Raw genomic sequence first — 71,570 nt, 5'->3', positions numbered from 1 at the left:
CAAAATTTGACTGAAGAGATATTTAAAAAAAGCAAAAGGAGCATGTTCCAACTTGTTCGACCTTTTGTAAACATGCTGAAGTAATGGGAGCCCAATAGACAAAACATATTTCAGATGTGACTAAACAAGCGACTTCTAGAGAGTTAGCATCCGTAGCGACAATTAATTGTTCTTCTTGAGTTTGATGATATGGTGGACCTGAGATCGAACCTATGAATTCGAGTAAATCACGTTCACGGCCCGTATCCTGCTTTCTAACGTTTTACATGTACGTACAAAATGACAGCTTCTCCCTTCCTTAACCAATGTCTGCGTCGATTAAGGGTGAGAAAAGAAATTCTTGTGGCATCCATTGGGACACATTTTAATCCCGCCATTGTCCAAAGTGAATGGTTATATTCGCGCAAGGAAATGTAATGCCATGTTTTGCTCCGCCCACGCGAGAGCTTGGATGAGTCGGATATCCCGCCAACACACTCATCTTGATTGTGTCATATTCTGAATTCATTCCATCGCGCCCATCTTTGATCCCACGTTGAGTGTAACACTCACTCACACACACACATTGCGTTGGCTTGTTGGTCCTAGGAAAATCAAGAAGAGGCCCGGAGTCTGACGAAAGAGGTGCTACATCTGTTCCAAACGCTCATTGAGCTAGAGATCCGCTCAAGTACCACACCATGGATGGAAACGCGCAATGACTGAGATAGATGGGATGGGAGAAGTGAAGTATCGATCAGATATTTGCAGGGTGGCGCTGAAAATGTGATTTATTTCTTTTATTATAGCCCTCAGGAATTTGAGCGTTCATGCATGATGGCCGCCTATAGCCTCACTTATTAGTCCAATAGAGGGTTTCTCTATAAGGGAAGCCGCTCCTGCCACTGCCAATGCGGTTCATGCTTTTTATTTGGCCCATGTTGGTAGTTCATTCTAACATTATTAGGCATCCTATGGATGGCAAAAAAAAAGGTTAGTACTTGATACATTCCCTGTAAACTTGAACCAAATCATCAGCTTTTCCTTTCAAAGCTACTGTCGTTCATGCTGAACCGTTAACCTCATTTGACATACTGAACCCAATCAAACCCTGTGGACTGGTTTCCTTAGTATCCAGGAAATTCTGCTCAGGTATTTATAGACCAGTTCATATATTTTGCTGAGCATGTGAAATATCTGTGCTCTGAGCCATGATCATCCCCATTGAGATGTGAAAGAGATGAGGAATGGTGTAGAGAGGAGGTCGTGTATTTGCTGCGATCAGCTTTGTCAGATCGAGATAGGAGAGCTGCTCTCTGTCTCTCTCTTTGGGTATATTGTCCGAGATGAGCAGCATCCTACTGTTCATTTTATACGCAATTTATATCTTTCAAACCTCCTCCCCGAGCCACCACCATTCACCTTTAATGCACTCGGTAATCCACAGGGGCGACGACACCATGTATAACATACTGGATACATTATGTTCATATGTAGACAACCGGGCAGCCAAACCCAGCTCCAATGATGCTCTAACCTACTAGTCGCTTTATTAAGTATGTACCTACAGTTGAAGCACTACTACGGTATGTAGTACCAGCAAATAGTGGTGGTATTCGAGATGGCTGAGATACTACGTACATGCAAGCAATACCTACACTGGTACTATGTGGCCGAGAAGCGGATGATGGGGTCGATCCAGAGGTCCAGATCACCTCTGCTGATTTTGAATGACCACTTTTTGTGCCTCTCGGTTTCGGGTGTGGAAAATTATCGCCTCCGTGAATAAAACCTGAACGAACTCAAACGAGCACGGCTAAACGGGGGAGAATGCTACGCGCACACAGCTAAGGAGGATTCACAACCAATCTCGGGTAAACTAGTGCCCTTTCTCTTTGACTTGTTCCATAAAATGTCTTGGCGGTTCATCACCTGAACCATTTAATTCTCTTTTCAAACGGAGTATTCGAATGGAAGCAGTTGTACCGTTGTAGCCCAGGACTGCCTTCATGTAACTCCTTAGATCACTTCGCCGCTAAAACTTGGTAAGTAATAACAAACCCCTGGTTTAAGGTTCCAAAGCAGTAGATAATTGATTTTCTAAGCCCCTTTCCAGACAAAATTAAGTCGATTGTTTTACAAGTAGCGTGATGTCTCTCCAAGCTCTTGGAGTGTCTTAGGCCGCAAACATGGTCCATGCCATGCATGAGAAGCTTTGAGATCATGATGAACCTTGATATGTCCATTTACTCAAAAATGAAAAGAGGAAGAGGGGGAAGTCAGTCACGATTGTTGCTTTTTTTCCTTTTTATGGAGGTCAGGCCCAACGAGCTTCAAAAACTTCATTGGCGTTTAAGGGCGACAATGGCTCCTCCAAAATGTCGAAATTTGAAGGCAAATATTAGAGCTCAATTACTTACAAGTTAGTGGAAGATATAGCCATTTCCGTCGTTAATTAAGCTGCTGGTATCAGAAAGTTCTATCAATTGATAACTACCAACCCTAGCCCCTGATTGAACACCAGGCTTAGACAATCCTGCTCATGTCCCTCATGTGATGTTAATTAATAGTTATTCTTTTTTATGTGTGAACCAATGTAGGGATGATAAAGTGTATTGTCTAGTAGTTAAATTGTTGAGGAGAAATGAAAAAATGATCGGGAGCAATATGTTCATAAAATGACAAGAAATGGGATGCTCCGTCATGGTTGGAAAATCTTGTCAAAAATCAACAAACAAAGGGAATGGTTGAATTTTATAGAATGTTTTGGCTTGTGCAAATATCTTGTTGAAAATGTTGTTAACACCCCAAAAAGTAGGTTGAAATTCTCATTCGTGCAAAAAAGGAGATTTTAGCAAGCCCACAAATGTTCAAAATAGTGTCGGAGCGAGTCCTGCACTAGGCCTATGTTTTCCATCATTAAGCAAGGCGTATTTCAAGACTTGCACTTTTCATTTTCAAGCCAAAACGAAGTTAGGCCAAATGCTAAAGAAATTCAATAAAAGAAATCAAGACGAGTTTTCCGAAAAAAGTCTTGATTGCCCTTGCACTACTTCGAAATATCAATACTACTAGACTGTATGTTTTTGCCCTTGATAGAAAGTCAATTATTAACTTTAATAGATTCTAACTGATTTGGTAGGAAGATTTAAGCGCCAAGGCAATGGTTATAAAGATGTCGATGAAACGTGTGATGCTTTGAAGCAAACCATTTCCAGAACAGATCGGAGCCCTTTGGCCGGAATATCGTGTTTTCACATTGGCACAGGTTTCTTTCAAGTGATAGGACGTCTGAAATGTAAAACTAAGATTCTTGGGATCAATTGAAGCCTATTGTCGAATGTTCCTTCTTTAAGCCTGACATCCAATTTTTGCATTCCTTTTCATACAAAAAAAATCTTCGTCAATCACTCGTATTTTGAAACAATTCCATTTGGGTACTTTATGAGGGTTGTCCAGATCTTGGGTTGTTGAATATCGGTGCCTAGAGTGCCCTAGCAAACACTAGAAGTGGTTAGCTGGCCATCGATTTATGCTCTGTCTTCGATGTATGTACTCATTGATACCTCGGCTTGTACATATTCAGATGTACATATATCTCCCATACTAGACAGGGTGCCCCTCGGAGTAACCAACCCGTTGCATAACACCATCCGAATTCAGTCTGTTCCTGTAAGAATAAGCATAAGCATAAGAACCAACGAACTGCTTCTCGTCGTCCCCTACTCGTCCGCACATCCAGTCGAATCATTATTATCCTCACGTGTTCTTCTTTTTCGTGCCTTCCAAGCTCGTTTCCCACGTCCAATCATCATCGAGAATGGATTCTAGGCCACGCAATCCCTGCCAATCCTGCGGGGTTTCAGCAGCACCTAGTGCCACTTCGTGCCCCTCTCTCTCTGTCTGTCTCTCTCTGTTTCGCTCCATCCTTCCATTCCATTCTCGACTCGAGGAGCAACCTCTCGATCTAGATCTACCTCACGAATTCGCCATTGGACTTCTTGGCATGAAAGGCAGTTTTGGGGCTGGGAGTGTGACGGCCACAGCGAGAGGACCATTTTTTGCCTTCATGCCTCGGATGGAATGAGAGCGATAGATGGTTCTTTCCTCTGCAGTATATACCATGTGACTAGCTAGCTTAGAGAACGAGCGAGGATGAGAGGAGTGAAGTCTGGAAGCAGCCAGGATATCTGGAGAGGGCATTACGAGAGCTCTCGACCAATCACGAGCTCGAGTTCTAGATCTGGACCGAGATCCCTCCACCGATTTAGACCAATGAATAGGCTGCCCTGCCTTGTTCAATTGGAAGGATGGAAGGATGGCTGAGATGCTAGGGCCATTTTCCAAATGGTTTGGACAGAGAACGAGGCCCCATTACTTTGGCCTGTCTTTGGGCTATGTTAATTTGGTGAAACGAGAATTGGCTCAGCCAACGAACAAGACTTGAGGGTCCAGGCTAGTTAGTTGGCCAGATACCTAGCTCGACTTGAAGAGCCCAAATTGGAGAGCAAACATCGAGAAGGAAGAAGGAAGGCGGCGGAGGCTTCTCGACCTCATTCCCGGGGAAGAATGCTCGGACTTAAAACCAACATCATCTCGACCACATCTTCAATGGAAGCATGGCAAGTCAGTTGCTAGTTGGCCAGCCAATGCATCAGCCAGCAGGCATCCAAGGCATCGAAGGCATCGAAGGTATCACCATGACCACAGACACCATTCGCTCCCAGTGAAGGAGAGAATGGAACCCCAGAAGAGGAAGAAGACGGCGAGGATGAGGATCATGAAGATGATGAAGATGATGATGATGATGATGACGATGAAGACCAAGAAGAGGGAGATCTTCTCGCTCACTTTCTCCCTGATCTCGAAGAGCGAGAAATCGGCGGGCGACTGGACCCCGCTTTGTAGGTGATCTCTGACTGGCAAATATTCAGAGTTTGAGGCCACTCAGGGTTGCCGCTTGCATTGCATACTGCATACAAAGAATAGAATTGCTCACCTCATACCCATGGGTTCAAGTGTGTCAACCCAAGTGTAGCTAGTCGACTAGGTTCTCGAGCGGAAATTGGCCCCTGGCCACTTGATCCCTGAATTCATAGCTCAGGATTAATGAAGAAATTTGTGAATGTGGTGTGGCCCTCTTTGGGCTTGGGCGGCTTGGCCTTTGACGATCATTCCAATGAGTACAACTTGCCTACGTGGTAGACTAATGGTGTGGAGGGCTAACGACAGAGTACGTCGTAGATTGCATGTCCCCTTGACCAAGAGAGAGAATTATGGTTACCAGGACTAAGAGAGAAAATGTTCGAGCTCTCAGGCTTGGTTAGGGAGGAATGGGAGGAGGCATTCATTCCGCTTGGATTGGACAGAGGACGACGAGCAAAGAGCGGAAAAATTAATCGAACCTTGGCGTTTTTACATCAACCATCGAGGGAGAGAGCGAGAGAGAGAAGTAGGTATCCGGAATTCGGGAATTTCTCCCTAATGAAAGACGAACAAAACGCAAAGACAGGTACGACGAAGGTAGGTGGGAGAGCAATTAGGGAACCATTTCCAAAATTTGTCATTAATTGCGTTCATTAGGAGCCAAACTGATGGGCGATGGGCCGGTTCAAATTCAAAAGGCATTTTTGGGGCGCAATCAAGGGATCATACTGGAGTGAAAAAAAGGCGATGATATCAAGTGGACTCCTTGTCGTACTCCATGGTAGCAGAATATGTGCGTGCCTTTCATTTTGCACGTGTACATGTCGAGTAAAAAGAATCGATTCGCTCTTCCTATGAAAATGCTATGGTTAACATCAATTGCTAAACACAGATTATTGTCACACTTATCCCATTGAGTGAGTCTCCGTTGAACCAGAAACTACCACCCCGTTTTTTGCGCGTTCCCTTTCGCAATCCCTTCAAAAATGTGACTGGTTTTGAGAGGAAAAAGCAACAAAAGCTGACTGCCCTCATGCTGCATAAGTAGAGAGTGAGTGAGTGAGTGAGTAAGTGTATAGTGGGTGCGTGCTTATGGCAATTGTTGTTACGGAATTCTTCAAAAGCCTTTTTGAGGGCCGTAAAAATAATTCCAAACTCACCAGGGGTAAACAGCTCGCACGTTCTACTACTCCATAGACAGCCGCCATTCTTCGAGCAGCACCCATCATCCATGTTCTATCTCGTCGGATCGTCCAACGCCAAGTTTGTTCTGGAGGATCGAGATTGTGATCTCAATACCATTGGTTAGAGGCCCCCTGATTCCTACCACAGACGTCAAAAACAAGCGCTCCATCCATGGATGGGTTGGTTGGTCCCTGGCCGATCCCTATGTATGTACATAAGTCTCAATATCTGTGCTTGGGGTGACGAGCGGCAATTCATGAATATTGTTCACTTGTACGTATGTATATTTACGGTAATGTGTGTTCAGGCCGACTTGTGTTCGAGAAGTTGCCTGCCTGTCGGCCTGCCTAACGGCCAGGCTGACTCTCTGTACCACTACTACAACTACCACTATCTTTGCTCGAGATGGACAAGGCACAAGGTGGAATTTGAATTATGGCAGAGTCCAGCGGATGGACGGACGGACGGACGGACGGACGGACACGCGTAGTTGATGGCTGGAGAGCTTTGGGTCCATGATGGTTGGCTGGTCTTGCTCGGGCTCTGTCTGCCTATTTGTATGTTTATGTGTGTAATGGAATTTCTTTCAAAGTCTGAAGACAGACGTTTAAAGATCCCTGATGGCCGGGCATTGGGCTCCATGCTAGCTAACTAGATAGCTAGCCACCTCTTGGTTTACCATAAGAATGTGTAACGACCCAACTCCTTATTATGCAAATGGGATTCCGCAAACTGATGTCATGAATCTTGTCCAAACAATATTCCGCCGAAATGTAGCTAAATCAAAACTCGATCTCGTTGTGAGAGACCATCGCTTTAAATGGACGAACACTCTCTTGAGTCCTCCTAACTCATACTTCTTCCAGGGTAATCGAATGAAGAAAGTCCACTCCGAAATTAGTATTCACCCGGGTTCTTGTGGTGGCCATACCCACGGGGCTTCGGCTTCTGCTGGCTCTAGGCATTGGCATTGGATCGAAAGCAAGCACGTAGAATCGATGTTTTCCCCGCAGATTTCCACAAATATAAACCAAAAGGTGTGATTAATGCGTCAATGATGTTTTTTTTTCCGTCGTAGCTCATCATCCATTTAAAGCGGGTTAGTTCATTTACATATTTTTTTTTCCTTCCGCGGACTTCCTTAACGCTATTGTGAATTGAATTCTCAGCACTTCAAGGCGAAAACTTATTCATTTTACTCAATTTTATTTTCATATACAATTTGATCGACCAACGAATTAGAGTTGGCGGGCCTGGCTAGGCCTTGAATATAGGGTTGTTCAGGAATTTTAGTCAAAATATTTTCCCAAGTCCACCTTAAATCCTGAATTATCTTATGAGCCATTCATTTAGTTTCAGTTTTAAAGAGCAGTCCTGGCCATTTCTGCGAGTCTTAAGCAGCATGTTCCACCACTCAGTAATTACAACGAAAACTTGAACATTTCGTTCCTAGGCCTTTGGAAACTAGTGCTTGCCTCTTGTTTCTGACGTGCTTGAATGGTTGGTTGGTTGGTTGGGTGGATGGTTGGGTGGATGGAAGGATGGATAATGTTATCCTGGGGGTCGCTCTCGTGTTCGAGGAGGTATGTTGCGGGCTAATGTATTGCATAACTAATTCACCAGATTGATGTCGTAAAACACATTGGCGATGATGAGAATTATGCTTCCTCGGGAGCAAATATGGACTCTGATGAGAATCATCATTCAAGTCGGCGGAATCCCAATCCTCCATTCGATCGCATCAAATCCCATTGGGAATTCTTTAAAGAAACTTAAAGCTGAACTAGCCCCCTGTCAATAAGGAGCGGGTCCTTCCAAAAGTCAACAAGCAATCGAACACGAGTGAATGAGAGAGGCATTTTGGTCAGTCAGTGGCCGGTCCGTCCCTGAAAAAGAGCCCTTCGCGTCCTTGGCAACCCTGAGGACTCTCCAGGGTGCCTCATCCTCATAATGAATCCCCGATTTCTTTCTCAATGACACACACACCCAAGTGAAGAACACACGAGAAGAATAAATTCGGTGATAATCACACCATTTTTTTTTCTCTCGCATTGCTGCGTATATGTACACACCGAAGAACATGGACATGATGGCGGGTGATCAGAAGACGAAGACGGAGAAGAAGCTGGAGTAGGCGAAAGATCACCACCACCTCTACCTACCACTTCCACCAGCCTCATCAACCTCATCATCATGATCATGTCTGTCTTGCTTGGGTTCTTGTCGAGTCCAATGAATGGGAGGATCCCTGCTGGAATGAATTCAAATCAACCCAAGTTGAGGGCTCGGACAGGAATTCTGCACATTCCAAGCGGACCCATGAACACTATTTCATGAACAGAACATGTTCGGAGGTGATGTTATCAGATGGCAGCGAGGCTTTATGATTGGAAGTGATAGGCTCCAATTTGGTGTCAAGTTTCTCCCCAAGTAGATTTAGCGTCCAATGGGCCAGTGATCCGAGCAATTGATAGTCCCAACAGAGTCTGTGCAAACCATGAACACGATGAGCTGATTGGAATGTAATCGAAGCTCGGCATTTCCTAAATTTGTTTGAAGGGTCAGATGTTTTCAGACAAGCACTTTTGTAATCAGAAGCACTAGATGGAACACCACCATGATTTAAATTCATTTGCTTGGACAACTCTCCTCAATAAGTACTCAGTAACACTCCACGAAAGCAAAGGTTTCCATAGTCTTTTTTTCAAAATGATACTTGGGGGTTTGGTTTTCAGGGCTTTAAACGCTACAGGGAATGTCATCTCCAGAACTATCAAATGAAAGATGTTACGTATTTCGGTTTTGAAAACAGAACAAAGATCATTTCACCGAAAATTGGGTTCAGAGCCAGAACACAAGGTTTGGCTTCACCCCAGCAGAAACGTACACAACCCACGACACGCATCTGGGAGATCCTTGACAAATTGACCTTAAAATCAATGCATGAAAGGGTGCTCGCAGGGTACAATCCTACCGCCCGACCCTTTCAAATCCCGAGCATTGTTACAAGTGTTGGGTTGGTATCACCATGAAATGAAATCAATCGAGGATAACCAAGGCGAGCGAGAACGCCTCCTCACTCATCTCTACTCGACTCTCGGGTTCACATTAGAAGGCACCAATGGCACCAAAGCCAAGCCAATAATGGAAATCCCACCCGGCTGGAGCATCGTTTGTGGTGGCATTGGTCACGGATGCCTTTCAAACCAGATCAGATCTTGAGCTCAGCAGGACAACCATCCCTCATCATTGACAGGCTAGTAACAAACACTAGTTATCTGGCTGGCACTGTCGGAAATAACCAAGTCTAACCAATTGATGCATGAGAGTCAAGCTCTTGGGGAGTCCTTATTAATTGTTCCGTCAATACAGTCTTTACGTCGTCCATACGTCAGGTCAGATGTTCGACCCCTTGCCAAGTTTTGTTAGATACACTAGATTAGCCAAAAAGGCATAATGTCATTAATCAGGACCACCCGAAATTCGCGAAGGAAGTTCTCAAATACCTTATTTCTGTGGTAGGCATCGCTAAATTTCGTCAAGAGCTCACGGATTCCCATACGAAGGCTAAAACTACGGCATGGCAGATCGTGGTTTTTTCAGCAGTGATGATGTGTGTGAATGTGGTACGGAAGGGTGAATATCAATGTAGGTCATGACGGATCACCACCTGTTGAGACCAAAGTGTATTCTAATGATTAGCCTTTCAGGTGTATAATAGGATGAGAAATTGGATGTCTAATGGTAAGCATCAGGCTCAATCCAAGCATCATTGGGTGAGAAGAGTGCATCCCAATAGTGAGCGAGTTGTTCTTACAAGCATTCCTCCGCACGAGAATCAGAGGGATGATGATAGTCACAAAGTTCTCCACCATACCTAGTAGGTGAGTGGAGGTCAATTCAATTGGAAGAGACGACCATTCTACATGCAGGGATGACCAACAGGTTTATTCTCGTTGGATTCATCTTATCTGTCTTTTTGTTATTGCAGGAGCGAGGTAGCACGTGGTCGCCCCGCTTCCACCCTCATTATCGGGCTAGTTAAAAGATCATTTTCCATTGAATTGCCATTCGGCCGTGTACGGTTTACCATACAGCACATCACACATCTCATACAAGAAAAAGAAGAAGACGAGGATGAAGAAGAGGAGGAGGAGGAGGAGGAGGATGAAGGAGAAGAAAAAAAGAAGGCTTTGCAGCCCTATTGAATGGCTTCCAAACCCTTTTCTTCTGGTCTGGACTCTGAATCATTCTGCCGAGAGATTTTTTCCCGCGTCACTTTTTGAATTCAAAATTTCGCGCCATGACGTGGCTCAAAATGGAAGAGAGAATTATGCGTCAATCAAGTGGGCAAAAACTCAAAAGGCCATTCCGGGTCGGGTTTATCTAAGCTCAATCGGTTCAGTTTTCTTGAATTTGGAATTGTTCTTCCATCTTCGGATCACATTTATTTACTGTTCAATGCATGTACAACTCAATGTGTTTGAAACTAATAACACACAGATCGATATATCAAGTACACCATACAGTATGTAACAAAGCACAATAATTCCACAAGCAAACGCAAGCAAAAAAATGTCAGATCTGGTGGCTGTTTCCACAACAATTGTCTCTTGTGGTTGAAAAATAAAAGCCATTTCTTGATGGACTTTATTTGCTCCCCCAATTGTACTATGTAATTAATGCCTTAGCCATCAAGGGAATGAATCGGTTTTACAAAAAAAATCTCGAATTTTTGACTGTTTTTTGTGTGACGCGGATAGCTTTCATTTTCCCCAGTGTTGGAGGCAATTTTGGGGAATCCCCGCCTTGGTCGGGTTGGCTTTGAGGAGAGAAAAAATGAAATCTAGTGGTGATAAATGGAGAATAATGAGCGTCAGAGGTTGATGGGTCTGCAAATAGGAGTTCTCCCTCATTCAATGCTTTCAATTGGGAACTTCCAAGTACTCAAGCTGGGATCAAACCTTCGACCCTGGTCGTCGATATAGTGGTACATACAAGCAATGCGTGCATGCATGTATGATGTGTATGTATACACGTTCAATTGCTATTAGAACCTCAACTCTTTTGGCTGGAGATGACGTGGTGATTTTAGCTAGCTCCAGCAGCATTAGAACAAACACGGTGATTTGTTTCAAAAGCTCAAAGTTCGGAAGAGCGAGTTGTGTCTGTTCGTCCGTCCGTCTTGTCTCTGTCTTGTCTGTCTGTCTGCCTGTCTGTCTGTCTCCCCATCAGTATGGGTATATCTATACGTACCTACGTGTGTGTGTGTGTTTGTGTGTGTGTGTGTATGTGTGTGAAGTGTCAGTGGTTGATTTTGATTCCCAACTGACTCGTATTCAGAACATCTTTCCCCTATGAAAAGGCTCCTTCCAACCATGAGAAATGAGCTCTTCATTGTACACAGATGAGTCGAGCGAGAATAAAAACGCCCGGACTCTTTTTATATAAACTTCTTGGCACAGCTCATCTGGATTTCACGCCTTGTCAAATAAAGTAGATTTCAGCTTCGCTTGTGGATACTTGAAAAGATGATCCTTGGCCAAACAGTTTCCCCCTAGGGCTTTGATGCCCTCCTCATTGAACTTGGTGGCTCACACGTCTAATCCGCGTTTTTTTCTGATTTCTCATTCACCTCCTATAGAAGACGACAAGAAACGATGGCGGGAAATTCGAACGATTCAAACGGATTGAGTCGAAAAATCTAGTAATCCCAAGCTGCAGCTTCCATTTAACCTGCAAATGAGATTATCAAGATGATGTGATGGCTCCTAAAGAGCACGCTGCTGTGGGCCCCTACTCTGGTTTATTTAATGCATCCATTCCCTGGTAGTCACAACCACGATGGAGCTCAGCAAAAATGAGGGTTTCTGACTTCACGCCCATTTTCCAGGTGTCAAAATTGAAATTAAGACTGGGAAATCCCCTTTTTTCGTGTTGCATCCCTAATGCATTTAACTCCCGTGGTAAGTGCATCCATTCGTCGTTATGAATACATTTATCCATTCGGGGTCATTTGATAGTTAATCCCATTTGAAGCCAAGGGTGCTTGCTCAACGAGAGCTCGAAACACGTCCGTCCAACCATCCACACACGCGTTGTCCCACTTCAATGACCCGAAAGTGCATTCATGGGAACTGGTATTATTCTTCGAATCAAGAATGGGCCAGGAGCAGAGCAGTCAGTGCATTTCGAGCTCAAAAGTTTACTCTTTCAATCCATTTCAAGGGTCGGAGAGGACGAGTGAAAAATATCTTGGAAACGAAATGAAGTGCGAGAATACTACTACCAACCAACCTGACTGGGTTTCGACTGGGTTCCGTCTGTGGGAACCCAATTAAACCACCGACATTTTGATTTCAGGTCAAAGCCCAAATCGAGTTGTTTTAATTCACACGTTTTAGTGGGTAGTGGTGATCTTGGCATCACTTGTCCTTCAACACGGCTTGATTATCTTGCTTGAAGGATTGGAAGAGATCGACCATCGTCTGGGCTTGGTAATGCATAAATGCCCGATTGTGCCACCAAAATGGACAATACGTTCCCACTACCACACAGACAAGTAAGTAAGTGTCTTTCACAGGCAAGATATGGAATTAGGATTGGCCATTTGTAATGTCGAAGGCCATTTTAGGAAGGAGTGGCGTTCATTATGTGGTCGAGATTGGTATTCCGACCAGCACAATGAGCCTACCATGGAAAGGAGGGGGGGTAACCATGAACTAGCCAGTCAGTGAGAGATAGCAAGTGCCTTACTGCTTCATTCGCGATCAAGCTGAGCGACCCAAGACTGTTCGCTCTGCACTTCAGAGTCCGCAGTTCCACCATCACTACCACCACAACATGTGATGCCGTACTTCCAATGATGAAGAGGAGGAAGATGATGATGATGATGCTCATCTCTCAAATGTGTCAAATTGATGAATTGTGCCTTTTGCCATTCTGGGAGCACTCGCGGGCTTCGATCGAGCCTGCACCACACCACACTCCGCCCCCCTCACTGACCAAACTAGAAGAACTAGCCCGAGGGCCACCAGAGTCTTCAGAGATCAGAATCGCTGGGAGTTTGGCTGATTTCCGCCCAGGCTCGTGCCACATCCGATCAAACTCAAATTGATTCCCATCGACCATCGATTCAATGCCGAAAGCCAGGGACAGCATCATTGATGCCAGTCCCGTGATTTTGAACAGTGCATGGAAATGAAGGCCCCCAGAAACCTCCAGCTGTGGGGCATAGGGTCCAAAAGGCATCCTCCTTGTTTGCCAGATAGATGACTTTTTGGTCAAGGACTTTGACTCTGACTTACATCAAGGGATCGAAGAGCACTGACGAAAATAGAGGCTAACTTGGTTGTCCATCTGAGTGAGAGTGGTATAAATCTTAATAAATGTTTTATTTGTTCACATGCAAAGGGTGGTTTCGTTATGATTGGGATTAAGCAAAGGGCTTCATCATTTCATGTCTTCCTTGGCTTTCCATCACACTCTGCATGATTTATAATCACGGAGACATAAACACAGTGGGTGCTTGGATTCAATAAAACCCGACAACCCAACAATTTCCGCAGTGTTACTCCTCTGCTTCTTTTTGAAGAACATGACATGGAGCCTTGTTAAGAGGCCACAACCAATGTGGAGATGAGTTTGGTAATTGGTGGACAAAAAATAAAATAGGGTTCATGTCGTTTGGACATTGAAACGACGAGGACGACGAGAACGATGGGGTTAGGCTATGCGCGAACCAAGACTTGCAATATTCTTAAAGGGGCTCGAGAACTCTTTTCCTTCTGTCAATCGATCTTAAAGGTGGATCCGCAATTCCAGCACAGCATTACTATACTGCGAGGTATGCAAGTACGTAAGTACTGTACGTTACGTGCGTGGAGCAGAAGTTAATTTATGAGTGGAATTCAACTGGGCGTCTCTGGGAGGGATGAAGAAGAAATGGTCATTCATTTGTCAAAGGCAAAAGTCAACAATTGTTTTGCATAATTGAACAATCCGATTTACCTTGACGTGGAAATGTGCCATGAATATCAAGTTGCTAAACCGATTCGACGTCATCCAAACACACTTCATGACATAATAACTAGCATTCTTGCTGGTTCCCCATTTGCTGATTCATATCATGAACAATACCTATACCACCTATTAGCGTGACTGAAAGAGGGAAAAATCTACTCGCTTCCAATTTTAGATTCCTTGCAAGCAAAATGCTCATAAATCCGAGTTCAAAATAAACATCATATCCTGGCATTTTAACCGAACCTCCATTGACAAATCAATTAAAGCTGATGAAGGTAATGAAAGAAATTTGAATATAAGACCTCTGTCTTTTTCTAATCGCCTTTTGCAAAGTTGATGTGTTGATGTGGCCTTAGCATGGCCAATAAGCGACCTTCTTTTAACAAGGTTTTACAAGTCTTTTTTTGAAGCGGAAGGCATCCATGGTAAATGTGCGAGTAAAAGTATAAATGATGTATAAAGACTAGGACACATCGTCAACATGTTATGGTTATGCATTCCAGAGGGTTTGAGATGATAAATGGCTTTTTTAGTTGAGTCAGGAAACATTGGAACAATTCGCCACGCGTCTTCATGGTCCATGTGTAAAATGCCGTCTGATGTTGGTTGACCTTAAAGTCCATTCAGACAGAGTTTGCTCCTAAATGTACTCGGACATCTTTAAAATATGCCCTCAAACCAAACATTTGCGTTTTTCTTCATACCTTCAAAAAGTTACCCTCTTTCAAGATATGTATCCTGGTATACCTGCAGATTAAAATTTCTTAAGAGGCTTGTCGAGGAAACAGGATAGGCGAAAAAGCGCCTTCATTACTATCCATTGTTTTGGCGACTTTTAAATGCTGTTTCGAATTGGTTGCGTCATCTTGTTTGCATTCTAGCTTTAATGAAAAAAAAATCGTTCGTTGAAGGTGTCAAGGCACTAAATGAAGTCTTGAATTGTTTCTCATTGTCATTCTGAGACTTGTTCTGTACATTAACAAAGAAAACAGGCAAACCCTTCAATAGTACGGACAACTCCTATGGAAAATTGGGAAATTTTGAGTAAGTGAATTTGAAGTGCGCCGGTAGCGTTTCAATTATGCACACGGGCCATTGCAATAATTCTTGGAATGTGATTCATTCAGGCAATTTTTCACTTTCAAGCTCCCATCGAACTGATGAAATTGTTCCAATCCATCAAATTCCTGCCTCTGCATGTGGCGGCGAAATAAGTTATTGATTGTGGATGAGTGTTTCATAATGCCCGTTGGCCACGGAGAAACGCATCAAAGGCGAATCTAACGTCGAAATGACTACTCCAAAGATTGAAAAAAAGACGAATAAACATCAATATAGCATCCGTATCCCTCCCTCTCCCCCCGCCCTTCCTTCCATCAGCCGGTCGCTCCAAGACAGTAGTAATTTTTCTTGATTTATGTTTTGCGGATCAAGAGAAGTTCCTTGACGGACACCAACGAGAAAAAGAAGCTTCCTCCAGCCGACTAAGACGAGGAGAGAGTGAGAGAATGAGAGAGTGAGAGGCGATCGAGGTTATGCCCCGGGAAGGTTAGTGTCCAACCCCCGCAGTGAGATTACCCAAACTGAATGAAACCTTGGAAACTGGACTGCACCAACCACAACAGCCATCCATCAATGGAGAATTTGTCGTGCCAAAAAATCTCCTAGTGATAATCTGGAAGGTCTTTCACATGGCTGAGAGTACCCAACTACTCCATACGGACTAGTAGTACTGTACATGTCTCTACAACTCAGTGCTCAGCAAGGGAACGATGTGCGACCAAAGGCAACCTTTAGCACGATCCTCTTCAGCTTATTCTCCCTCTTCATCTGTATTTGGCTTAGTCAGGCGGGGACAATTATTCAAATTCATGTGCTAGTGTGACTTGAAAATCACTTCTTTTTCAGTATGTCCCAAAAGCCAAGGATCCTCTTGAGTTAGCTTGAAGATAGTGCTCTTATTTGACATTGAGAGGATAGACAACCAAACCAAAATGGCAGCATGGAAACCACTCGCACAGGTTTCCAATACATTCCAGTTGTATGCAAACGAGATCCACCTCATACACCGTTTCAACTTATGGGACACACTGCCGTGGTAACCTTGCATGATCTCGAACCAGAGGAGTTCGTCATCATTATCATCATCATCATTATCATCATCATCATCTGGCGTGACAAATCCTCTTCGGAATATTTCCCTCATTTTCAACTTTTGGAAATGAAGTGTGACCACATTCTCCCCACCCCCATACGCGGCCAAAACATTAAGAAGGCATAAAATCCCTTCCAGATATGATTCCAGTATCTGAATTCGTCGAGGCTCGTTCTCTATCTCTCCATTGAAGCTTCTGAAGTTGTGTTAGTCATCCTCAGAAAAATTCTAGTACTTGGAGATATTACAGTTACGAGTAAATCGGTTCTCGTCACGGATTCTAGACTTGATCAGCTAGACCCAACATCCTCGGACTATTCCGACCATTATTTCTTACTTGACCCTTGGGAGGGCACGAAGATATAAATCAAATGTTCGCTACGTACTTACTTAGAGGTGTTGGGCTCGCATTTCGAACACTGATGCGAAAGGGGCTTTAAATTAAGGGTCAGCGCGTCCTCTGATGAGCTATTGGCTAAGCATTTACGAATGGTTGGTTGGTTGGTTGCCTGGTTGGTTGTCCAAAAGTCCATTTGTTCGTTCGTCCATCTATTCAGTGACACATGCACACATGCACGCATGTTATGGCTAAATACCTGGTCTTATACATGCGTAGTCAACCGTGCACAATAAAAATAGTGCTCGGTACTAATGATAATACCATAGCATATGCGGGGAGAAAACCCCCAACTTCCGAGTGGTAAGATGAAGACGAAGCACCCCTTTTGAATTGAATTATGTGCACAAATCATGAGAGGCACACTTTAGATGGACGACGGACGAATGGAGGGGCATCATTCAGTGGATTGAGTCTTTATTCACGCTGGTCGTCATCATTACGTCCTAATCACTGTCCAAGGTCTACGCCAAAAGCCGCATCATCACAAGAGGTGGGCCCTACAGTATAAGGGTCTTTAAAGCCATGCTTCTTCTTTAGTCCTCTACCCCATAACGTGAGAATTGAGATGAAGAGCAACGAAGGTCGATGGTATTTTGGTATCGGGGAATTCGAAAATTGCAGGGTACTTCTCATTCTTTGGTGTACCCAATAAATGGATGATGCGCCGCTGTTGTTCTGAATAAAGACCACCCTGTGAGTGAAGAAGTCAGTCTGTCAGTCAGTTAGTGAGTCAGTGTTGCGGCGAGCTTTTTATTCTCTTCTTTTCTCTCACTTCTTGCTCGGCTGGCACATTTTTTATTCCCAGCTTTAAGCCGCCTATCAAGCCTTTCATCATCACTTGAGAGACGACCATGATCCTCCTTCTCCATTGAAACCCTGAGCTCCTTCTCCAAAGAAAAGATTTCCACGACAGACACATCACCCGCATTGATCACTTTATAACCCACAACCACCCAAAAGACAGTGAGTGAGTCAAAAAAGAACATAGATATAAAACACAACCCCAAGGCCGCAGTCGCATATGCAGACGCAAAATCTCAAAATCTTATGGTATTTTCGTGCCAATCAGCCAATTGAAGGGTCGCCAAGCTTAGGGTCTGCAGAGGTGTCCAAAAGTTGTTCAATGTCCATGGGACCTATTCACCTACATATACGGTTATCTTCAGCCGGAATTTGTTTAAAAACATAAAAACATAAAAAGATTATGTGGGTTCAGAGAAGAACTTGGAGAAGGTAGATTACCAATAGAGGTGCTAACCCCATCTTACAATCAGGGGAGTCAATCCCATCTCTGGCCCATTCATTCCACAGATCCCATGCTATTGGCCCTTGACAACATCGGCGACCCTGTTGAAAAAGTAATGGGCCAGGGTCTTACTGACATTGCTCCTCATTCTGGCCATTGTTTCGCCAAGATATATGGACACACAAACACACACACGCACTCACTCGGCCTTTTTGAACTTTCATGTCTTAGTTGTCGTCATTGACACGCCCACTTTCGGAATATGACTTATGGGATGACCCACACACTCGTGGTTGAGCTATTCGGATATTGATTAACGGAGACTCAAAAGGATTTCCACACTGTCCGTGGGAATATGGGAATAACTTTTTGTCCCGGTTTCCGCAATCCCGCAAAATGAATGACGAATTAGTTCATAATGGCAAACCCGAACATTCTTGGTGTTTGAGAAGCTGCAGACATTAGATTTATCATGTTGCTTTGGTTCACATATTCTGCAGAGCCTGTCGACCTACTCTTCTCGATTTTCGCTCTGAGAAAATATATTGGGCGGAGGGATAAAGAATGGGAGGCAGTAATTCATTCAAAAGGCCGACTCGGACTAAAAAGTGAACAAGCACAGATGGCTTAATTTCAACCAAAGCAATCCCTCTCCTTAATGGGTTAAATAGATTTGAAACAGAGATGTAGGCCCGTTTACCCTTTAATACAATGGCTTCCGTTTTCAAATCAGGGTGGCTGAATTTATCGGTCTGTTTTTTGAGGGCGATGAAAAAAAAGCCATTCTTTGACCAAGCACCTCGGCACCACCGGCCAAGAAGGAACGAAAGGCATTTGTGTAGTGTCACAGGTCAAAAGTGCCCTATGCCCGGCAAAAAATGATTCATATTTATTCTGTCCAACTCAATACTGAACAAGGCAATAATTGGAAGCCGACGAAAATGCCTCGGTACGTTCGACGTTGCTACGAATATTCGGTACGTAAAGGAATTACGTACTGGATAGATATGGCTTCCAACCCAAAACCAGTTGTGGCGTAAAAGAGTCGAGAATATTTGTCAAAAATGGCTGGAATGCATCTAGATGAACTTCAACCGTAAGGTGGGCTCATTTAGTGGCGGAGTCCATGAACCACCGGAATTTGGACAGGCAAGCTAAGGTCAACCATTGACATTTTGGAATCAAGCCGTTCTTTGCGTTCTGTTCTTATTCAAAGGAGACTACCTCCATGATGTCGATATACGGCTATGATGATAATCGATTTCTAGAACAACTAGACTGACTAGCGTATTTATTCAGTGCTTTATTATGTACAAAGCATTCAGTTGGTTTAACTTCTGATTCGGTTGTTCAATCGAGCTGAAGATCAAACAACGTAATTTTAGCGACATGCAACAAGCAAGTGCTTCCAAGATATCACTCATCGTCGATAGCATCCCCGTACATTTGCAACGGCAGTGGTTCATAAGGAATCATTGCCGTATAAATATTTAATTAATAATAATCTTTATTGCGACTCTTGGTCATGTCATGGCATAAAAGTAACTATAAAATAAAATCTGATGTATATACATTATACATAATGGTAAAACAAGAAGAATGTCAAAAAGGTAAAGGCAATAAAATAGTTGACTAGAAAGTGATATCACAATGAGTATGACTAGAATTGGTTCAATGCACATGAAAAAAGGTAAGAGGTGAGTTGCAGATAGTACAAAGACAGGTAGGTAGAGGTAAGTGATGAAAATCTTGGTTATTGCAGTAGAGTGGATGGGCCAGATTGAACAGATCCTTTGTCAACTCCCGTCGCTGATGGGAATATTTGGACCATATCCACTTTTGGATGCTAGGATCATAAGTTTGGCAATTATCATCCCAAAGAAGCACACCATCTCTTGGATCCATATTGGTTTCCGACAAATAGTGCTTGTCCTCTATAGAATGGGTTCTTAGGCTAGTATCTTTGGTCCAAATGCTTCCCAGTTAAAGGTCAGAGGGGGGAATCGAACCGAAACTTGGCTCATGGCTTCAAACTAAGTAAGCTCTACTCTGAAGTACGCCTCCTTCTCAAAATGTCACTCATTCAGTTTGCATTCAAGTTTCTTTCATTGCTCCAATGGCAGTTGCTTTTGTTTATTCTCAGAACCAACAAATGATGGAATTAGATGGAGTGTACAGAAATCCGTTTAACAATTCTATTTTATGATTAGTTTTTGACTCTAAAAAAGAATAAGAAAAAATACTGGAAGCTGTCAAGCGTTTGATTGTCCGAAAGTTTGATGGCAATGAGTACCAACACTTGACCAAGTATTGACAAATCACAAAGAAGTGCTGTAGTCAAACAGGAGCAACCTCTATTTTTTTTTTACGTTGTGGTTTTTGTTTTTCTATTTATCCGAAATGTTGACCACGGAGCTTTGGATAGGACTACAATTGTAGGATTCAGACTTCCCACTTCTTTGGAAGTTCCCCGGATGGTCAGTCCTTTTTCAGTCAATCCTTGTTGGTTGGGCCCTTGCTCAACTCATTCTAATTTCACGGTTGATGGGGCTCGGAATCATGACAGTTGACCAGCTCTGGTCAAGATTGAAATTCGTAATGCAATCAAATAAGTAATGTCCTGAAATATCCCTCATCGTTGAGGGACGTGGTTCAAGCGTTCCAAGATCAAGAGGCGAGCTTTTATCAGGGCCAAATGTGAGAAACGACCTGAGTAGCGAATGCAGTGCTTTTTTCCTTGTTGTTTAGATTCTGGCACAACATTTCAGACAGTCTTTTTCTTGTCTTTCAATCAACTTTCAATGCAATGAACTTTTAAGCATGATATCCTTGGCAAAAATTTGAGGCTGTTTTGATACATTGAATTTGCAATATAAGGGAGATAAAGATTCCTGAGAGCTTTGAATTTGATTTAAATGTAAATTGATTGGGCTGAGGTTTGATCTAAATTTGCATGTTTAGACAAAAGCATTGATTCTATCCCTGATGTGGTGGTTTAGCAATTCGTATTCAAACCAAAAGAGATCTGTCCCCCAAAGAATGTTTTACCTAATTTGAAAACGTCAATAACATCAAAACCCTTTATCGGTTCGGTTAAACACACACCACGGATTATTTAATTATGATTAAGTACTCTATCACTACACGTAGCGCATAGAAATTGATCAGATCAAACTGGAAAAAATATAACGTGGAAAAAGTGAAAAAATACATGCTGAACTGTACTGCCATTGACACTGAAAGCGAAATATTGAAAGAATTTTATCGCATTCCACGACTTAAATTTGGCTCAAAAAAATTACAAAAGGAAAAAAAGAGAGGTTTAGCAGTTCTTGCTCTAGAGTTGCGCCGGGTTTTAATCTTCTTTTGAAAATACAATTGTTCACGGACCAATAAATTATCTTATGGATGAACCCACGAGGCCAACTTGGATTGTATCTTATCCCAGTGTTGAGCAATATTGCTCTTAAACCTCACAATAACATCAACTAATTCGCAATGAAATCCAAGATTTAACCTCCGATCCCAAAGTTAGACGGCTTCATTCTTTTTCCTCTGAAATCCTATTTGGCTTCATCAAGAAAAAATCGGATGAGTGTTTTAGACTTCTTGTTGATTTTGTCCTTGGTTACCCACCTGATTTCAATTCAAATACCATAAATGGGCGGTATACCGTGACTAAATAAATAAGAATTTTAAAAGTTCTTTTCTCTCTGGGGAAGGATAGATGTCGCTTTAGCTCAAATTTTGGCATATCTCGGGTTTCATTTTGATCGGTTTGTTTTTTTATTTGATACTCGTTCATCTTTTTTACATCTTTTATTATTCTTTTGAGCATTCATAACGGCAATATTTCCTTTTATATTTGTCGAATTTTTGATAGTTGGTAGCATTAGGTTTGCAATGACTTTTCCTTTATTTTCCAAAATGATAAGCTGCAACATAGTGACATAAAAATAACCATTGACTAACGATTACTCTATTTTTGTTTGCCACTTCAATGTGATTTATTTGCAAAGGATCAAAAAACTATTTCAAATTTTTTTTTTTAAATGCCACCTAAGCAATTTGTTAATCTGATTATTGATGCCCACCTGCCATTTTCACGGGTTGATCTGTCCAGCAAACAAAAACAGGTTACAATTATGAAACGGCTAATTAACCAGCCAGGCAAGTGACCCTTGCATTAAGAGTATAAGAGCGATTCGTTCCCACTTGACATCCATTACTCGCTCTGAAGGATCAGAAAGAAGGTCATGACCGAAACAAACGATTTCTTGACCAATGAGTCAAATGAGTCAATGGATAACAACAAGATCTATTTGGACGAGTTCTACCGTTTATACGCGCCCCGAGGTAAGTTGTTCCAATGAAATGGACCATTCCATCACTTTCAAGTAACCCTGACCAACCCTATGTTGCAGACGCTTATCATGGCTACGACGCTCCAGAGGATATTCGGGCTCATTCGAGTCCTCATTGGTACACATTTCCCCCCATTCATCCGTTTTATCAGCATGCTTTCGGGATCTTCTTCTTCCTCTTGTGGGTTGTGTGCATCTCTGGCAACGGACTGGTCATCTACATCTTCCTAAAGTCTGTACAAAAGGCTCCCTTTGAATTACATAGATTAGAGGCCTTCATTCCCGAGTGTTCCCTAATCAACCGTGTGTTGTTCTCCATTAGGACTAAAACACTAAGAACTCCATCCAACATGTTGATCGTGGCATTGGCCTTGTCAGACTTCATCATGATCTGGACCCAAGCTCCCCCACTCTTCGTTAGTATGGTGATATCCAAATATTGGGCCTTTGGCCACTTCTGGTGCCGAATGTACGCCTTTACAGCGGGAATATTTGGTAAATAACGCATCCATCTCTTTTTCATTTGACCCATTCGAACAAGTGATGTATTTGATGTACTATGTGCTATGTATTAGGATGCGGCTCTTTGTGGTTGATCATTTTCATTGGCTACGATCGATATAACGTGATCGTTCACGGGATTGGCGGGGTCAAGATCACGCCCATGAAAGCCTTGGCAATGATTGTATTCGCTTTCACTTACTCCACATGCACGATTACTCCGACCTTTCTTGGCGTTTGGGGCAATATCATTTATGGTAGGTACGATAAAAATCGAGCTAGTTCACATCTGTTCTCCATCTAACCGAGATGTAATGGACCATCCATGTGGGCACTTTTCTTTCAGAGGGACTGTTGAACGCGTGCGCTTTCAATTATCTCAGCGAGGATTGGAAGGGCAAGAGCTACATCTTGTTCCTCGTCTTCTTTAATCTTTGTCTGCCTCTGGGCTTCATCATCTTCTTTTATTCTCATATTGTGAAAGCCGTGGTCAACCATGAAAGAGCACTGAAGGAGCAAGCCAAGAAGATGAATGTGGAAAGTCTCAGATCCAACGTGGTAAGTTTAAAAAAACAAAAAAAATTGCTCCAGCGTCATATTAAAGTGGTCAGTTTTGACTTGGTCTCATGAATGGAACATACTGATTTTTGGCGATTGAGCCCATTATCTCCGTCAAGGCATGATCTTTGTAACGGGCTTGTTCTGAATAAAAATGGCATATTTTGCAGAATGCGGACAAGGAGAGCACGGAAATCCGGATTGCCAAAGTCTCATTGACGGCCATTTGTCTGTGGCTGCTGGCATTTGCACCCTACGCCATCACAGTTCTATTGGCCCAATTCGGTCCTCGCCACTTGATCACGCCCCTGGTGGCCCACGTGCCGTCCATGTTGCTCAAGGTGGCAGCCTGTTTCAACCCCATCATCTACGCCATTAGCCATCCCAAGTAAATATAGTGAATACTCATTTTGAACTTAAAGCGGCATTGATCGCGGAGGAACTACTTAGTGCAGGCAGTGTGTGTGTGTGTGTGTGTGTGTGTGTGTGTGTGGTTGTACATAAATGAATATATAGCACAAATATCATTCCATCTCGTTAGGTACCGAGAGGCTCTGGCAACGGAGTTGCCGTGGTTGGGAATTGGCGAAAAGTCCTCGGAGTGCAAAAAATCCGGCACAGTCACCCATGCTACCACGGCCTAGAGCCCGAGGAGACCGAGAACACTGAAGAGGATGGTCAAGCTATGCGTTTCTGCCCTTGTTTTCTTTATGATCATTTACTACTGATAAGGAATTGGTGAAAAATAAAGTTGTAACCTCTGTGCGTTTAATTTCTAAACTCTATCCCAGCTAGTTACTAGAAGCCCGTTGCGAAACTGCAAAAATAGATTGAATTTAGAGGTAGAAAAATTCTCAGGCATGGCACTGTGGTGGGAAACGGGCAATGTAGAATATACATACTGTACTACATAATACTCATTTTGTGCCAGTTCTTGAGGCCAGGAATATCGGATATTTCAAAACGTAGGACATTCTGGTATTCGGGAAATTGTTAGGTATGGTAATTCGTAAAGGTGAACGAAGTCTATCAGCACATTTGTGAATTCCGATAGTCAATGTTATGTGAAGTACCTATAAGATTGATAATCTGTCTGTGGTGGGTGTGCTTAGCCAGGGACTCTAAAGAAAGGAAATGACACGGATTTCCTTCGCCCGCCAAGTAAGGCCTTTGCGTTGAATTGAGAAAGTAACTCCATGCTCAATTAAACAAGATTGCTCATGCTACATAGTGCAAGAAAGTTTTTTTTTTTTAGATAATGATCTGTTTGATATGCAATTCTGTTCATATGCCAAATAATTATGAATTAATTTTGGAGATCAGAAAAATATAAATGAAATAACCATGAACATCAAATTGATCAAGAGCAAACAAATTGTTTTTGAAATCGGTGAATTATTATGGAAAACCTGCATAAAAACATTCATGGAAAAAAATAAAAAAGAATCATGTGATTAATTGATGAGAAACTTACACTGACAAATAACAAGCGAAATGTATGAAATAGCTCATAAAGGTACCTGTATATAAATATTGCTTTATCTGAATATCTGGGATGAACAATCGATAATTTTCTTTTAATCCACCAATTTGACCGGTGGCTGATAAACATCAGCCATTGGTGGAAAATTGGTAGGTTGTCTTTGAGTAGAGTTTGAACATCTGCTTATTAGGAAGTTTACATAAAAGGCAGGCATTGTTTAAGGGGCACAGAGTAAAAGCAAAGTCTAGTTCAATAGATTCCAATTTGAATTTTGGACTCCAATGAGTTTAGTTTTTAGCAGAAGCATCCAATACAGTCTGGTAAAAAAATATGTCATATTTGTTAAGATATATCATTCCATCATCATAAAGCATTCAAATGAGTTTAAAGAGCAATTTGTAACCCAGAGCATTGATATGCCTACTTTTGGTTTGAGTGCCATTCCCAGAGGGTTACATAAGTTACATAACAAGTGCACCAAATTACTTGAAATCTGGTCAAGATGTTCCTGATTTTTTTTTCGTTTAAACAACATCATTAGCAAAAAAAATGACTGATTGCGTATAGAGCAAACTCTTGTTTTATCGAAAAAGCCTATTTAACATTTTTCAGTAATGGTACTTCAAGACATGTCAGAAGTCATTTTAAGTATACTTAAACGTCTTGTTGGATTTCAGTCGTTGTAACGTCACCGGATGGGCAAAATGGCGACATGGTTGGGAAAATAGTCGATCAAATATACTGGACAAAAAGCACTGAGTGGTGTAATTCTTGAGTTTTAGGTACACGAAGCTAGATTGCCAATTTCAACCCTCTAGACATTCAGCAAACCACAACAGGACCGAAAAGGTAGTTAATTTTGAAATTGCTTTCCTAAAACTTCCAAAATTGAACGGTCTTCCCCTCAATCTGGCCAACCTGAAGAAATTACCAGCAAATTACTTTAAGTTATTAATGCTGGAGAGTAGGTTTCAAAACATCAGAAAAGGAAAGCAAAACATGGTTAAGTACCTTTGCAAGGCCTTTTTTCGACCCATAAGTGCAGTTCTACACCATGCAGTTTTGAGCTTTGTTGGGACACCTTCCTGCTCCATGGACGAAATGTGTAAAAATGGCAAAAAAGATGGAAAAAGTCGAATAATTCCCAAATAGTCGAAAAGGCCCTAAAAAGTCGGGAAAGTGTTAAAAAAGCGATTTGATTTTTTACACCTATAGTGATCACTAGACTGCTACAAAAAAAATTGTTGCTCGTATGTCGAGCAGATTTTTTTTTAACCGGGTTTCTTCCTAAACGGTCGTTTTAGCTCTTCGGCACATCCTAACCGTCAAACTTCTGGAATTTCTACCCGACGTACAAGTAACATATTTTGTCGGAGCCTAGTGATCACAAAAGTGTGGCGTTTTCTTGCTCTAGTGTCCTTGGCTTAGCGTATTAGGGTATTGAAGTAGTAGCTGCAAGATGATATCACCACAAATTTTGGGAGGTCACTGGGGTACTTTTCAAAACAGAAGAGTTATGAAAAAAACAAGATATAAATCTCAATACCAGAAAAAATACTTTTCTAAGGTTTCAAAAAAAACCTATTGTAAAACAAGAAAATTCTAAAATAAGATAAACATGTCGAAAAACAGAGCAGCATTTTTTCTTCTAAACAGTATATTTTATGCATGTTAATGAGTGAAACCGAAACAACTTTTTAAATGCAATGCTACATGAACCATTCCTCTTAAGGATAAAAGAACTTAAACTTTAATTTAACCCTTTAGCATAGAGCTGCTAAGCCTCAAAAGTACGAGCAAGCTCTGAAAATTTGAAGATGACGCCATCTTCTTTTCCTGCTTCAATGTCCTAATAAATCGGGGACCACACTTTTTGATCAAAATCTGCGTTAACTATTACGCCTCGTTTTCTCCCACGTTTCCGTAAGTTGCCCCCATTAAGTTAAATCATTCAAGTAGTGTTTGGCACTACTCCAATCTGTAAAGAATTATTGAACCAATGAACATGGACCCAGTGTTGAAGCAACTCTACATACAACGCTCTTCTTCAATGAAGGCCATGCTGAAAATTTCCATCATAGAACACCCTGCAAACGAGGCCTAGAGACCTCTGTCTCCAATAATCTAGAAGGATAGGGCAAATATCTGCCCAACAGATGGCGGCCACGTCGGTAGCCAATATTGGCATTGAATGCTTGTTCCGTTGGAAGACAAACCCTGTCAGAAGTACCAAATTTTCTGAGCACCTGGAAAACAAGGTGACAAAGCAGAGTCGATTCGGAAAATTCCCTCCTCAACCCAATTTAGTGTAGAGTTTCTTTTAAGACATATGGTTGAGTCATAGAGACGAACCCAACCAACGTGTTCGAAAAACCTAAATCTAGAAAAGTAGCGTCCCCCCCAGGTATCTATCACTGCCTTAAAGTCAAGCTACTGTTGAAACAATAGTCCCTTTCATTGAGGGAGACAGCGCCCTCTGCTTCGTCTAGGTGCGGACAAACAAAAACGTAGAAACGAGAAAACACGCTTTAAGATGCCAGATTTTATCAAGGAATTATTAGATGAAAAATGTATTGCTAAAGTATTATGATACAATGAATAACCCCACAACTCTTCTGGGAGACCTCCTTTCAAATCCTCTATGGGTAACATTCCGAACAAATATTACATGTAAATAACCATTTTAAAGGAGGTGGTATACTGCATGATTGCCACTTTTGCAATCATCATTTCTAACAAAATAGATTTACAAAAAGCACAGCTTCACAAGCTTTTGATGAACAACTTTTAAAAAATGGCTATCTAGAAATAGACGATCACAAGAAGTCGCTGGTATGCTACAGGTATACAACATATAACTCCTTGTTTATTTCAATTTAAAGGTGAAAAGTATTGACAATTTTACTTTTTTAGGATTTGAAAGGTCTCTCAAAGAGAGGATGGTCTATTTATGGTGTTAAAATGTATCAACAATAAGATGTTCAGCGAAAAATATCTTGTTCAAATCAGGCCACTTAGAGCGTATTCTCATCCTTTTACGCTTGTTTGTCCTCAAGGAGAGGAAGTACAGGAGAATGAAAAGGACTATAGTAATGACAATGTGTATGCCTTATCTATGTTGAATTATATTGGACTCATAATTTTAGTAAGTTATAAGAAGCTCGTGACATTTCTAACCGGAGGTGTGCGGACTTGCCCCTAACTCTTTATACTCTAACGATCGCTGTCGGAATATCCCAATATAATGGTGCCTACCCGTTTAAATACAAACCGAATCTAACTCAATACGAAATGAATGACACGTACACGTAGATGGTTTGAGGTTGTCTCTGCGACTGAGCAAAAGCTCGCGAGTGAATTTATTTATATATGTAAGAGAATCCCTAGCTGAAAACCGGAAGATAGGTGCCAAAGCCCGACTTTGGCCTCCCAGGCTGACCAGGCCGTCCACGGTCGCTTCAGGCGTAAGGATCAACTCGCTTGGTTGACTAATGATGACTCCTAGGCTCATACATCACGATCACGACAGGAGGGGTCGATAGAAATAATCAAGGTAAATGAAGGGGGAAAAAATCAAAATCAGCATTGCTAGGAAACTTGGAAAATAAGAGTATCAGTCATTTCCGACATAATGTAAAATACTATATTGGGGCGAAAACTAACAACCCTGGTTTGACGTAAGAAAAATCAGGGTTACATTCGGTAGCTAACTGACGGGTTTCCGACAGGTCACTAACGATGTCACATTCCATTGAAAATGTAAAATGTATGACTTATTTTGTCGCAGAATGTTCCAATTTCGCCCCTATCTTGACTGCTCTTGACGGAGGAATGTAACACTCGAATGGGATTGCCAGTGGTTAAAAAGATCAATGCACCTTTTATTCCACCGCTCTGTCTCCGGGTATGATAAAACCCAAAAAGTAGCTTTGTTATATTCTTACCCGTTGCCCTCAAGATTACTTCGTTGATCACTAACCTGTTTCTGGTTCTGTTTCATGGGAAGATGATGATAATAATGTACATTCTGTCGTTGTTGGGGGCTAAGACAACTGTACCCAACAGGACACTCTATCTATCCAATGAACAATTTGACTCATCATTCAAATATATGACAAATATTTGATCATGTCAACCGTAACAGTCCATATTTTGTTCAAGCCTAGATCTCTCTTGATAAACAGATAAAAAATTAATTGGTACAAAATGATAAACACATGGAACTGAATAAAGAACAAACCCAAGTCAAGGGTACTTTTAACCTTCACACAAAACTTGTTTCAGCTTTTTTTTTTTTTGAAAAGCAATTTTTTGTGTATAATTTTCTGGTTTGCCCTAATATGCAAAAGGTACAATCTTGCGTTGGATCAAGTTGCCTGCTTGAATTAATGTTAGCTCGTATTGTTCGCTTCTTGAGACAAGTTGTAGGCTAAGTCAAGGTATTTTTTGACCTGAAGTATTCAAGATTTGTTTTCACTTTTTGCAAAACTGTCATGTCTTGACAAAGAAACAAAACATGGCCAGCAATAACATGAGACTTTGTCTACTGCGAGTGAATATTAAGAGATCTTAAAAAGTATTTTGGAACCATGTTGATCCAAATGAGTTTTCAAGAAGAATGCTGCACTTGCAATTCATGCGAGCTCGAGTTACAACAAACGCCTTTTAAATGTCCTTAGAGTTGTCAATCGGATAGAGTTCACTTTAGGACCATACTGTCTTGGATTCATCTTACATTTTCAAATTCTCAAATTCTCAAATTTCGACAATTCGAAACTGAAAAAAACATACTCCCTTTGCAATCAAGAAACAGGCTGATGCGTTTTGCTAGGAAAAATATAGAATGTCGTTATCATTTCGTTATATCATTCGTTATATACTAAAACTTAACGTGCTCAAAGATGCATAAATGAAGGCATCTTTGAGCAACGAGGTACAAAACAACTGGATTGTAAGCCTTTTGTGCACGAATTTTGAACTTGGTTCAAATCTGCGATCAGGTATTCCTTTGTCTTTTGATGATTTTGAGGCTGGGACTGGGGCAAAAGTCAACCATGTTTTCTTCAAAAGTGTTATGAAGGCTGTGTTTTTGCCAAAGAATTACAGGAGTTTTAGCAAAGCTGACGATGCGAGTTAGAATAGAATTAACATTTGAATTGACCCCAAAGGGGGAACGAGGGCATTGATTAAGAAGAAGTCCTTGGCGTCCAAGAAATTTGACACAACCACTCATTTCACCATTTGCGACATATTCAAAGTGCATCATTACTTGAGGCTTGATTGCCATGACAATGAAACAACTCGGTTAGACCAAGGCATGGGTCAGATTCAATGTCGAGGGTAAAGTGTACGTTGTCCTAGTATCAACCCCGTGACATTTCAAGTCCAAGATTCGTCCAAGTTTTTTTATCGACCCAGAGCGAAAACATTATTGTGGCTCTGCGTGGTTGGTAGAGCTTGTGTGAACCATTTGCGAATGAGATTGGTTGTACTTTATGGGGCAAAAAAGGCGACTAAGCATCTTCGTCCGTCGGGTGATTTCACTTTCGGGTTTAAGTAGTAGGTTGGTAGGTAGGTAGCTCTCATTAGAAGCGCGGTCCATTCAAGTGGTTAAACGGAGGGCAAATTCCTTTCTATTACTAGACTTGATGAAGGCTGTAAATTCTGCTCAGGACTTGCCTATCGACAGGAATAGAGGATCGAGGATCGGCGGCCAAAAACCTTGACTTTTCCTGAACTTGATTCGTTTCCAGATCGAGTCAAAATACCATGAAATTCAAAATGGTTTACGAGACCGCCGTTCATTAGGAATCGACCTACATGTTTGTTTTCGAGCGATTCCTCAATGCAAATAACTACTCCTAGCATGATGTGTTGTCCCAAGCCGAACTGGTCCAGGATTATTTTGGGTTAATTTTGCACAAAAATACGCAAACCATCCTATATTCATTAAGGTCGTTATATGCACACTATTTGCCCTTTACTTCTTTCGTCTTTCGGATTCGTTGTTTAAATATTTCATTACTTAAGAGTCTCTCTGCACGCATTGACTGTAATTGGACGGTCCAGAGAGAATTTGGATTATTTTCCTGGTTGAGCCATCACGCAATGCAAATGCGCCAATTTCAGAGGTTTCCCCAAGATTTGAATTGAATTGTTCTTCGGAATGAGGGTAAGTCAAAATATAAGTGAAAGGAAGAGGTAGTGTGATTTTTGTAGTTAACCTTGCCAGAATGATGGCCCATGGTCAAAATACTACTGGGTTCTATAGATTACTTCGGTGGCAGTCTTTAATCGTGATGAAGATATCCTCCGGGATAGTGTGAGTCCAAACCATAAATCAAATCATTTCGATAACCAGTTGATCCAGTAGATTAATTGATTGAACTTGTTGGTTTGTTTCTTCATCTTGTGGCCAGTAATGCACTTCGTGCCATCCTCGTCTTATCAATATCTACGTACTACGTACTCTGCGTACTCTACACACACACATATACACTTGTACAGTCTCCTGTACGTACATATGGAACGTCGACGTCTTTGATAGCGTCTCTGGTGGTTTTGTTATGGTTGGGTCCGTCGTTTCTGGATCTAAAAGGCACTTATCATGGATGTGCACTATATCGTGATCAGGTTGGCTTCTATCTATCAGTGTGAGTACATGGGTAATAAAGACTCAATGGGCCATACCGAAATCATCTCGTGTCCTCTTTTACACTTGTACCCGTCCTTTGGTGGGTCATCCAGTGGGCTCGCAACAAACTGGTTTATAATAGGGTTGTGGGATCTTCAGCCTGCGGGAATTCAACCATCGAACGGCGAGCGAGAGTTCAACAGTCCGCGAGTTCTAAGGTCCGAGCGAATGATCCTCGAAGACATACATCAACCACGACGACGACGACTACAACGAAGACGACGACGAAGACGAAGACGAAGACGAAGACGTCTCCTGGCCGGACATTGAAGGGACAGGGAAGCGACCAGATGCCTGCCGAAACGGACGTCTTGGACGACATGAACAACAACACGCTCACTAACTGGCTGAAGAGGATCATCTTGAGGCCCGTGGCATTCGCCCAGGTCATCCTGCCTACCCCCGTGATACCAATAAGGACGACCATTTCGGAGGAAAAGAAGAAGCGCTCACGGATCACGCCGCTGCTCAATTGAATCAGTGATTTCAACGAGGAGCAAATTTCACACACTCACATGCTTGCACTATATGTACGAGCAAGAGGACCCTCAGAGCACAGATCTGAACGCACAGTAGATGGTTGGTTGGGATATGTCGAGATAGCGCTTGGGGCACATTTAGATGGAACTATGGCTGTTGTCTGATCTTTATATTCTTTGGTAGAGTGTGACTGATGGAACATGACTTTGGGTTGGTCGGCATCACGAAAGCGTTATTCTACATTGGAGCAGAAATCAGAAATCAGAAATCCACAGTCCAATTCTAAGCTTTTTCATCGAAGTAACTTCGTGTTGCAATCTATTATTTTATATTTATTATTTCGAATCTCGAAGGAGTAAGCATTTTAAGTGATCGTAGCTGAATGAGCGACACGTTTGAATTAGCTCAATTGCAAAGCAAACCAATTTCAATATCGATCTTCTACAACTCTCATACCCAGCCTTGTGTGCAGGTCTGTTGCTGTTGAAAGCAACTTCCCACAAGGCGTCTCATCTAGCCCCCGGTCAATCTGTGGCTACTTAACGTGACTCCTCTGCCAGTGCTTGGTCCTCTTGGTCCTTTAGATCTTCTTCTTCTTCTTCTTCTTCTTCTTCTTCTTCTTCTTCTTCTCCTTCTCGTTCTTCTTGAGTTGATTTAAATGACCTGATATTGTGAAGATGTTCCTCGGTGGTTGCTCCTCCTGGGCTTCTCGCTCCTTGAGTTACGAAGTGAGTGAGTGAAGGAGCTGACTAGCTGACTAGCTAGCTAGCTAGCAAGCGAGCGAGTTATCAGTGAACTATGGTCAGTGCATGAACGAGCATGGATAAATCAGGACCAACAACACCAACTTGGAAGTGACCTCCAAATAATATTGGCCCATCTTTTCGTTCATACATCTATCCCATACATACACAAGCACACACACACATACAAACACACACATTCATCCACTCGAGTGCCATTGCAAAAAAGATAACACACACTGAAAGACACAGTTAATCAAGACAACAACCACGACACAGGTCTCGAAGTCTCCAAGTCGTTCTGAGCATCCATCCATCCATCCATTCATCCATTATTGCTAGAATAAATAGATAAATACATGCTCTAAGATGTCGCTCAACGATGCCAATCATAATGGTGGTGGCCATAGAAGCCGACGAAACAGTCACAACAACATCCCTGGACCCTCGTGCTCATCTTCAGCTTCCTCCCCCCGTTCGGTAAGTACCACATTCCATTGGCCAATTTGGTTATTTTTTGCTCGACTCGCACATTCCGCGAGCTCCCAAGTTCTTTTTCAAAACACCTCCGGTATCATTCATCAGGAGTGACTTGGTTGGGTAGCTGTTGGGTGCCCACTTTTTGGGCGGTGACCGATGGTTATTTGGATGAAGGTAGCCGTCAATTAGAGTCCCAGGCTAGGCATGGTGTGTAGTATGCCGTCCATATGCAGTCCGGCCAGAAATTGAGGATGAGTCTCTTTCTGACCTCCGAGCACTTCATCCATCTCCGTAACATCCTCACTCCTCGTTCCTTGGTCCATGTTTCAAAGTGAAGTGCTTCTGGCATGAGAAGCCTGACCCAAAAGTTTGATGGACGACCAACTATCAATCAAGATGCTTGTCTCAAATTTGTCTGTTGTGAGATCGGCCATATTCTATAATTACTAATTAATGTCTGATTTGGTCAGAGGTCGCCCACCAAAGGAAGGGCGGTTTTTTCATCCAAACCTAAAAGTCAAGGACCCGTGCCCTCTAAACAGAGAAATTAGAAGAAGAAAAAAAAAGCCATTTGATGGATGTTTACCAAGTCGAGTCAAAAGCAGCACTTCTTGGGAGAGGTTCTTTTCATCTCGACGGTTCTTACATGTACGTACGTATATGCATACTGTGGGCATTCATTGTGACCGGATCCCCATCCTATAGGATTGACTGGCAGAGCCTCATCAAAAAGAAACTGTTGCCACGTTAATAATATGACTGACGAGTCGGCTCAAAAGAGTTTCGTAGAATACCGCGTGGGAGGGTATTTTTATTGGTATTAGCTTTGTTTTTCCTTGGCCTACCTTTGAGCCATGGCTTTGGTTGGGAAGAGGTTCTTTCAAGGAGCCCCACTCTGCCCCGCTCCTCTCTCTGAGAACAAGCGTGAACATCAATTACTACGTAATACGTCATGATTGAGCGCAAAGTGCCAAATGGAAATTGGCCACGTCGCATTCATTGGTGAGCATTGATGGGTGCTCCAGTTTGAGGGGCTAAACTGTTTATTTAAACCATCCAGACCTTCATCACTTGGGGTGTCAATTTGTAAACGAGACATGGACTCCATTTATCAGATGATGGTTGAAAAAAGATCCAGACAGAATTTTGTCTCTCAGACGAGTGATTGATCGATGATGATCTGAAGCAAGTCAAGAGCACTACGTAAAGCATCATGTGTGATCTGATTAATTTGATCCACGAGAAACACCCAAACACTCAGACGACGGGGCAATTCTAACTTGGAAATTGCTCTTATGGTGATTTTTACACCAATTGGATTGCCTGAGAACTCGACGTTCATGTTAGGTGATGACGTTCGAGAAGAACACCAATGAACGGCTGCATTGGCAACGATTTGATTTGTCAGTTCGTGGAAATCCTTCAGTTCTACTAAACTTATTGGTCATAATACTCGGTCCATCCCAAAACAAACCAGTGGTTAGATCGAAAAAGATGAATGAAATGAAGACGGTATCGCAATTGGATCTACATGTGTAGTGAGATTTATGTATATGAATCTTTCCCCATTCATTTTAAATCGAGAATTAGTTCATTGTAAAAGTGAGCGATCAAACACAAATTTTGACTAACACTGAAAAACGATTGGCTCGATCTTATATCAATGATTGAATTTTTGATTCATTGATGGTTTTAGTGGGAAATTCGTCATCAGTCCCCCCGTCGACGAGATCCCGAATTTGAATTGCGTGGTCATTAGTCAGTTTAGCAAAATCTTCGATAGCGAAGATCATGAATGAATTGAATCACATGTCAGAATGGGTAGGAACACAAAGTTAAATGCAAAAATTTGACAATACTGAATAGAGATCAACCATGTTGGCCACCAAATCTTTTTTACAATATCTGGTTTCATCTTGAGAAAACGAGCATTGTATTTGGTTTTATCATTTGCCGAATGATCTTCAAGTCGATCTTGAATCGTTGACTTGACCCTCCTTCCTCTTATTGTGTCTCAAATGTGCTTAAGGTAGGCTTAAAATATCTCTAAATCTATCCATGCAACATTCTGATGAGCACCCTGATGTACAACATCAGATAGATTGGTTTTCAATCGGTGGGTGTGAACTGGCATCGAAAATTCGCCTCGAAAAAGGTCGGATTGGAGGATCTAACCGCGTAGCTCATTCATAGCAGGAAGCAGTATTATCCTTTTGTCGCTCCATGTGGTACATATATCATTACACAAAGTTCATTTGGTATCCCCAAAGTTTTGACCAGTCAAGGACACACGAGATGCATAAAAGAGTTGTCTCAAAATCGTACACAGACCAATTTGTTTATTCAACTTGACTTACTCCTATGGGGTGGAATATGTCTCTTAAGACTTGCGTTCCTTCCATCGGTTGAAAAATCCGCCAAAAAAAACTATTTATTGGCTGGATCCGTTCCAAACTCGCTTGAGTGACAGTCTTTGGCATGACTGTCATCAATGTAAGTGGTTACATAACTATATGGGTTTCTCAGCCAATTCTCGAACTCACCAAACTATCATCCATCCATCCATCCATCTATCCATCCACCAACGGTAGTGATCTATCTTTGGGGGTCGCTGTTTGTACTTCGTTTCCAATCCCATCTCGTTGGACCGATTCAAATTTCTCGTCTCGTGTTGCCACAATGTCGTTCGATACAGTGGGCTCCTCTTTTGGGCTCCCAATTGGTATCAATCATATCAGACCATCTCGTTTTGACAGGAACCCATCGCAATGATGCCAGTGGATTCAAAACTGCCGCCTGGATCTTGAGGTGGTTAGGTTTTTTTTCTTCTACCATGTGACCATGTGAATGTCTGGCTGATGGTCGATGTCTTGGAAGATGGTTGAGTGTGTGTGTGTGAGAGAGTGTGCAAAGTGCACGAGTCTGATCCCTTCAGGAGGAGGATGAGCTCCCGAAGGATTGTTTCTCAATAGCAATTAGGGCAAATTGCCTCAATAAACGCCCGTGTAGGGTTCCCCTTCAATATTCCCACTTGACACCCATGCACATACACACGTTCATAGGTACAATCAGTGTACCTACGGTGAACATACTACTACTACTACTACTACTACTATTACTATTACTACTACACATTGTTCGGATAAGAATTTTCACGGGAGTCCTTATTTTTTCGCACTTCTGCCTCGTCTTTCGGCTTTTCAAAGCTAGTTTCTTTAATGCATGCATGTATCACGTAACATGTCTCACTCGATGGTGTCATAATGGTTTTGTGAGCGAATTTTGAGGAATCCCATGCCTTGAATTTGCCCGACCCTTCGAGCGCATTACACTTTCAAGCATTCTAACGAGTGCGAATCACATCGGAGACCTCAAGATACACATTGCACAATCATCATTGATATGATTAAGGTGAAGGAAGGGACAATAAACGAGGGATGACAAGCCGATGCATTGCTAAAGAGAAGGCACACGTTTCGAACCAGATGGATTTGTTCTTGAAATCGTTGTATGGAGCAAAAATGTGTGAGTCTGACAGGATCAACCTTGTTAGAGCGACGATGAGACGAGTAGACAATTGTTCATTCTCAATTGTTCCACGGTGTTTACCCGACCTTTTTTCCTCTCTTCCCCTCTCTCTTTCCCTTGTGACGACTTATTCAATTCAAATCCGAGCGAGTTTGCGTGTTTCCTTTAATTTTCACGTCCCTGAATGAAATCAAGATGAAAACGCGGGAAAGTGAGTGAGACAAGGAGCGAGCCAGCCACAAACACGACGACGACGATGACGAGAGTGCAAGCGATCTTTTAGTTCTGAAAGGGGTCTCACTCGAAATGCGAATGCATGGACGATATGTAGTCCAGCACACATTGGTCCACATCGGACAGCGAGAGAGAGAGAGAGAGACCGAGACAGATATATATGAACATCTATCACGACTCCTGCATACAAGAAGCCTCTATGTAAGGTACGTTCTTCATCTTGGGCAATGGAGTGTCGACGGCCTACAAGCGCAATTCTTCGCAATTTATTTCCTACCACAAAATTTGATGATTTCGTTACTTTTGATTTCTGCCATTGAGTCAGACAAACGGAGAAGACGTGTACGCGTCCTTTTGAAGATGACATGTCCTCAGGATGTCTTGAATGAAAATGCACTGGCTTGTGGTCACAGAACACCAGTTTAAGCACATAAATTGGATTTTTGAAACGTATATCTCTGAAGTTGACGGTCACGTAAAACAAACCTTGCCAAGTTGACCGATTTGCCACAAATCAACGAGTGGCATTATTGGGCCTTGATTCACTTGTCCGGTCATCCAATTAGAACTAAGGAAGAGGCTCGACAGTGTAGCACATATTGCGGACACAACGCAAAATAGAGTATGGTATTGGAGTATGATATGAAACAAATATGCAATGATGAATCATGAATGGCTTTTGTCTCACTCACGATTGACCAACGGCAAATTATGTAGTGAAAAAAAAAATGCTTTGTTGAACTTTTTGCAATTATGGTCCTCATTGTGTGTCAAAGGGTCAGGGCCAGGTCTAGTCATTATGAGTATTATTAGTTATTACTCATCATAGCCATGATGATCATCATTCTGTCGGGGTGGATTATTTATGTAGTGTCCTGCTGTTGAAGACGACCCTATTATCAGAGTGGAAGTTCAAAAGACTTTCATTCATGCGCAAGGTAGTACAGTACGTAAGCCCGTCGTTCGATCGCTGTGGCCGATCCCCACAACACATTATGTGCGTACGGATGTGGTGCTGTAGTCGTTTGGTCGTATGGGTAATGTAAAGAGTACATGTGAGTGTACCTTACATAGCATGCCCAAGTACAAATCCTATCTGTTGGTGACGTGCCGGATACAGATGGGGTCAGTTGTACTTGACCTCCTTTCAACTCAACATTAATCATTGTCAAGAGGGTATAATTCACCGGGATTATTCAATTGCAGGGGCCTCACGGAATCCCCAGAGTTCACGTATCACTTACCTAAATCATCCTGTGCAATTCGAAGCATCCTTTAGGTACACGTACATGTACAGCTCACCCAATTGGGCATCCCAATCAGATGAGGCTATCCTAGAACTTATGATCTACAAAAGCATTGGAACTCCGAGAGCCAAAATGAACTAGACACACTTGCTTTGGTTTGCTCTTACTCATTGATGATCCACAACGAACTATTACCATCAAACTCATGTCAAAGCATGATGAAATGATTGGGGGATTGCATTTCATTTCATGGCCAATCCTTCTTTCTCTTTTCAGGCCCACAAACAAGACAAGAGCGATCCATTGCAGAATCAGTTGTGCCGGGTGTGCCACGAACCCGCTGCGGGCTACCACTTTGGAGCGTTCACTTGTGAAGGGTGCAAATCTTTTTTCGGGCGAACTTGCAACAATCAATCCATTGTTCAGGACTGCAAAAACAGCTTCAAATGTGTGGTGGACAAAAAGAATCGGACCGCGTGCAAGGCGTGTCGGCTGCGCAAATGTCTCATGGTAGGGATGTCCAAATCGGGTTCCCGGTATGGGCGGAGGTCGAACTGGTTCAAGATCCATTGTCTCATGCAACAGACTACCTCCAAGAAAGAGTCTAGCTCAAGTCAAGAGGGCGAGAAACAGCGTCCCTTGGAGGTACCCATTTCCAAGACTGACCTTTCCTCGCCTATGTCTTTTTCATCTTCGCCGTCACCCTGTGTTCAGGACAAATCACAACAACAAAGGCAACTAGTCACGCTGCCCCGGGATCCCGTTACAGCCGGTGCAGGCTTAGCTTTAACCAGTCCATTGCTCCTCGGGTCCATTTTGGCGCAATATCATCGTACTTGGCCGTTCCTGAATTGGCCCCCATTGAAATTGGAAGGACTGGACATACCGGGTTTGCCCCTGTCACCGTTTTCCGGCGATCCCGGACCGGAGGAAGGCCCTATGGACCTCACGAAGCCCGCACGTTCGGTGGTTAGCAAAGACGCTAATGAGAATGTGATTCATGAGTCTGAGGAAAAAAGTAATCCGCGAATTCTGGATTTAACCATCACTAAAACGGGCTCGTCAAATTGAAAAGAATTTTAAACTGAAAATAAACGAATGCGCGCCTCGTCCATTTTGCAGCCTATTCCTCGTTTTAAGTGCATCAAAGAGCAGCTCTAATGGGCCATAAATCCTCTGGTAAAGTTCAGTTATAAATCCCATCTTCTTCTTGGACTTCTTCTCAGGTGGGAGCTATGGGATAAGATGCTGAACAGATTTTGACCATTTCAATTCCGGTGATTTCATTAAGGCGACACTGTCCAAATGTTAATTAAAACCCTCGTTAATGTTTGTGCACAAGAGGAATCAAGAACATTGGCTGCGAAATCCTGTGTGCTAACCAGATAAGAGCTCGTTCTTGATTAACTTAGTATGTTGGTAACAGTTTAACCCCATTGGTCGCCACTGACCTCCACTGCGTAGTTGAACGATGGTGCATTTTGTTTTGCTTCCACTTGAGATTATCGAATACGTTTTCCCCCATAAATGTAAAGATTCAGAGAGCGCTCGGGGAAAAATTCATTGACAATTAGCCTATTGAACAATTTAAGGTATCTTTTGTAAGCCAAGTTTACTCACTCTTTGAAATCTCTCGGGGTGAAAAAGGAATGGCATTGATATGATCAACAATGGCGAACATTCGCTCGACAAATTGAAGAGCATCACTCTTGGTACGACTCGGAGTGGCCGCAGTTCCCCAGTTAAGCAAATAGGTGACGACCACTTGCACATCAATTTGAAAGTGAAGAAGAGAAGTGCATCTTTGCTTTGTGAATGGCCAAATTTGACCGTGAAGGTGGTCTGATGGTCCAGCACTGAGAATGACCTGGGATTGGGCGTTATCGGGCCAAATTATTCAACAATGTCACTCGTTCAAAGGCTCTTTTCTTGGACGCTTGATCTCGGCGAGGGCAGTGAGTAATTCAGATCAGGCCTGGAAGTCATTCGTAAAGCAAGGGTTAATGTAAGGTGACCCGAGTCTGACACCTCTATTCTTGTATCTACTGTGGAGTAGACTGGTCTACTGGTCCAAGCATTGCTCAACGCTTGAACCCTCTTTTAGCTGCTACACACCGATGAATTAACAGTCGTAGAACCTACATACCGTACAGTGTATGTACGCTCAGCCTACTTAGAGTGCGTATATGTATGTACGTATATTTACTACGTACTAGGTAAGGCAATACTGTTACTGCGACTTTAAGGCTTAGTTGGTTACTCGTCGGATGGTGGCCGCGGAACTCAAACTCGCTGACTGGAAGGAAGGGAGATCAGATCAGAACAACGGGGATCACGAACCTAGATGGATGGCGAGCCAGTTGGTTGGTCAAGGAATTTTTCGCTTCTCTTCACTCCTCCAGTGAGTTTGCGATTGGCTCAACCAGGAAGTGGTTTAAACCAGAGTGACCCGAAATTACACACCTCTTTGTTACTATAGCTATGCTCAATTTGCCCGGAGGAGGTGTAAAGTTCGAATCGAAATGGTTTCTCTAATGAGCCTTTAGGGGGGTCATTCTCAAAAACCTTGTTTGTTTTATGGGTGTGTGAAAATGTACCACCTGCTCTTTGGATTTTCGAACAACAATGCGCTGGATTCCCAAATGGACGGATGGCACACCAGTTTGAGTGAAATAAAGCTAATGATACGAGTCTGAACTAGATTTATGGAACTTGAGCATGTAGGCCAGGGGAAGGGTTCCGTGGCGTCACCTTGGACTAGGAGGTGTTTATCGAGGACAGCTCAAGATAGGGGGACCCCAGCCCCTGCTTCGCTGGGGCATGACCAACCTCATTGTATAAAGGAGATATCATCTCTGATTAGCCTCCCCCCACCTCAACTTGAGACTCAAAAGAGCTCGAGTGATGCCAGTTGAGGAACCCAGCTGATCGGGTTAACTTGATCCCGTGGCATGTCCTGGTCTAAAAGTGAGGTAAATTATTTTCATTAAAGATGCTTTGAAACGAGTTTTGGCTAGTTGCTTTTGTCTTGTCGTGACCAGGGAGGTTTGACCGTCATGGTGGTAAACTGCACTCATAGCTGACAAGAGACAAGATCCATAACTCTTATTTGGTGGCGATGGGGCTAGTGCTTCAAGGAATTTGGCCTTGCCTAAATAAGTCATGTTAACAAAGATGTGCCCACTAGACAGACATGACTAGTATCCTTAGTCGAGAGCTAAATAGGCCAGTCAACCATGGAAGGAATGACGCCCTGGGCGACCCGAGGAAGCCCCCCCCCCTTCTCTCTTCTCTTTGGCACCCTGACTGAAGATGAGCAGAGTGACCAGATCGGAATAAATCTGGCTAATTATCGCTTGAGGCGGAGGAACATCCTACCCAACAAGCTATCATGGTCAGTTATGTTTTAGAGCAGATTCATCGCAATAAAAAGAAAAAACTGTCTTTTCATACATTGTCTCGACATAGCTAAGTTGTCGATGGAGGCAAAAATGTTAGTACCTGGTGGAGGATAGCTGAAAACGAGTGCAGCTAGCTCTTCAGTATGAAAATGGCCGACGATTAATTGCCATAATAAATTAATGAATCTCTTAAGGTCAATACGAGACTTACGGAAGATCTTAGCAATAGCAACCCGGTGTGAAAAGTGTTTGGCCAAAGGGAGTGTATGCTACGGTCATTTGTTAGAGAGCAAATGATAGTCAAAGGTCAATCGACCAAGTCAAGGCGGCATCAAAAGAAACTTGAGTTAACCGATTGACCGACTTGCCAATCCAAAATGGCCTTGCCGAAAAGAAGCACTTCTTTAAATCCAAATGAGCTGCGTTTTAAACCCCTTCTTGAGGGAAGCGAGCAAGCGAGCAATGAGAAGATGAGGCTGAAGAAGAGGAAGAAGCCATCTCTTCATAAAGGATTAAAATGGCCAAGAGACCACGACAATGAAGATGGTCTAAAAAGGGTCGGAGAGCGATTACTCATGTGAAAGTGTCGAGTCAAGGTTGTCATTTCCAAACGCAAAACCCTGCCAGCCAACCAGCCAACCACTTAAAACTTAAGGGGATCACTTCAGAACATTGTTAAGGGCCATTTGAGGCCTGGGAAGGCCCATGACCGTTCCCCGATCTCCCTATCTCCAACTCCAAAGCAGTACAAGTACCGGGACATGAGTTGTGATCTGGTTTCAAAGGGCGGTTTTGCTCGTGTTTCCCTCGACAATTGGGTGATCTATTGGCCCCGGTTGAAGGTGGTAATTTTTACCTGGATTTGCCGAGGAGTGAGCACTCCAATTGGGAACGTTGGACGTGAGCACCTTGCCCATTATCTTCTTGAACTGCCAAGATCGTCCCGACCCTTATTCCAAGCCATATCTATCCACACACACACACGCACGCATGAATACTCATGTTTTGGGGAAATAAAATACTATTACAGGTTTGACTTGTCAAAGACCTAGCCATTCCCTTGTCCTTTTCCTTTGGACAAAAACCATCTACCACAATTAAATGAATGAATGCCTCTCACAATGCGAGAAGCTAGGCCGATCTGAGCAATGCCCAAGTTTGGTTTGAATGAGGAGGATGCCTCAGCCTTGTTACTGATCGACTCGTCAGATAAGATGAATGTCATTGATTGTTATTATAGGTTATTGGTAGTGAACTCGAGATGGAGAATGTAAGGTGTCCTAGTTGAGAATCGTAGTAAACACCACAGGTGAACAGGGTCCCTAAATTGAATTGAAACTCTTTCGTTCAAAGAGCATCTCCTGGACGTTTGAACAAATCGGTGCCGAAATAATTTTAGCCACGTTCCAGGAAATCACTGTATCAACCGAAGGGTCAGGTCGTTAAAATTTGCCGATGTTTGAGGCAATCATTAATCATGATTTGGGAGGTCAGAATCTAGCATGAATCAAATCTAATCAATATCTAGTTAGATTTTCAGTGGGCAAAATCCAGCATGGAGTCAGATCTTTAGTGGCACATGAAGCAGAGTCTTAGACTCTATCAATATGCAAATCTAGTATGAATAAGAATGATTCTGAAAGTGAATCATAGTGAAATAGATGAAAGAGGCTTTTAGGCATAAAGAAATAAGTCGAACATGTAACGTGCAAGGCAATCATTTTGCCCGTGATAATATAGTTTGTAGGAAATAATTTAATCAAGGTTAACGTAGACTTCTTATCTTAGCTAAAGAAGAGGACGAGGTATCATTTTCTTCGTAGTTGTGGAATGCGTAACCATCATTTTCAAAAATCCCAAATCCACACAAATATGCTGTTATAAAATCATCTTCCTCTCACGAAAGGAGCCTATCTCGAAATTTTGACTACTGTGGAATAGTCGCGTTTTTCTCGCCCAACCCTGTGATTCTCAATCCATGCGTTGGTCGAGATGTTTTGTGATCTTTTGAATATTTTTCTCTCATGATGGACACGGTAAGAATTGGAGCTGACACAGTTCCGATCGGAGTAGATGATCAACCCAATCATGGCGAGGTGTCAGGGCCAAAAAAAATATTACGTTTCTTGAAGTCGTCAAAGGTTCCAAGGCTACGTCAATGAAAGAACTCGGATCCAGCGACTTATTATTTATTCCAAACGAGTCATTGGAAAAAAAACAATCCTGAGGCAAAGACCACCAAAAACTGCTTAGTCTTTGTAGTGAATTTACGTGATGCCTTTGAGAGTGGTCGGGAATGTGTGAAGAGGTTACCAACAAGCTGCCTGCATTCTTGCTGCCTCTATACTAGTATATGCCTAACCCCGAGTATCTTATTCAAATGAAGGCCATAACTCAAGCCCACTTTTATGATCCAATTACGCCTGAGATGGATGAAAAACGTGCCAGATGACGACTCAATTAACCCTTCCCAGATAGCTTAAACAGGTCGAGAGATCGCCCGGTTACATACCTCGTCACCCCTTCTCCATCTATCCATCTCTTGTTGCCTGCTTTGCCCTCTCCTACATACTGTACCGCACATACGTAGAGTAGAGTATTGTAGTGAATAAAAGCGCACAGATACGGTTATTGAGCCAAGCAATCTGCGGGAACGGTGGCGTTTGGGCACAAAAAGAGACCTCCTACTTAGATCAATGAAAAACGTGCCAGATGACGACTCAATTAACCCTTCCCAGATAGCTTAAACAGGTCGAGAGATCGCCCGGTTACATACCTCGTCACCCCTTCTCCATCTATCCATCTCTTGTTGCCTGCTTTGCCCTCTCCTACATACTGTACCGCACATACGTAGAGTAGAGTATTGTAGTGAATAAAAGCGCACAGATACGGTTATTGAGCCAAGCAATCTGCGGGAACGGTGGCGTTTGGGCACAAAAAGAGACCTCCTACTTAGATCAAATAAGCCATCGTGTTTCTATTGTACAAAGTTTGACGTCGTTGAGTGTTTCTAGCCAATGCTTCTTAACCCATAGTCGACTTATATTCAGTGTGTATTGTGCACTGCATGGCCTTATGAATAAACGTCCTTTTGGAGAGGGCTTAATGCATATTTGCCGTTACGTCACGAGCGAAATGAGTGCATGCATCCCAATGATCACTCGACCTCTCTCAAGAAGACCTATAAGTCACCCAAGCACATTCATCTTGGGGACCTTAAAGAGCTGATCGTCAAGCTACACACCAAATGCAATACAATTAGTTTTCCAGGTCCTCTCTTAAACCGATTCCGACAACAAAAAACAGGGCCCCAATCCATCATTTTCCGGAGAGGATACAACTCTTATGTGTTACATAATGTTAAGTGGGTAACCAGTCACACTGCCAGTTCCCTTTGCATAAACATATTTTAGCATCAAAGATCATTTTTCAGTCCCACTTTCAATACGTGTGTATTATGTCTCCTTGGGAAGGCCAAGCAAGAAGACATGGGGCATAATTCAAGCCAAGTACCCGTTTATACCACCATTAAATTTGTCAATTGGGAGTTCATGAGCACTTCCGATCATGAGTGTGGAGTTGTAGGTACTTGTAGATATGAGTATCTCGTCTACTGTGCAGTCCTAGGTGGTGTGCACTTATGTGAAACACTTATTGCTTGCTAGTTGTAGCAGGTCTTGGCAAGAAGTGAGCTCAAGTCAATTGTCATGAGGCGATGCTCCACATTTGATCGTGTGTTTGCCAGCCCAACCCATGGACCCCATGGATCTCATGGCCAGCATATTTACTTTTATTTGGCATAACCAATTCCTTAACGACACCTTCAGCCATAAAAATAATAATGCTGCTCAGTGTGCGAATGTGCGAGCGAAAGAGAGATGGGTGCATCATCTTCGGGGTCATAATGAGTCGTCGCAAGTTCATTGGATGGGGTTGATCTCCCACTGTGTCCAAAATGTCCACGACAATCCTCCTCTTCCTCCGTTCACACCGAGCAACTAGAATAACTAGAATAGGTTGGCCCCGAATCCCAATGCGTCCTTCGTTCCGTCATTCTTTCCTTCTTCCTTCTTCCTTCCTTCTCAACTTTCTTCATGAGTCTAAAAATGGAAGGAAAACTTAGCCCTTAAGAGACAACATTCGGAGGGAGGATTACAATACAGCACACACGGACTGATGTTCAGACTTGGGTAGCACGAAAGAGTAATTTGATGCTTTTTGTCCAAACTTCTTGCCCGGGACGCATTGTTGAGGTCTCGTTGCTTCTCACAGGCTTTATAAACAATCTTTCAAAATTGATTCACTACCTAAGCATTAGAGGAACTTTATGCCATCAAAAATTTGATCGAAATTTGAATGAGTGTGAGCTTGAAAACACATGAGGGCCATTTCAAAAAGACCTTCGCCACGTAAACGACCCGCATCAGTTGTAAGAACAAGTTGTTGTTAACATTTGTGGTTGTCACTCATATAATCAGGTACTTTTCGTTTTGAATAGAACTCACTACTCCTCATTTCGATTCCAGTGGCAAAATGAGACCAAACTTTAATCAATATTTGCTTTAAAAAATCGAATTGAACCTCATACATAAAAAGATGAGCAACACACATTTCGTGCACGGTACTTTTATCCAGTCGGTGAAAAATGATCGATTGTAAGTGTCAACGAACCTCCGCAAGTTCCCTTGAGACAACGCAGCGAGGAGGGTCGAACCGGGAACCTCTCTGATTATCAGGCTTACCTTTTGATCCCTTCACGACAGAACTTCATCCGCCCATTTTCGACCAATCGATTTGACCCCAGGTCTGGTTAGCATTTCAGATTCTTGATGGTCTGAATTTGTTTTTAGGAGAGCTTGATCCGCTTTAACAGGGCCTCTAGGCTCTTTGAATGAATGTGTGGTTATAGGAGTGAATTCCTGGATAATTGGACATTTGTGGCGGCCGATTGCGACCCCAAGTTCACGCACAGGGTGGCAGGACTGCCCAGTGCACACACTGCACACACTGCACACGCCAGAGAGTGGTGATTTCTTAAACGAACTTGAAAGCTCTAAAATATTTTATGGCTCCATGACTTGCAAACGAGATCAGGTCAACCCCCTGACTTTGGCGGACTTGATCCCACTTGAAGTTGGGGGGGAAAACAAAAGAATGCATCAGTGAAATCATTGGAAACGAGTCATGGAAGGATGAAATCAGGATATTACAGCATTTTTTAGCGTGATCGAATGAATCCTTTGGAATCAAAGATCTACCATTGGTTCCCTTTTCAGACTTTTCCCCAAGATCAAGATTTCGCCCACTTGAGTTATCATATCGGAATTGGCTTTATATTAGCCATAAAAACTTTCCCAATGAATCATCCGGGCAGTAATTTATGAAGTTCGCTCTCCCATCCTGGCAATCAACTGGGTAGCTCAGGAGCATATGAAGCATATGAAGCATATGAAGCAGATGATCATTCCTGAGACCATCGGAATTGCCTCACGTGCCCCCTTTATCATGACGAGTTCAATTTCGGTAATAATCTCTCAGGGCTCTTCCTCCTTCATGGCTCATACTAGAGGATGACCTGGAGAAAAAGAGAGAGACGACAGAATAGGATGAGCATGATGATAGCAACACCCATGATCCAGACCTTCCTTGTCGTAAACCTAATTCGGATGAAGATCGACCGGACTCGCCTCGCTCTTGTGGAGTTTCAGTCATTTCTTGGCACAAGGAAAGACAGAGAACGCTTCTTCGTTTCTCAATATGACTCCAGACTCGTAGTATTTGAGACATACTATACTAGAAGCAAATGATCATTAGTGAAAGGGTCAAGTTGGTAGGTGTTTGGCATTAATGTGGTCGTGTGTTTAGGATAAATAGAAGTTCACAATCAAAGTTAATTGTTCTTGACTTGAAGGCATGAAAAGATTTGGTTTAGATTGAAAAAATAAGGCGGTTCAAATGTGGCAAGGGTGGCGACTTTGACCGGAAAACATCCCAACTACATAAAGGCTTTAATGATAAGAAGAAAAGCTTTTCTCAGAGCCATTGTCATATTGCTCGATATATTGCCAGAATTTATTGCTCTAAAGTAGGTTTCGATTTGACAGTGCTCATTTGCTCATACAGCGCTATTCTCCAGTATTGTAGGCTTGAAATCACGTGTGCCCAGATTTGAAATCACTTCTGGATTGGGAGAGGGGGAAATGACCATGATTTGCAAATGATTTGATCGCCGACAAATTGGATTCGAATCCGAGAATGAGATTTTGAGATTTCCTGTCAGCCGTGCCCTTTTTTGCCTCTCTGGTTTTGAATGAATATAGATTGTTTAGAAATGGGTAATCGCTGATCAGACTAGTTGATAACCAGACCTGTGATGTAATTATGATTACATTTCGCTAATAGTAATCGTTATTGCCATTGATTGTATTTTAGCCAATATAATTGAGCTATTTCTAGTCATCCGTCATACTTTATATTTAATCGTCACTCGTGCTCCGGTGGTCTTAAAATAAATTAAAAATTACAACTCGAATGGTTGTTTACAATAATATTTTGTTGTATTGTGAAATAGATTAGATTTGGATGCACTAGAAGCTTCTCCAAATTTGACCTCTTTTATTAGTGGCAATACTGTCTAGAAAATAGTCCAAGGAAAGAAATTACTTCAGAGTTCCGGACATCGGAAAAGGAAGGTAACTGAAATGAAATAGGTTTCTTCAAGACAAAGCGATATCACGATAATGTGTCCACGGTTGCGCACTTTCTAAGACGTTTTACTCATGCCATCTAATAATTCAACTCCCAAGGGGAGTCAAGTTGAGAGTTACCAAAAATACACGTCGCATCCATACAGGCCAGCAAGGCAGGGCATTCAAAAAAGAAAGTCAACCTACGAAAAGCAGTATTTTTGGTCTTAATTTTTTAACCAAACTCCCTCCGAGGACTCCGTTGCCTAACTCAGTACTCAAATCCAAGTTAAAATCCATTACTTACTTAAGGCATTAATGATGTAGTAGGTCTGCACGGGGCATGAGCAAAATCTGAACACTCGGTATAATTTCAATTTCCCACTTTCTAGGATAACTAGAGATCTACGGTAACTTTTGTTGGAAAGAGGATAAACTCGCTGATCGATAACATTTGGTGATCTTTATGATTGAATCAAAACTGGCGTCTGAGTAGGCAAAGAAGCGTGGAGGACCATGATAGGCCCGACACCGTAAGAATTCAGAAGATGGTAATTGATTAGACTGGTTTATTTCTGAGAGTTCTGAATAGAAACGTGGGCTGGTCATGGATGCGCACGGGGTTAGTCGAGGATGCGGACAGGCTAGTTGAGGAGCATAGGGAGGGTGAACGCGACTTAGTCTAGAGGACGTGACTCGGTCCAGAGGGAATGACTTGGTCCAATAGGTGGACGTGACTCGGACCAGAGGGTGGGAGTATGCCATGAGGCGGGAGTCAGCCATGCATGTTGGGGACCCTAGTGTGACGGTCCACTAGGTTTGACTAGAGATTAAAGGCTTAACACCATAAGAAGTCAGAGGAATCAAGCAATAGTCAATAAAAAGTAGACTCCTGTCATAACTCTCAGCACAATAGTTTGAACCTACTATACCTGGGGAGGGAGGAGAGGCTACCTGTGATACCGTATTGGTAGAGCATCTGCTCTCTGGCTCGAATTTGCGAATCCTGATTTAATCCAGGCTAGCCAAGTCCAAGCTTCTTTGCGGTATTTAATATACAGCAAGAGTTGCAGTAACAGCTTAAATAGGCAAACCTGCGTTCATTCCTGAGGGTGAGGTAATAATTTATGTTGGCTATGAGGACGAAGCAGAAATAAATATCCCTCAATTGGGACACCTCTCCTTAGATGGAAGACCAAGAGAGAGAGCTGCCATCTGACCTTTTCACAAATAGACTGGGGAGAAGATTCGTGCACTGTTCAAGTTGCCTTTCAGACCAATCAGCTAGACCAGCATCTTGGACATATCTCTTCAATTTTGCATGATAAAAAATACCCGAGTTCTGCAACATCGTATTGATAACGTCACAGTGAAACTATTACGCAACAGTTTTAGTATTAAAATTATGTTCCGTTTCTTATTAGAGATAAGATTAAACTGTTTTCAAGTTTTTTGAAAATGATAGACTTCGAATTCTTTCAACATAATTCATCCACCTCCGACCATTTACTGATACCCATGGAAACATGTTAAGAAATGTCTGACTTTTATAGAAGAATGTAGCACAAAGTACGTCCCGGCCTTTAATGTAGTATATCTTCAAAAACGGCTATGACAAGAGGATGGATGGAAGAAATATACATCTAAACAGGCGGTTGTTAATATATCTGTAACCTATTTTGTACTTTCATGTCAAACAAATTTCTAGAAAAAATCAGGACGACTTCAAATTGCACAAATTTCTCCCCAAAATACACACAAATTTACCTAAAAAATCCCAAATCGCCGAAATATTAATATGTTTTTGCTAAAATTGCATGATGAATTGCAGAAAAATGTCAAATAAAATCGTCAAATTTGCCGATGCAATAAATTTGCAGAAAACCCGGAATATGCAAGTTATTTTTGCAAAATTTGCAGGATGCAAGTTTTGGTCGGCCCTATATATCGCAGTGAGTTGAAGAGGCACGAGAACGAGGCAAGTATGAGCAAAGTCGCCACGGACGCATCAAATTTCCGATTTGCTCCATGCGACAAATCGTAATCTTTCATTGTAATTAAACTGAGGATTATATTTCTTGTAGTGGCTGCTAGTATAAACCAGCACCACCAACCCATTTTCGCATTGATGTTTGCTTTGAACAACTCGAGAAATGCCAATTTTCCCTTGCAATTGTCTTTCCTATCCGCAGTGATTTGAGATTTGAACCCTCAACGTTTAAGGTTGTAGCTGGTGGAAATATGACTCTAATATTCAGTATCTATCAAAAAATTTATTTGATATGTAGAAGCGCTATCTTATAGCCGTTCAACATCAGGGAGAAAGGTATCTATCTAGGTGTCTTTCAGGTGACACTGGGCGTAGGGTCAGTTCGTATGGAAATAATACTTGTACTAAGGAATGAGGATCTAAATGCAGGCGAAGTTTCTTCTTTGTTCCCTTTTAGAAGTCGGCGTCGAGCGTGAATTTGTTGTCCTCGGGCTTGGACATCACCCCCGCTTTTTGATATTCTCCCACACGTTTCTCGAAGAAATTGGTCTTGCCTTCGAGGGAGATGTTGTCCATGAAATCGAAGGGGTTCTCCACTCGGTAGTGCTTTTGGCAGTCCAACTCTAGTAACAGCCGATCCGCGACGAATTTGATGTACTGAACCATAAGATCGCAATTCATGCCGATCAGATTGACGGGCAAGGCATCAGTCAGGAACTCGCTCTCGATGACCACGGCTTCGGTCACGATCTGGTAAATTCGCTCTTTGGTGGGTCGATTCTTCAAATGCTTGAACATAAGACAAGCAAAGTCCGTGTGCAAGCCTTCGTCTCGCGAGATCAACTCATTGGAAAAGGTCAAGCCGGGCATGAGCCCGCGTTTCTTAAGCCAGAAGATGGCAGCAAAACTGCCAGAGAAGAAGATGCCCTCGACACACGCGTAGGCCATGATTCGCTCACCAAAAGTGGATTCGCGGTCATTGATCCACTTGAGAGCCCAATCGGCCTTCTTGCGTACGGCTGGCACCGTCTCCAAGGCGTTGAACAAATGCTCCTTCTCTTGGGCATCCGTGACATAGGTGTCAATGAGCAGAGAATACATTTCAGAATGAATGTTCTCGATGGCAATCTGAAAGCCGTAGAAACAACGCGCCTCAGGGATTTGCACCTCGGCCATAAACCGCTCCACCAGATTCTCATTGACAATCCCATCAGACGCGGCGAAGAAGGCCAGGATGTGCGAGACGAAATAGCGCTCATCCTCTTTGAGTTTGGCCCAATCGTCCAGGTCCTTGGACAAATCCACCTCTTCGGCCGTCCAAAATGAGGCTTCGGCCTTCTTGTACATTTGCCAGATCGAATTGTACTGAATGGGCAAGATCACGAATCGGCGAGGATTCTCCTGCAATAAAGGCTCCTGACTGTCCAACCATTTGGCCCGGGATCCGGCCCCCGTCACCTCGGAGGAGAGGGCGGGTTTGCTCGGCGAAGAAGCATCCGAGACTTTCGAGGCATCCGAGAGGTTTTCTTTGTTGTTAAACGACATGGCGCTGATTACGGCTAAAGGCATTCTGAATCAAGGTTACCTTACCAAGGTCGGGGTGGTGGCGAGGTATGAACAAGGACAGCAGAGAGGGGCTTTCTTGGAGTCTAATTCCGTCACGCGGGAGAGGTCACTTCAGTCCTCGGCAATCGATTCGCGACGATTGACAATGGGAAACCGAGGGTGTTCAACCGATGGAGAGAGGAGGGCAATGGAGTAGTCAGTAAGACAAGATCAGACTTGAAACACAACTTGGCGCCTTTTCAGGCTGACCAAAATGAACATCCTCCCTGTGACACGAGGGTAGTCGGTTAAAAGTAAGGGGTTGGTTGGCCTCGGGGCAGTGAAGAATGCAATGATAAGCCATCAAAGGTTGTGGGCCTATACATTGCTGAAAGGGTGGGTCGGCGTGAGGCATGAGTTTTGGACTTGGTTGGAGGGTAGTTGAGTCCCGACAGACACCAGCAAATGGGCTCTATTGGGTTGGTTTGGCAGCCCTGTCATCGGCCACCGGTGAATATTAGAACTTTGAAAGCTCAAGCTCTCCCGGCAAAAACCACAGATGTCATAGAAACGTCGAATGTTTGAGAGCAGGGCTGATACGGAATCGGTTAGGATCTCACAAGATTTTCAGATTTGTTTCATTAGGTTCAAGAAGAATTTGTTTTTCTCGATGGAGAGAAATGAGGCGTTTTGAAACAAGCTTGAACCAATCTAGTCGAGCTCTCGCCGATCCGTGTTTCAACGTTTATGTATATGTACACGCAATTTTGTCCCTTACGCAACTTCTGAAGACGTTTTTCACTGACAAAAATGTTTGAATTTGATTTGAGATTGCTTCTACAACAAATTGCTATTGCTGCATATGATGCTCGACTTTTTCATCGCCAGACTATATTCTAGAAAATAATTAAACTTAAGCAATATCCAAATTGGTAGCATACAGAGCTAGAGAGGACCTCGATTAAGTGTTATAAACAAAAACATATTCAAAATTGGCACTGCAGAAGTCAAGTTTTAATTTTGGGCTCTTCAATGACTGACCAGTCAATGATGACTGAGAGTCAAAAAGAGATTATTCTTATGGCCGACCTAAATGAGATACCCCTGCCTGATTTCGAGAGCACTTGTTTTGAATTGCAACTGGGTAAGATATTCACTTTTTCAAAAGTACCAGTAGATGCCTTCACATTCTTCCAAATCGGGGCCAAAATGCAGCCTAATACGTCTTTTCACGCGGTTGCAAGAGTTAGATCAAGCAAGATATGATATTATATGTAGTATATTAGACTATTAGCGTAATAAATTATTTTCGAGACACTTGGTGACCATCTAAAAATCTTACAACATGGAATCTCACGGGTGGAAGGCCAATTTCATGGCCGATTACAACGTTAGGAATTTGCCATCTGCCACAAACTTGGGCCTTCCAACATACGAGTACTTTAAGAAGTTTTGCGAACAACAAATGTTTGATTTCCTTTGGTGAAAAATTCACGTCCGTTTGAATCCCCTTCAAGGGGATCTTTTTTTCCCATAGATATGTCATGTCCTGGTCCAACCAAAGTCAAATTGAAGTGAGATTAAAAAAAAAAAAAGTAAATGCTGTTGATTCTGAATAGTGTGGATAAAAGTGACATAAGAAATCCTCTACCGTGATACATAGCTAATCATAATGCTCAGATTTTTCTGAATCAAGACTTCGCAAATATTAGTATCCTACTTGAGATAAATGAAATCTAACATGGCAGACTAATTGTTTCATTAATAAACAAAGAACCAAAAGTGATTGACATATATGTAGTTCAATCTTTAATCTCAGTTAAAATCAGGAATTGATTGACCCACAGTACAACCATAGACCCCTGAAAATTATGGATGTACCACAACCAAGACTAGTTGTATTGAAAAGCCCCAATTACCTTTAGGCTGTCTGTAGAAACTTTGGTCCGATTTGTTAGTCAAGATATCAGAGCTGCCAAGCATATGCTGAAAATTGCGTTTCCTCGAGTTTCAAGAAAGCTATGGACAGGACGAACCTGAAACATGACAGGACTAATGGCGCAGCCCTGATGACTAGTTTTAGTCATCGAGATACGTCCATAATTTTCAGTGGTTTGTGGTACAACCAATGAAGTATGGATAAACGTTATTCTCCACCGATTAGTTGGCGGTGCTCATTTTTAAATTTGTGGCAAAATGTTAAAAGGTTTAGATTTTAAGGGTTATTAATATCGTGTTAGGTTAGGTTGGGTTAGGTTAGGTAAGGTTAGATTAGGTTTGATTAGGTCAGGTTAAGATTTAAAAAAGTAGCACCGCCAACTAATCGGTGGAGAATAACGTTTACCATGAAGTATGGCAAGCAAATGCATGAGACAAAAGAGACCCCTTTTTGATTGGGATTAAAAGGGCCGTAAGTTGCTCATCAAATGAAATGTGTGAAGTTGCGTTTTGTTTTAATCTCGTTCCAACGGTAAGATATGTCAAATATCAGAGTCAATCTCTAGCACACGCATTGATTGTTTATTGGCCTTCCAAGCTAGATATTGCATGTTTTGACATTTTAGGGTTGAAAAAGGAGTCACTTAATCCTTCAAACCCATTCCTAATTTTGTCAGGGTACATGTTGTTTTCGGAAAAATACAAGAAGTTGATATTTAATAAGCAGGGCTTGAACCAGAGTTCTGTGTGTTCTATGTTTCGTTTAGTAGAGGTAGATAAACTGATCAATAAGGGCCTTGCGCTGCATGAAATTTGGTTTACGTGCTAGACCTCACAGGGTGCATTGTCAGTCAGCCACTACCACATAAAGGGCTAATTTGGCCGATTCCTCTTTATTGAGTTATTGACTTGTCAAGCTTGAGAATATAATTTTTTTTGTATAATTAGTGACCCGAGACACATAATGTCGGGCAAAGAAATCGCTTTCATGGCATGTTATCAGCAGTTTATGGAGCAATCCATCGTACCTCTTCCAGTTTTGTTTGGGCAGTCTGACGTTGGAAATAAGGGCCCTTATTGGGCAAAAGCTTATCTTTAATCCGCGAGTTGTAGAGTATCTTCCTTTCCTGCATTTGCCTTCAACTTTTATTCCTATATTCAGGCTTCTCTACTTGCTTCAGAAAAGTGAAATAATTCCATTTATATTTATTTTAGGCATAGAAAAAGTATATTATATTTCTTGGCAATTGCTTTAAGATATAACGGGAGCAATTTGTAGTCAAATTTGATGCAAATACAATCTTTGAAAGCGTGATATCTTATCATCTGCTCTATGGATTTGAATAAAATTTTAGTTGGAAACGCAACTACGGTTTTTCCCAACATCGATTGATTACGTTTTTAATAATGTTATCCCTTTGTAGGTTTTAAGTGCATTAATGTTCTAATTTAAGCTAGAATCCAAGATGATTTTATACAAAATTTGTTCCTTTTGTTTCAATAACAACTGAAATCGTTATTAGAAATCTTGTCATTTGCAAAAAAACTTCATCAGCATTGTGAGTAACCACCGTGTTGGGTTTGCCTAAAACACCCTTCATCTCACTTGAATCCGAACTATTTCCCCATATCACAAGAACATGAGAATCTTCAGGGTAACTATACAGTGACGATTTATTAGGATTACATGTATTTATACGCCACCATGCCCATGAACAACGCCATCACACTGGAAACGACTAGAATCTTGACCCAGTGGTTCCGAGCCCAAATGCCTTGCTCCACATTTTCGCTGGGAGCTTTCCGATTTCTCCTCCGTTTCTTGCCGCCCTCCTTCATCTTCTCGAAGCGTTCCAGTTCTTCCCGCTGTAATCGCGCTTCAGCCTCTTTTCGCCAACGTTCCTCGGGATCCAGGTCCTTACCCTCGGCGTCATCCTATGATGATGATTCCAATTGATGAATTACTTACTGTTGATGCCACAAAGACAGAAACCTCTGCCATTGGATCGATCTCTATTCCTACCTTGGTCTTGGCCTGAGCACATTCCCCGTCACAAGAGAGTTTGCGAATCTGATTGGGATCCGAGCATGGAAACTCTTTCTTTTTCCTCTTACAACTGCAAAAGATCTTGGTCTTTTTCTTGCACGATGATGACTCTGAACAGGCCCCAGAATGGCAGATTTTGGAGCATCTGAAATCGAGATCGAAGAACGGTCAAGTGAAGTTCATCTGATTTTGTGATCAACCCTCGTCTATGTACAGACCTGTGACCACAGGTCATGAGTTTGGGACATTGGTTTTGACACGAGCCTAAGACTTCCCTTTGGTCGCCTTCACTTTGGATCCACTTGCCACATTCAACATAGACCTGGAGCAATGCGCAATGACAAGCAATCCGGATCATTTGAGTGCACTCTTTACACGGATCACCATGACAAGGCCTATTGCAAATGTGTGGGCATCCCTCGGGACGGGCCCGTTGACACTCGAGCTCACATTTCCGGCAATTGGTGCCCGCATCCGTGGCGTTGGAAGCGTGCTTGACCTTGTGACAGTCACGTGTGCATTGGTGGTTCCCGCAAGCTAGGTTACGACCACATTTCCGACCGCAAGATGCGGTTTTGGCCATGAAACACGGGAAATCGCTCGTGTCGTGACCCCCTAAGCACGTGACTGGGACGGGCACTTGGCAATCCGGGCAGTCCAGGGCTTTGGTTTCGATCTTGGGACCCGTTTCCTCCCATGGGACGGCGGCTTTCTTACCGGAATTAATTTTGACCTTCACTTGATCGTGGCATGGGGCTGGGCAGATGTGATGGCAACTCATCGTTTGTCCGCAAGGCTGCTTACAAGGTGGACAAGGACCAAAGTGACAGTTGTGAGGCGTTCGCACTGGATGGTGGCAATTGGAAGGGGCTTGACATTTTTGCCGACATTTAGGAGGATGGGTGACCTTCTCCCGACCACATGGTACGAGAATGCGACTGGCCCCACAATTACACCTCACTTCCTTGGTCTGATTGCACGGATAGCACGCCCCAATGTGACAGCGAGACTCGCATTTATGGTTTTTACAACTCAACATCTTACCGCAGGATTGTTCGCACGGCGGACACGAGCCATCACAGCATTTCTTATTGCACGTGTGCTTGCGGCAATCCTTCATTCGGCGGCATTTCAAATCGCAAACGTAGTCCTTGGTGCAGGGTACCTAAAGCGATCAATACGAATTAAGAAATTTTACCACAAAATACCGTACCATACTCATTGATGTCCACTCACCTCTTTCTGTTTCATGCCACATCGGCAGGGTTTCATGATCATCTGTAAACAAGACCCGCACGCTCCTCGGTGACACCTCTCAGCGCAAATGTGCTGACCGCACGTCAAAGTCTTGCCGCAAGTATCCCCACAAGTGGGCGTGGCTAGCGTACAGGCCAATTGATAGGTCTGTTTCCGACACGGACAATACCGAAGCTCACTCAAGGGACATGGCGGACAGGTACCCTTGTGACAGACTGCATCGCACACATGGTGTCCGCACTTGAGCTTTCGACCGCACTTTTCCGTACATTGCCAGATGGGCTCGGCGCATTGACTCTCTTTTTGGTGTCGCTGGCATTGACACAACTGGACCGACGTCTTTTGACAAGGTGGACAGGGACCATCATGACAGGGGAGTGGACACGTGTGTTGAGCGCAATTCAAGGCCTTACGACAGGGTTTGCCACACGACCAAGTCTTATCGAAGCATCGCCGCATGGCGGGGGCCGAGTTTTGGCAAAAGCAATGGGCCGTGACCATTTTGGGACAGGGCGGACAGGGCCCCGGATGACACAAAATCAGACATGAGTGTCCACATTCAGGTTGAAGCACGCGACGACACGTTTCCCCGCAGGAATGGGGCACAATCCAGGGGTCGAAGGCCGGGTCATCCACTTGGCCGCAATAGCAGGTATATTTGGTGGGGATCTCGGGCTGGCCAAAGGCGTGTCGGCAGTTGGGACAACACCAACGAGCGGCGTGAGGCGGGTGTGGGGCGGTGCCTTGGCGGATGTGCCGATGATCCCGCGGGCTGTTATTCAGTTCTTGGTCCTGCTTCTGCTGGAAAATGCTGTCTCGCGCCCATCTTTGGACACACGTGATGTGGAGTGAGCAGAAACAATGGGGACAATTCCAGATGGGGTCACTTTTTTTCATGGAGGAAATGCAGATGAGACACGAGTTGCCACGACTACTGAAGGATTGTAACACGGCGGATCGGGTGCGGTCATCCACCTTGTCGGCTGACAGGCCGTAGGATTGGAACATTTGGGTCAAGATCCGTTGATGGGCGTCATCGGACTCATCGTGGTTGGAGTCCGAATCCTCGGATCCGGAATCGACCTCATGGCCCACCTGACCCGTCTGCGACTTTTGGCGGGCAATGTGGCGTTGTAAATTAGCCTAGGGCACAAGGGAGTATTATTCATGTTGGGCATAGTTCAGGGGTCGGTCTGCCCCTCATCCAGCCACGAAATCAACTATAATCCCATGACTCTGGGTCCCCGGGTCCCCGGGTCCCCGGGTCCATCGGGTTCAATGGACGATGGGCTGGAGGGCCGGAGGGCTCGAGACATGAGTCCCACGGGAAGAACAAGCTAGCTTACCTGAATTTGGGCCGAGGCCTCGTCAAAGGTTCGCCGTCCATGGGGTCCATGGGGGCCATGGCCGGCCTGGACTGGCGCCGCCCTCATGGGATCGATTGGATCTGAGCTATATATTGATCCGACCGGGCATGCTCATCGCGAGGTTGGCTTTCAGCGTGTCCCGTCCATTCCTTCGCTTGATTCTCGGTCCTGTCATTCAGTGGACATCCACCATATGGCTGGCTGGCAAATAGGCGGATAGGCGGATAGGGATGGATATTCGAGTGGCCTGAACAAATCCGTGCTCTCTCGCTCGCTCTCTGGGACTAATACAACACACCACGCCCAGACCCACCCGAGCCTGGGGTGGGGGGAGGGATCAAGGAATGAATGAGACCCGGCGTTCAAGTCGAGAACGTACGCTGATGGCTGATGGCTGATCGCTGTTGTTCAGATGTCAGAAGACAACTCGACGGATATGTGAACAAGTGGAACAAGTGGCTTTGGACAGCTGTTGAGGCTGATTCGGTTGGACTTCTGATTCAGGCTGGCTATCCTGACCGGAATATTTCCACCCGAATCCCAGGGACTATCAACCACAGACCATATCATGATGATTACTGCTATCAACCACTTGGACCCTTCCTCAGCCTAAGTAGGTCCCCAGTCGGCCACCTACAGCACTCCCTCAATCGTTGGGCTTCCACGCGTTAGAAGAAGTTTCAATCAAACCGTTAAAGGTCATGGCATGCAATCTACATATTAGTTCGGAGTTCCAAAAGCCAGCCACTTCTTCAGTTTTTCCGCACCCGTTTATAGGGCTAGTCAAGTAAACGTCTTGATGGACAACTGACGTTATTCCATGGAGTAAAATCAAAGACAACATGCCCAGCCAAACCGCAATGTGCATGAATTAGATTTCGACATTTTTTTCATTTTACATGCTTGTCTAGCCAATTAGCATTGTGGCATTGAGTAAATTTGATAGTGCGTTCACTGATTAACACCAAACATGGTCATTTTGTTGGGCTTTATGACACAGCTCACTCAAAATTACTCGATTATTGAAAATTCAATGGGCGAATGGTGCGAGTTGACTGTGATGTTTGTCTTAGTTCTCTCTCCCCAAAATGCCCAAAATCAGGGTGCCGGACCACATTTTTCTTTGAATTCCCTTTACTTGACATCCCCTATTGCCAAATGCCACTTAATACCGATAGCCGTGCTTAAAAAATCTGCAATATCAATGGCCGCAATTTCCATTTTTTTCCCTTCACCCATTCTTGTTTATCTTTACACATATTTGATGTGTTTTGTTATACACAACTTGTATAATTGCAAAAGCCAGCTTCTCCAACCATGGCAGAATTAAAAGGCTTTGATTTGTTTCCATAATGTTAATGGATCCGGCTTTTGATGCATTTGTACGAGATATATTTAGACACTCAATTGGAAAAAAAACAGAAAATCTTGGACATCTGAAAAGTGGACTAAATGCTTTGTTTTCAAATTGTATGGTGGTTTGTTTTGGTTTGATTTTTCATGGGCTTTTCTAGCCGCTACAGGGAATGAATGAAAGGTTATAATTCGTCTATTCATTACCCTTCAATCTTATATGATATTTGGTCTACTAATGAATTTGAGTTGGCAGACCAAGCTAGTCCTTGAATGTAGGGCTGATCTGGAATGCTATCTAAAAATTTATCCAAGTCTGACTTGAAAGATGCAACCAGATCAACCAGGCCTACGTATTCCCTACAAATATTTGAGGGAAGCAAATCAAACAATGAAGGAGCCCGAGAAAGAAGAGAAGTGAACTTCATTGTTTGAACTAACCTGGATTCCCAAGGGCTTGATGGTGCTCTCAAAACGCACTTTGAGCCTCTACAGTCACTAGAATTGCCCTTAAATCCTGGGTTGGGACAAAGCTCATGGATGTTTTTGAAGAGGTAGAGTACCAGATACCTTTTGTACCTTCTCTGAACACTGTACAGTCCCAACTTCTTTAGTCTCTCCCAATATGAGAGCTCTCTTATTCCTGTGATGTTCCAAGTGAAACATCTTTGGACTTGTTCAACCTTTTGCAAACCTGCTGAACTCATTGGAGCCTACATGGGTGAGGCATATTCAAGATGTGGCTGAACAATCAACTTGTACAGAGTTAGCATCGTGATATTATCTCTGGACTTATACGTCCGATATATCCAACCACACATTTGAAACGCTTTACACTCTATCAACTAGATATGCTCATTGAACTTTCCATTATTATGGAGGACTACACATAAATCTTTCATAGATGAAACCTGCTCATATCATTACCTCCATTAACTACAAGAAGAGTTCCAAGGAGTTGACCTGAAGGTCATCAAAATGAATTTCATTCCATTCAGGCCCATATTACTCTCAGTAACCCAAAGGTAGATTCTTTCCAGATCCTTTGGAAGGCCAGTGGAATCTTGGCCATTCCTACCAGAAACTAACTTTGTATTGGCAACGTAAGGAGAGAGACTGGCAATAAAACTAAGCTTTTGAAGCGGGGCAACAAACATTATGATAAGGGGGGCCCTGGGGGACACCCAACTTGACATCATGTATGTCACTAAGTGATCCCTTGACCTTAACAATGTGCTTCCTCTCCTGAATGAAGCCTCTTATCCTATTGATGTGTAGGTCTTGTAAAGAATTAGCGTCTGTTTTTATTAAGCATGTTAATTCAGTTCCAAATTGTAACCAAGGTTTCAATGCAATAGTGCATGTCAATATTTTGTGTCTTTTAAAATAAAAAAAAAATGTTGAATATTAATTTTCACACTTGTCTTGCTCTCTGGGTTTACAAATTGAGTTTCGCCTTTACATCGCTAAAAAATTGAATTTGCATGTAGACTGACTGATTTTCATGTCTTGTAAGGGAAAATCATATTTGAAGCATCCTGAAATCATGGTCCAGGACCAATGAAATGAATGCTCTCTAAAATCAATGTCTTTATTGTATGAGAATTGTAAGCAACTAGATACAAGAACTTACGGTAAAGTTCATTAGAGAAGTAAGATACAACTTCAGTTACCTATCAATGCCAATATAAGTTTGATTGTTTATTGTTGATATCCACTTGAAGACAAAGTATAAAGAAGAGAAATGACACAAATAAAGAAAAATACTGTGTGGAACCTATTGATATATTGTCAACTCTTTCATTGCTCTAATTATTCATTTAAACAGATCACATTTATTGGCAAAATTAGAGAGGGAGTATGGGGGTATCTGTGACGGAAAAAAACCTTTCAGATGTGCAAAATGCATTTAGACGAATTGCTCATTCAAGGAATAACTGATTGTCTAAAGACGTCATAGCGTATTCTTAAAATATCTAAGACTTATTGAAACTGAGTTCTTTCTCTAACAAATTTACAAGCAATTGTTTGAATTCTCAGTTCAAGCATTTCTCTAAATGATCAAAATTTTATAAGCAATGATTCTAAAAAAGAATCATTCCTGTTTTATTTGCAAATATTCAAATGTGAATATGGGGATATAATTCCATCTTTTTAACTTTATGCCAAAATCGTTTCTTACTTCAATTTTATCTTTTTTACGCACCTCCATTGGATTGAAACCTAGTTATTGAACTCCCCCATAGCTGTGGTGACAGTTTTTCCTGCTACAATGTCTGATCAAACTTGTCCATGCTCTTTTTGCATTTTGTATTCTTTTTACCATCAACATACTAGAGTGCCAAATGTTTGTACTTTATAGGAGCTCAGATAGAATATATCATTTTCTAAGGGTGACTAACTTTGCTTTTGTCCAATTTGTTAGCAAAGTCATGTTAGGTGAAACATTTTTTTTTTTATTAATCTTAATAACTCATTATTGCTTGATAAATGATTATTGAATGAAAAAAGCAAGAATCTCTTGTGTAATCCAGCATAGGGGTAATTTAGAGTTATTTTAAATTTGGGCAATCATGTTTAGATTACATAAGTAATTTGTTGACGTTGTTTTGAACTTTCTGTATTGGTCAGAACGTTTTGTCCTTCTAGCCTAGGGTATGATACAAAAAAGATTAAAATTGTGATTGATTTTTAGTCTACCAGCAAAATGTCATATCGTGGTTAGATCTTTGAACAAAATTATTGACTGGAACATTTTTTCTTTCAATTTGAAATTCCACCTCTTTCACCTTTCTATTACTTGAGACGGCTATATGGGGCATCAGTGTACTGATAGTCTTATCCCCAATCCCTAATCTTTCTGAAATCTGGACAAGGTCTTAAGGACGTCAACAAGAAGTCCTTTTTGATGATCCAAATTCAAGATGCTCGCGCAGATCCTATTTGTCTTGACTAGGGACTAAGGTAAGTAGGAAATAAGGATAATCATTACACCCTGGGCTCAACAAGGGGGAACCGATTTTCAGCTAAAAACGAACATGTACTCAATATAAAAGTTTGTGTGAATGTTTGTGTCCAAGGTGCATACAATAAATATCGAATATAAACTGATCTTGGATCTCATTAATGTCAAAGGAATGCGCATGACGTGCAAAACAAATTGGTAATCAAGACTTCAAAATTGGAGGAACGTGCTACGTTCATCTTGTCAATTTTCACGGCAACCAATCAGATTCTTGGCACCGAGATTGTTGACATTGCCATTCTCTTAATTTAGTCTCTAGTCTGGACTGATGATCAGCTTGGACAGGGCTAACCATAAACCACTGAAAATTATGGACGTACCTCGATGACCAAGACTAGTCATTAGGGCTGCACCATTAGTCTTGTCATGATGCAGGTTCGTCCAGTCTATAGCTTTCTTAAAGCTCAAGAAAACGCAATTTTCAACGCATGCCTAGCAGCCCTGATGTCTTGACTAACAAAGCAGAGGAAAGTTTCTACATACAGGCAGCCTCAAAGTACTTGCGGCTGAATTGGCTTTTTGTTATGCCTAGTCTTAGTCGAGGTACGTCCATAATTTGCAGTGGTCCGTGGGCTAACATACATTATCAACATTCTTGCTCTGCTGATATGATGGTTAAGGAAAATGAGAGATTGATCGACTTGATGAAGCACAGAGCGCTAGATGGTGCAGACAGACGTCTTAAGCGAGGCATTCGTTCGATATTGATTCTAGACAACATACATGGGAATCGTATAAGAAGCTCAATCATTTCCCGATGGTCTCGACTCAGAAGTAATCTAGTTCACCTCGGTCTCATCCTCCTCACCGTCTTCTTGGCCGTTCTTGTGACCCGTCTTGTGACGTCGGGCAGCAGGCCAGATTAAACCTTTAGTCCCGAGGTCTTGGGTCTTACATAATCATATTTGCTCCAGCTTGTCCCGGTACGGTCTCCTTGGTGGCGGCGGCGCTCCTCTTGATCCCCCTTGCCGAGGCCTACTCTCCGAGCTGGGCTGGACTGCGCATCTATTTCATCCTTCTATCCATGTATCCACCCTTTTCTACACTTCGTTACATGCCCCATGCCCTTAGCCCGTAGGTCAGTTAGTCTATGCAGTTAGTGTTGCCTTTACGGGTGTTCTGATCAGTTAGCTATTCTCCCTGTCTGGTTTTAGGAGGAGCCGCGGAGACCCGACCATAGATATAGGGCACGAAGCACCTAGATATCCATACCCCTTGCGCCCTCTTTACTCGCAAAAGTGTTAAGTGTCGTCTATGGGCCCTCAAAGTGCATACGAGGTTGCCATTTGAAAGGAAAAATGTTCAACAGAGAAGGCAATGCTCTGAAGAAAGAGGCCAGATTGCAATCACATGACTACTTTACTTTTCTAAGACTTTGAAAGTGTTTGGGAATAACTAGACTGCAGATGTGTATCTGTACAACAAATTACAAGCTCAGACAAAATCACAAAGAGCTCTGATGTCTTGCCCTGTGTGACCATATTGAGACCAGTGCAAAATGGCCTGGATGAAGGCTCTATTACAATGGGAGGAGTATTTGGGATTTTATAGCTTGTTTTGGCAACATTCACAAAACAATGAAGCAAAAGACTTGAAGATTGAAGTAATGGCTACAAAATAATCTGCAAAAAAATACCCCTATCAATAAGAGATGGCAAAAAAGGAATGGGGAAAAGTTGAAGAAGATCAAAGAAAATAGTACCAAAGTATAGAGCTTGTGTCCTGACCATTGCCTCCTATTTTGAGCTGGAATTTTGAGACTCAATTGAGCACAAGATAAAGACACCAGGCATCAAATTTTCAAAGAAGGTCAAGAGATGGCGCAGAAGTGATGAGAGTCTTGTGCTCAAAGGAGGCACCTTGTCTTTGCCTCAATAGGCACCTTTAAGCTACAGCTGACTGATGACGTCATCTTAAAAAGGAAAGGTAAACAAATCTCCTGGGCGGTCACTTTTCCAGCGCTACTAAGACTATTGAACACATTTAGCATTCATTCCTCCAAAATTTCAATGAACAATGTCGCCTAAGCCAGGTAGTCATTACTGTTTAGGGGTTTTGGGCCGTCGTGATCAAAACTCCAAAGAATAATCCTCAATGGAATCTATGGATTGAAGCTGTTCTGCCATTACACTCAACGTTCAAGAGTTCTGGAAGGATGGATGAATCGCATCCACGGGAGTCTCTTACAATCAGTGGACTCGGGCAAATTTTATTCAGAGGCCATTGCAGTGGCCAACTCTTCTTAAAGATGATGTTCACCCACCCTTTTAGCCGTCCGCTTTTTCGGATTGGCCGAGGATAGGGATCTCCTTCCCAAATTCCAATTTGATTTCCAGAGCAGCCGCTCTACCACCTCGGAAGTTACTCTCCTCTATGAAATTGTCCAATCTTTGTGGATCTCTCCACAAGCACCATCAACCCAACTTTCCTCCACCAACCATCTCAAATCATCAATAGTCAAAGCTAGGGCCAGGATCGAAAACATTTCCAATAGACTTCCCATCAAGAATCTTCCCTCTCTAATAGTTCTTCAACTCTTCCGGACCTACATCAACCCAATTTTCCTCTACTGCCTTCCGCCCAATCCGCCCTCAAATCCGCCGATGCCACCTTCACCAAATTCCTCAAACGATTTCTGTGCGTTCCCCAATATACCAAAAATGCATGGAGGTATTTTTATACCCAAAAATCGGGCTGGCCAGGTTAGTGTCCCAATGTTGGGAACCTGACCTTTCCGGAGGTGATGTCCGGACACAAGTTGTCCTTCTCGGTCAAGGACGTACTAACACCCTACTGTCCTTGGCCTGACATCCCTTCGGAATATTGGCGGTCACGCACGTTTTTCCGGCTCCGATCCAAATGTCATCAATGTCGGGAGCTGAAACAGGATCTGTTCAATCTGACCCACCCAATCTTCTGCAATAATCAAGATTTTCTTCGCTTGTCTCTACCCAACTGTTTATGTACTGGCTGTGATTTGATTCTCCTCTTCACTTTTTTCATGTAGACTAAGCTCGAAGTATGGAACCCTCCTAACAGGGGATATTGGCCGTATAGAGAAAGCGCAAAGAAGAATCCCCAAGTGGCACAATTCTTATCCGGAGAGAATATCTTCACTCTCTTCAAACATTAAAAGAGAGACGTATTTTTTTCGACTTCCCTCTTATGTTGAAGGTGTGCTTAAGACTGTTAACAATATCACTTCTTTGGGATCACCAATCTTTGCGATCACTTTTCTTAGCTCGTGAAGGATCAGATTTGATGAAGACGCGCAAATTAGAAAATGGGCCTTGTTTGGAATTAAATGTCAAATCTTGTACACGTTACCATTCATTTTTATGCGTTCTGCTTGTATATGGAACACTTATGCCTGAAACATTCTTGAACAGCGAGTGCGTTTAAAAAACTTTTTCCTAGCATGGTTCCAAATTATTAGTCCATTATTAAACCCCTTCTGTTATCATCAATTCGATGTTTGAGTAGTTTACACAATAAACAATTCTATCTAGTCATGTTTCGTGTGATATCACATTCTAGTCAGTTATTTTATCATTCTCACCATTTAATTCGAATTTTCTGATGTCGATTTCTGCCTGCAACTGCTCATCTGCTTGTATTCATGTGGAAAGGTGTATTAAACAAATTCAGCATTTCAAGATACTGGACTTCACCCGCGAAAACTTTTGCAACATAATGACATAACGGTTCAGCTTGCTCAATTATTTACATAAAATACAAGATTCGAGTCTGATTAATAATGGCTGACAATAAGTATTAACCCAAGATTCCAGTCAAGATGGAAGACGACTGTCCCAAGAATCTCCGTCGATTTGATTAAGCTGTTGTATTAGGAAATGAGATGTGACAAGTGACCGCCCAAGGACGAATCAAAATGGAGGTTTCGTGACCATTTTTCTCAGAAGGTTGAGTTTGACATCAGCTTAAAGGTCCCTATTCTCTGAGAGAGCCACCTAAGAAACAAGAGAGGGTTTGGCAAAAGCACTAGATTACAAAGTGTGGGTATGGTAGGATTCCAAATTGGGCTGTACAGTTTGTGGGGAGCATCAATTATGTTGATTGTAATACATCCCCTATCCCTGACCCCAAAAGAGGAGTAACAAATGAACTGATAAGTTAATGCTACACTGCCTGAGTGTTTGCTTCAATGCCAAAACTTTCAATGATACTATTTGGTGGCACAAAAGTTTTCGCTTCAGTTCAAATCATTTACTAATTCACTTAAAACATTAGGAAGCAATCCCATCTAAAGATGTTATTTGCACCTTCACATACCCAAGTAAAAAATATCCTCTAAATATAGGAATGTTCAATTAGCAATTCATATTTCACTTTAAATTTTCAGTTTTATTTTGCATCATTCTTGGCTATCAGAATATTTAACTCCGTAAGAAACCCAATTGACAAGGACCATCATGTATTTTCCTATGCACTAATATAAAATGAAAATGTGTTTATGTTTCACAGAGCAAAAACTGGATAAGATGGTTCATTATTGCATTAAAAATCAAGTGAGATACATTTTTGCCCCAATCAATTTCCTAAATTTTAAATCCTCAGTCACATCAAATTTGATTTATGGAAAGTCATGGAATATAGTTGGGAAAAATAATCCAGCAATAAGATTGGAAATTTGAGAGGTAGTACCTGGTGTGGTAATATTTAAGGCCTAAGAGCCATTTATGCAGGTTTTTACATTGAAGATTGTTTCAACTTGGTTCATATTTTGAGCATGATAGTTTTTTAACTTTCAAAATGACTTCAGATTACTTTGAAGGCATGAAAATTGTATCATATATATGTCTTTGTATTTCCTCAAACTTAGGCTTGCTCTTTAATGATCTAATTCAGTGCAAAATGCTACTTTCAAATTGTAGCATGTAAAGATGGGTCCAGATGAAATGTTATGAAAATGAATGAATGGGAGTGTTGGCAATATATAGTTATTAGTTAATGGAAAGAATTGCTTGCACTTAGTGTTTGTCATTGCGTTATAACTGTTCACATTAGGCTTTGCCATACTTTATTTACTTAAATGACTAAGAGTTGAACCTGGATTTGTACTTGAATCCCTTTACATGAAATATGGAAAAGAGGTTTAGTAATCAACAAAAGTTTGCCTTAAATGGCATCCATGGTTTTTTTGTTCCTTTACTTGCAGGTAACCTCAAAGGGAAAGCAATCTCCTCCTTTCAAGCTGCAGCCTACGTTACCTAGTCTGAGGGCAAAATAATTAAAGTCTAACTCTTTCCTTTCTCCAGCTCTAACATTGTTCAATTTGCTACCCCCAAATATTTGTAGGGAGTATGTAGGTGCTGATCCACTTTTTGACTAAAACTCCTGATTGACCCTACATTCAAGGGCTAGCCAGATTCACCAGCTCTTATCTGTTGGTAAATCAAATGATATATGAAAATAAAAGTTAATCAAACCAAATAAGGTTTGTGATCTGTACATTTCTTAATTTATTGTCTAAGAAATTACTTTAACTTTATCCTCCAGTCATTGTGTAAACCGCACAATGACTTGATTTGTAACACTCAGAATCATATTATGCCGAAAATAACATTTCTAATAATGTTTCGTTGCATTAAAACAAAAGTGCAAGAGCATTATTACAATGAATTTGTTTTCAAGTTGACTTTTACTGTTTTGTGTTTCATAAACTATAGCTCTTGTTTTCTAGGTCCTGACCCCACAACGACAGGGCTTCCAGGTGGCGCTGGCGTCAGATGTCACTACTATGTAATCGAGCGCTTTTGGGTCTGGTCCTAGATTTTTAGCGAGCCGAGTGAGCGGCGGTCGCAGGTCTGGCTGATTCTCGGCCGTGTTTGGACGACCAAAGGAGGGAGGACCTTCTGAATTAGTCAGTGAGTGAGTGCGTGCGTGAGTCCGTCTGTCACTCACTCGCTCACTCATACATGTAGGCAGCCAGGGAGGCAGGCACTCAGGCGCCTAGACGAGGTCGACGCCGAGGTCGACGCCGAGGTAGAAAGACAGAAAGAGGGAAAGATGATGTTTTGAGACCCAAAGAGAGTGTAAATTCCATCGCCAATTCTCCAGGACCAGTCCAGTTTGGAACAACCCGACGGACCAACCAGCCTCGAACCGCTCGAACCACTCCCTGCCTGGGCTACTGGCTTGACGGGATTGGGATCTCCTGTTGTCAGAACGAAGGACCAGAGGAGAAGACGACAAGAGGAAGGAGAGACCCACCCACCCACCGTGAAGTCACTCAGATCCACCTTCTACTTCATCATCATTAGCATCCAGCGGCAATCGGTAATCCCACACTGCCCGTGTTCCACCCAGGCCAGGGCTCAACCCAATGTCCACTTCGCAACCGTATTGAACAACCAGGTATGTATTATGTATGGAGCAAAAGCGGTTGAGCAACATCTACCTCGTCGCACCTAATTTAGTAGTTGCTGACTGCTGCTGTATGTAGGTATGCAAGTATACGAGGTATGCAAGGTACCCTAGCTATACATAGTGCCATCCAGGCTCACGGGGCCATCGGACAGCCTTCAGCCTTCCGTCTTCAGCTTTGATCCTCGATGACCGCTGACCGAGATGAGGCCGTCGGGGAGGAGGAGCGATAGCGGTTCTCCCGTCAACCCATCCGCCCACCATGACGAGGCGGGAAGAAATGAATTTTCTTCTGAAATGGCTGCTGACCTAGTCATGCCTTCATGAAAGTTCAATCGTTCTCCCATAGTGATCCGAAGAGTCTAAGCGATAATCGCACCAGTGTAGCCCCGGATCGTTACTCCTCCATTGCCCATTCATGTTCTGTTCATTTCCAGGCTGGCCCTCTCTGAATGCGCGTTTCACTCGGTTGGTCGTCACGACGCTTGGGCAGACTCGTCCTGTCCAGCCAGAGCCTCGCCTCTTTGACACTACGCTCGGCTGGTGTGACCATGGCCGCCGACTTGTCCACTAACCAGGCGCCGGTCATCTCCGGCAGCGTGACCGAGAACCTCAAGATCATCCACGAGCGCATGCACCAGGCCTTTGAAGGCTCACCCGACATCGTCCGAGCCGTGAAGATGCCTCGATTGGTGGCCGTGTCCAAGCTCAAATCCAAGGAGCTCATCATTGAGGCCTATGAGGCGGGTCAGCGATGTTTCGGCGAGAACTACGTCCAAGAGTTGTTCGAAAAGTCCACGGATCCAGATATCCTTACCCAATGTCCGGAGATTAGCTGGCATTTTATCGGCCATTGTCAGAGCTCGAACGTGAACAAGTTGCTGAAAACGCGAAATCTGGCCCTAATGGAAACTGTGTCCACCAGTAGTTTGGCCGATAAGCTCCAAGCACGATGTGCGAAAGAGGAGTTAAAGCTCAATATTTTGGTCCAGGTAAGACGGCTGAAAAGTCAGTGTCAGCGATTTTTTTCGCGTCGTTTTGGTCAGTTAAGATTTCCCTACTGCAGAGCTAAACTTGATAACTAAAGCCAGAACAATGTGCTAATGGGATTGGATTTTTCATGAATCAAACTGATAGAGCTCACAGACTTAGGCAAATTTTTATGCCCATAGGGTGGATTTTATTTTACAACAAAGAATGTCATGCTTTGAACACCAGAAATAAACCCACTCGCCAGGATAGTTTTCCAAAGCTAAATCCATGCTTTTCAATTAATGAAAAATCCAACTTTGTTTTACAGACATGTAATATATTGGTTAATCCATGCTTTTCAATTAATGAAAAATCCAACTTTGTTTTACAGACATGTAATATATTGGTTGATGAGGTAAATCTGATGGCTTGATCCACACCATGATAAAGAAATATGACGTAGTTGATTTGTAGATTGCAGGTTAGTTTAGGTTTGTTTGTGCAAAAGATATGAATAGCGACCCACTTTTAAAGGCTTTTTTTAGCTTTACCGATTAGTTGAGAAGCTGGGTTCTTTAAAAGTAGCCTTGAGAGGCAAACTTACGATTGATGAGTCACAGTTACTCCGCAGGCATTTTCAAACAAAAAAGAAATCCCTAAAAATGTAAACCAATTTGAAGAGCAAGTTTACAATTTGCAATGCCTGTACAACCATACATGAACATCAATGCACAAGGGATAATATCAGTGATTTACTCACCCAACAAGTTTGAGAACAGCTTCGCAATTTGAAATACTCAACAGGTTCAAGGGTCTTTAAGGTATAAGGTAATATATTAGTCAACTTGCTGCCATCGGATAGGGTTTGTTTGAGGTGACTCTTAATAGATAATTGATTAATAGTAGATTGCTCTTGAAACTCGATTCATTTTAAATGCAAGGACACCCAAGACTTATTTTTGGTGTACAGTAGATTCTTATGTGACAAATTATCCATTCCACAATTTCTCTTTCCTACTGCCTCAGTGCACTAGAAGACAAAACTGCTTATTTTCAGTTTGGATTTATTATTTAGAGCACTACAAATAACAATGATCAGACAGAAATTCTGAAAGGTACATTTTATTATTTCTCATTGTTTCAGCACCTAATGTGTTTCTTGTTACTTTTGGATGAGCATCTTTTTCCAGGTCAGGGGATGATTTCATCCACATAAGAGGGCAAAGGTTCTCGTGCCTTTGTGTCAATAATTTCCCATGACACAAATCTAGTCAAGAACTTATTGTGATTGATTTCAGGTCAATACCTCGGGTGAAGATAATAAAAGTGGCGTGGAGCCCGGCACGCCCACGTTAGAGCTCATCCAGCACATCG

At 42.5% G+C, this 71,570-nt stretch overlaps 5 protein-coding genes across 6 annotated transcripts in view; 3 read left to right on the top strand and 2 right to left on the bottom strand.

Moving 5' to 3' along the window:
* The first annotated feature begins 22,121 nt into the window (after positions 1-22,121).
* On the top strand, positions 22,122-24,104 carry LOC131880896 (compound eye opsin BCRH2-like). Of its 2 annotated transcripts, XM_059227618.1 has the most exons (7): positions 22,122-22,272; positions 22,341-22,512; positions 22,603-22,775; positions 22,856-23,038; positions 23,128-23,339; positions 23,510-23,727; positions 23,881-24,104. In XM_059227618.1, exons 1-7 carry the CDS (start codon positions 22,173-22,175, stop codon positions 23,981-23,983), a joined length of 1,161 nt encoding a protein of 386 aa, XP_059083601.1. In that variant the 5' UTR covers positions 22,122-22,172; the 3' UTR covers positions 23,984-24,104. The 2 variants fall into 2 exon arrangements, with proteins under 2 accessions (XP_059083601.1, XP_059083600.1); XM_059227617.1 differs by having other exon boundaries at positions 22,341-22,775.
* Positions 24,105-32,585: 8,481 nt separating this feature from the next.
* LOC131880898 (estrogen receptor-like) lies at positions 32,586-39,470 on the top strand. The gene is made up of 2 exons (XM_059227619.1): positions 32,586-33,219; positions 38,505-39,470. Exons 1-2 carry the CDS (start codon positions 33,109-33,111, stop codon positions 39,297-39,299), a joined length of 906 nt encoding a protein of 301 aa, XP_059083602.1. The 5' UTR covers positions 32,586-33,108; the 3' UTR covers positions 39,300-39,470.
* An 11,098-nt stretch (positions 39,471-50,568) lies between these two features.
* Positions 50,569-52,086, bottom strand: LOC131880718 (ribonucleoside-diphosphate reductase subunit M2 B-like). Its single transcript, XM_059227403.1, has one exon. It carries the CDS (start codon positions 51,872-51,874, stop codon positions 50,759-50,761), a length of 1,116 nt encoding a protein of 371 aa, XP_059083386.1. The 5' UTR covers positions 51,875-52,086; the 3' UTR covers positions 50,569-50,758.
* Positions 52,087-55,444: 3,358 nt separating this feature from the next.
* Positions 55,445-59,219, bottom strand: LOC131880542 (NF-X1-type zinc finger protein NFXL1-like). The gene is made up of 5 exons (XM_059227204.1): positions 58,439-59,219; positions 57,072-58,235; positions 56,054-57,000; positions 55,812-55,980; positions 55,445-55,723 (listed from the first exon to the last, which is right to left on the bottom strand). The coding sequence occupies exons 1-5, from the start codon at positions 58,523-58,525 to the stop codon at positions 55,472-55,474; spliced, it is 2,619 nt and encodes an 872-aa protein (XP_059083187.1). The 5' UTR covers positions 58,526-59,219; the 3' UTR covers positions 55,445-55,471.
* A 9,549-nt stretch (positions 59,220-68,768) lies between these two features.
* The window catches only part of LOC131880126 (pyridoxal phosphate homeostasis protein-like), a 3,659-nt gene continuing 857 nt past the window's right edge, over positions 68,769-71,570 (top strand). Inside the window, exons 1-3 of the mRNA XM_059226644.1 lie at positions 68,769-69,215; positions 69,662-70,216; positions 71,495-71,570. The exon at positions 71,495-71,570 is cut by the window's right edge and continues 857 nt beyond it. Coding sequence (XP_059082627.1) covers positions 69,677-70,216; positions 71,495-71,570 — 616 coding nt within the window. The 5' untranslated portion in view covers positions 68,769-69,215; positions 69,662-69,676. The remainder of the gene's footprint in view (positions 69,216-69,661; positions 70,217-71,494) is intronic.

The sequence above is a fragment of the Tigriopus californicus genome, chromosome 5 (genome assembly GCF_007210705.1).
Source record: "Tigriopus californicus strain San Diego chromosome 5, Tcal_SD_v2.1, whole genome shotgun sequence".
In the NCBI taxonomy this organism is placed as follows: Eukaryota; Metazoa; Arthropoda; class Copepoda; order Harpacticoida; family Harpacticidae; genus Tigriopus; species Tigriopus californicus.
The sequence above is the reverse complement of the archived record's forward strand: the minus strand, read 5'-3'. Positions and strand labels throughout refer to the sequence as shown.

Excerpts from the sequence above, each read along its gene's own strand:
- LOC131880896 (XM_059227617.1), top strand. The coding sequence starts at position 22,173 with ATGACCGAAACAAACGATTTCTTGACCAATGAGTCAAATGAGTCAATG. Across the intron at positions 22,273-22,340 it reads CCGTTTATACGCGCCCCGAG|ACGCTTATCATGGCTACGAC; the intron begins GTAAGTTGTTCC and ends CCTATGTTGCAG. Across the intron at positions 23,039-23,127 it reads TTGGGGCAATATCATTTATG|AGGGACTGTTGAACGCGTGC; the intron begins GTAGGTACGATA and ends CTTTTCTTTCAG.
- LOC131880898 (XM_059227619.1), top strand. The coding sequence starts at position 33,109 with ATGTCGCTCAACGATGCCAATCATAATGGTGGTGGCCATAGAAGCCGA. Across the intron at positions 33,220-38,504 it reads CAGCTTCCTCCCCCCGTTCG|GCCCACAAACAAGACAAGAG; the intron begins GTAAGTACCACA and ends TTCTCTTTTCAG.
- LOC131880718 (XM_059227403.1), bottom strand. The coding sequence starts at position 51,874 with ATGCCTTTAGCCGTAATCAGCGCCATGTCGTTTAACAACAAAGAAAAC.
- LOC131880542 (XM_059227204.1), bottom strand. The coding sequence starts at position 58,525 with ATGAGGGCGGCGCCAGTCCAGGCCGGCCATGGCCCCCATGGACCCCAT. Across the intron at positions 57,001-57,071 it reads GTGGCATGAAACAGAAAGAG|GTACCCTGCACCAAGGACTA; the intron begins GTGAGTGGACAT and ends TGATCGCTTTAG. Across the intron at positions 55,981-56,053 it reads CTCATGACCTGTGGTCACAG|ATGCTCCAAAATCTGCCATT; the intron begins GTCTGTACATAG and ends TCTCGATTTCAG.